Source organism: Acomys minous (genome assembly GCF_964271855.1).
Source record: "Acomys minous genome assembly, chromosome: 11".
Classification (NCBI taxonomy): Eukaryota; Metazoa; Chordata; class Mammalia; order Rodentia; family Muridae; genus Acomys; species Acomys minous.
Genome location: NC_140492.1, coordinates 111153344 through 111225432, shown reverse-complemented (window position 1 = coordinate 111225432; position 72089 = coordinate 111153344). Strand labels below are relative to the sequence as shown.

Genomic DNA, 72089 nt, shown 5'->3' with positions numbered 1-72089 from the left:
TAACATCCCATAGATAAGCAGTATTGGCTGCCCAGCTGCTAGCCGGCAACATGGGGTCAAAGCGTCTAAAATGCTAAAAATAGAAAACATCTGGACATACAAGCTGAAGTGTGTGGCTGAAGGAAGGGGTTCACCTGCAGCAGTGGGGACCGGCCGACACCACACAAAGCAGCGAAGGCTCAGTTGTTTCCAGCAGCGAACAACTGAGCCCACCAGCAATGTGAAGGCTGCCAGAAAGAGCAATTCAAAATAGGTTCTTAATAGAATAGCTCACTCACCTCTGCCTCACAGCTGGATTCTTTACCTCATGTCACCGTCCATTCATAACCACATTTACAAAGGAAAAAGTAACCACCCCCTGCCCCGCCACATATGCTCGCTTTATAACAGACAGGACTGTGTTAACCACTTCCTCCCTAATTTCCTTATGCGAGTTGCTCCTTTCTTGCCAGATAAGCCCTGTAATTTCCAGAAAATACAGAGCCTGCTCAGTTGAAAGAAATGTGTATATGTGTGTTCACCAAAGAAATTATTTCCTTAGTAGCCCACTTCTTGTTGGTCTTACTCAAAAATGAGCTAAGCAAAGAATAACATTTTCTAGGTTTTTCCCCCTAGAATTTATTTCCAAACCTTTCATTGGTTTTTGCAGACTAAAGGATGACTAATTTATACACTGATTTTCTAAAATGAGAATTAATGAGATTAATCTCGATTCTGGAAGATTGTTATTCAGGAAAGGATGTAATTGTGTTGAGCACATAGAACATGAGTTCTTTAAAAATTTCTCAGAACTTGGCTTTCTGATTTTGGCAGCTTCTTTGCATTACACAGCTGGATGAAGCGATGGATGCACTGCCTTTTAATTACAATAGCATATAATGATGAGAGTATATGGAAACAATTTAATAATGATTTTTTTATTTTTATACATTTAAAATGTTAATTTAGACACTAGGTTTGAAAACAAATTCCACAGATACATCAATGCATCATTTATCGCTGGTTTTTGTCATAATTGTAATTTCATTTATTGTTCTTTAAAAATGTTTTTTAAAATCTATAAAACAGTCCCCCCTTTTTTTTTACAGACATCTAGGTTACTATTATTTCTGCTTGTCTTAAAATATTGGCTACTTTCTGCCCAGCTGACATTTTTTAAAATGTAAAATTAGATTTATTCTACACTTCAGGGGACACCCTTGCAAGAACGTGAGTTATTTCGTTGGCTGACTTAAGCCCACCCTATGCCATAAAGCGCATTAGCGCTCACCAGAAACACTCTAGCTTGAGCGAGGCACTTCTCCCTGTGAACTCTCTCAAGATCAAAGGCTGGTGAAATCTGGGGGCTAAAAGCCACTCTAAGGGTTATCTTGGGAGGGCCGCTGTAATCATTGACTTGCAGAGGAAAGCTCACCTAAACCATTTGTAACAGATTACCTGTCAAGTTTCTAAAGCCTCCCAGAAAAAGAAGCCACACCAGCTACCCCTGCAACTTTCTTTCTGGAGTCTAAATGCAGTCAGTGAGTGGAATGCCATAGCCCTTGCTGTGTGATTCCTGCATGCTGCTTTCCAAACCTCTCTGCAGATAACCCTTCTCTCTGTATCAAACACGCTGCCTGCATCCGTGCATCCTCCCCAGCTAATTCAGAGGAGGAGCGCACCTCCCAATCTGACTAAACGCCCTCAGGGAGCCCTGAACAGTGAAGGTGGGGGGGAAGCAAAAAGTTGCTCTTTACCTTTGCAGATACCAAACTCGTCACCAAAGTCATCCTCCTCGCTGTAAAAGTGACACTTTAGCCCAGGACCACACTTGACACCATCCATGCCTGAGACTGTACGGTAGCAGGTTTCTCCGGGCCCCGCGGCACACACCTGGCAGCAGCCACAGTCATCCAGCACCGTCCTCTTGCACCGCAGGCTGCTTCTGCACTCGGTATTGTCGCAATGCTCCGGGCAATCCACCGCGTACTTGGCGCTCCAGGCCATGCCCAGGTGCAGAGGTACCAGGAGTGTGGTCAGCAGCAAGAGGTTCTTCATATCTCCCAGCTGCCTCAGGCTCGGCCCCCTGCCGTCGTGGTCTTTTGCCGGCTGGAAGCAGCCGTCCAAAGTAGTAGCTGAGCTTCTGCCTACACGTTTATGGGTTTTATACACTGCGTTGCCCGCATGCTTCCCCGTCATCAATTTCCTCAAGGCAGCGGCAGCGCTGTGCTCCTGCCAGCCTCTCTTGTTTTAGTTTATGAAATCCAGGATGAAGGCTGGATTAACACGCTGCTGCCATCCAGGAATTGAAAAGCCCACGCTGATGTCATCTGTTATGTTTAGATGGTTGTTTTGCATGAGGGCTGAAAACCTCCGCTCACATCCGTCTCAAGGACTCAAGGACATCTGAGAAGGGGGAATAAAGAAAGTTGCATAGCCCCCTTCTGCACAGGAATTGCTCTGACACCGACATAATACTTAGGATGTAGCTTTGTCTCAGGGTCCCTTAGTTCTGACGAGACCAATACAGACACGAATCAAGCCAGAAGAAGCATCTATCAAATAATGATGATGATGGTGATGGTGACAATGACAACAACAACAGCAATAATATAATAGCATTTAGTATTTCCCCTCAACAGATAGCTATGAGGTCATTTGGAAGAAGAAATGGCTATACTGTGCTTTCTCAAGTCTTAGAAGAAAGAAAATATTTGGATAGAGGTCTTTCAAAGACTTCTTCCTTCCTCGCACGCTCCTCTTCAGCTGTAATTTCTAAAGCGCTTTATGCTAGCCGCTTGTTTAGCAAGACGTGCTGCAACTAAACGTTTTCTTTAATCAATACAAAAATAAAAGAGGCAAGGTTGCCCTGGCATTGTTTCTGAATTACTCAGTTCTGGAAAAACTTATCAGTTGGATTGTTCCTGACCCAAACTCCCTGGGGAGAAGGCTCATCCATCACCGAGTCTGTTTGTCCAGTGGCTGCATCCGCATCCATCCAGTCCTTCCTCTCACCTCCTGGCATCTATCAGAGCTTCAAACCGCCAAACAAGGCAGTGAGCCCAAAGAAACAAGCGGGCCAGCAGGGAAATAGGAACACAGCTCCAAAAAGGCAAGTCCCGGGAAGGGAAAACATTAACCACCAGGAAACAAGGTCTTAGTGCTATGGAGGAACACAGAGTGTGGCCCACCAAGGAAAACAATAGTCCTCTTAAAGTCTTGGCTGGCCCAGGGCCTTACACAGCAAGGTTTGTTCTAAGGAAGATGCTAAACATGAGACAGGGAAGCCCTCACACTAGCTATATATTCAGTTTTAAGCTCCCCACCCCATTTGTCAACATGGAAATAAAGTCACTATCACTCGGTAAAGAAATGACCCAGTGAAGTGGGCAACTCCTGCCTGTCGCAAACTGACTCTGGGGTGTCTAAAGAATTCCTCATCTTCTGTTGAGAGCTGACGGTGTTGGAGTTCTTGACCTCTGGAAGTCTTGTGCCTCCAAAAGCAAGAGGTGTCGAAGCCACTGTCTAGGTGTTGCCAGGGTCCATTTTGGGGGAACGGAGATGGCAGAAAAAAAAAAGCTCAAGGAATTGGGGGAGTGGGAAATAAAGGCAAGTCTTTAGCGCCCAGATTTCCCAAAAAATTCCATGACAATCTAACTTGAATTATTCCAGGAGCAAACATGTACTTAGCAAGTGGGACACTCAATGTCCATGATGGTTGTAGGTAAGGCCTACTGAGTATACAACAAATGCCAAATACTGTTCTTTGTGTGTATATTAATTATATAAAGTAATCTACTAGGTAATTAATTACACAGAGTAATCCATTTTGACATTTCCATACACGTGATATGCTTTGATCATACGAAATCCTTCGATTGCCCAACCTTTTAAAGATTTTTTATTGACCCCTCATTCCTCTCCCATAACTCCTCCCAAACCCACCCCTACCTCTTACATTTTTGTTCTCTCTCTCTCTCTCTCTCTCTCTCTCTCTCTCTCTCTCTCTCTCTGTCTGTCTCTTTCTCTTTTAAGCAAGCCACTGACTCTAATTTGTGCTGCCTTCATACTCATGGATATAGGACCATCCCCTGGGCCTGGTCAACCTACCCGGGGCCCTTAAAGAAAACTGAACCCTCCTTCTACTGGAAGTCCTCAATTATCAACAGCACCTCAGTACTGGAGGGGTAGGGGCTCCTGAGCCTGCCCTCCCTCCATGCTGGAATAGAGACCAGCAACCACAGATGCTGGGAGTTGAAGTGCAGTGGCACCGTCATATCCAGAAGACGCTGTTTCACCTCAATCCTCCCAGACCACAGACACCTACAAGCATTCTGTCCCCTCTTCCACAATGGTCCCTGTGCCTTGGGGAGGGGGGGGAATGCGTGAGGAGGAAGGGTGTGGTATATGTGTCACGTTTGTGGCTGAGCACTCCATAGCCACTCTCTGTTCTCTGCCGACTTGTGAGCTTCATTACATTAAGAGAATTGTCTGCTGAGGTCTCAATAATGTGTCAATCTCCGGCTTGTGTTATCTTTGCTTAGCTCCCCCTTCTGGGTGCCCTTTTCCATTTCTAGATACCTAGTGGTCTTCCGTTTACTTTTTTTTGTCTTTATTCTCTACACTTCACATATCTGGGAAAACATGGTTGTCTCTGTGAGACTGCCAAAGAGCTGTTCTTAAATTTGTTTTCGTTAACTCCCATGATTCACCCACCACCACCACCACCACCCAGCACCAAAATATTATGAAGCTGCTACTACTATCATATGTCACTTTTTTAATGGATGAATGAAGAAACAGAATCAAGATGAGATATTTGCTCATGATTCCGGGCGTGGTTTGAATGGGCCTGGCGCCATAGATTCATGCGTTTGAACGTTTGGCCATAGGAAGTGGCCAGCACACTATGAGAAGGGGGAAGTGTGTCATTGCAGGGGCAGGCTTTGAGGTCTTACATGCTCAGGCTGTGCCCCGTGTGGAATACAGTCTCTCCTTGATGCCTGCTCGATCAGCTCCAGTACCAGGTCTGCCTGCATGCTGCCATGTTTCTCGCCATGACACTGTTGGACTAAACCTCTGAAACTGTAAGCCAGCCCCCCTTACATGTTTTCCTCTGTGAGAGTTGCCTTGGCCATGGTGTCTCTTCACAGCAAGAGGACGCTGACTAAGATGGCTCTCATACTGCCAGAGGCTGACTAGAACCATCCCAGCCTAACATCAGAGGCACTCTGCTGCTCATCACAACAAAATTATGACTCAATGGACAACAGTGCCTGTGGTATGGTGCAGGAGTTAAGCTGTTTCCTGTTGAGATTTTGTTGAACACGACTTTCTGAGAAAATGGGGGTTAACTGAAGTGTGGTAAATAATGCCTGATCTCTATAAAGATCTTACTATGGGCCAAACACTAAGCTAAGTGCATTACACAGGTTGCCACATTTAATCTTCAAAACAACCTGAAGAACTAGGTATTATTCATACCTCCATCCTAGACATGAGAAAATGGATGAGGTTAAGTAACTGGTCTAACATCACATAGAAAATAGCATCAGTTAGGACTCCAGCCCTGAGACCAGTGGCCTCAGCACAATGGAATACAGACTCCAAAATCAAGTATACACAGGTGACAAACAAATGGCCCAGATGGATGAAGTGGCACTGAGCTGTGCCACTATAGGTCATAGAATGGATTTTTTTTCCACCTGAAGACCATACATACCACAGATACTTTCTGCTAGGTAAGCCAAATTGAGACCCAAATGATACCACGTTTGGTAAATGCACTGGACAGAAAGAAAGTGTACATCTAAATGTACCAAACCCATTACACTAAACTAAACACAGTCCACAGAAGAAAGCAGAAAATAGCGTTGACAGAGTTCATCAATGATCAAACTATCTCAAGGCATTAATACCTAAGAATTTATTTGGGGAGAATGGTCACCACTCCCTTCTAAGATCTCACAAAACCCCTCTGTCCCAGCAGTCCTGATGGAATTGTTTTATATTTCTAACTTCTCCAACTTTTCAAGTAAGACAATCATTAATGATCACAGAGGTGGTTAAGAGATGAGCAGCATCATTAATCAAGATGCCAATTTGAATATTCAGTCAGCAGAGAAAAAAAAATGAAGGCTTACTTTGTCCTGCTGTCTGCCACGTCCCAATCCTGCTCTGCCCGTGCACCAATTATGTGTCAAACAGTCAGAAAGGACAGACTCTCGCAACTCTAAAAACGCAAGTTCAAGTTCCAACAAGTCAGTCCAAATGAACTCTGGACCCAAGGGTCATTGCAAGCGGTCTTCCAGAAGAGAACCAAGAAATATTCCAACCAGAGAGCTTCTCAGCCCAGCACGTCCTGTTCACTTCAAGAGTCACTGTGATCTTTTCCTTGAACTCATGGTGCTAACCAAATAAACAAGTTGACGCAGTATGCACTGATAATCTGTGCTTTACTTTACATGCAATGATTGCCTGTAATAAAATACCAAGGATTTATTTATGGGTAGACAAAGATCTAATGGGATTCATCCTGTGTGTTTTCCAAACCCTCAAGAGATAGTTCATGGTCGAGTTAATTGTACCATATTAACTGTGCCTTCCAAACAAACCGTCTCTACCAGATAGTGTTGGATAGACTTAAAGGAAAATACTGCCTGGGAGAAAGTGGAAACACTTACAAGCAGATTTTAGGTATATTAGAATAGGTTTTAAGTTTAATTGATCAGTGTGTAGCAGGGGCCATCTAAAAAGTTCCCTGCTTATAACATTCCTGCAAAGTGTCAGCTTTTGTGTAATGACTCTACTCTGCGCTCTTGACATTCCAGTCTTGGAAGTGCATGAGCACTCCTTAAAGCCACAGGATCCTGATGAATCCCACACAGCTGAGAATCACGGTGGCCAATGTTAATCTGTCTAAGTCAAAGGCATGGGAACAGCTTATAGTTGCTCTAGAAACGTCTTAACTACCTACCAAACTATACGGTCAGAAGCAAGGCATGTGCCCGATGACTTAGTCCTCCACAACAACTCTTTAGAAGACTAAAGAGAGCCAGAGCTGTGAAAATGCCATGACCATTATAAGTCAGAGTCTAGTCTCAGGGGACTCACTTTTATTCTTTTTGGGTGCATATGGAGGTGCATGTAAGTGTCCACGTATGCTGTGTGTAGGTGTTTGTGTGTACACAGGTGCATGCATGTGTAAATGCATGTAGAAGTCAGATGACAACCTCGATTTACCACACCTTAGGTTTTGAGATGGAGCCTTTCACTGGCTGGGCTTGCTAGCCCGTGGGCCACCAAGGGTATTCTGCCTCCAATTCTCAATGCTGGGATTCTATATTCAGATTTTTATGTGAGTGCTGGGATCAAACTCCAGTCCTCATACTTATGTGGCAAGCCCTTTACTAAGTTATCTTCCCAGCCCAAGATTTGCTTCAGTCATTAAAAAAAAATTTTTTTTTTAATGAACTTAGGTATCAGAGCAAGTATTTTTCTAAAAATGATCTCTACAGTTATCTAAGTTTTGATTTTTGAGAAAGGCATTTTTTTAAGACTATACCCAATTATCAGGCTATTCTCAAAAAAATATATCTGCACAGAAGAGTCGAGTGAAGTGCAGCATCAGGAATGCTGGCTCTCCGGTTTGTCCTAATGGGCAGGGCAGCACTGCAGGCATCTGAACAACTATCAACTCAGCTCAGAGCGAGCTGCCCTTCAACAACCATGAGCACGAAGGTCTGGGATAACGCAGGAAGACAGGACAGCATACCTTCAGCGCCTACTACAAAACTCAACCGGGACTCTCTGAACTCTTTGCCACCGCATCCAGATATTTAACTAGAACGCAATCTGTGGAAACAGCAATGGAGTCAGGTTGTTGTTGTTGTTGTCATTGTAAAAATCTAGAGACTCAGCTTGGCTCACTGAATCCGAGTTCTTTATGGGGGGTCACATGGTCTAGACTTGGAAGCACGTAAAGAGTTGTTACCACTCAAAAGGCCTTCCCAATTCTGGCAGGTTCTGACCTAAAGAGTCAGGGTGAGTTTCTCCAGCAACTAGGTCTTTTTCATACCGTGAGGGTTAGGCTCTTTCTCTGTGGTAAAATATCAGATGAAAATCAACTTTAAAGCAGGAAAATTGGTTTGCTTCATGGTTTCAGCCCATGGCAACTTGGCTCTGTTGTTCCTGTGATGATACGGAAGACAGAACATCAGGACAGGGACAGATGTTTACCCACTGGCAGCCAGGCAGCAAAGGATAGAAGTGTCAGAAGCAAAGTATAATCTTCAAGAGCAAAGCTTACTTCCTGCAAGTAGGTCTGACCTTTTACGTTTCTCCAACTTTCCAATACCTCATGTAGCCATGGAGGAAGTCAGAGTCACCATGCCCCATAAGTTCCCAAAAGTCTCCCCTCTGAGCACGGCAATGGTGGGGATCAAGTGCCCAGCACATGAGCTTTCAAGGGACAGATGAGATCCAGTCCTTGATATTGGGGCTCCGAGTGTATCTCTAAAAGAGGTTGCAGTCACACAGTGACCCTGCACCTCCAAATATGGACTCACATGCAGAAAAAACCACATGCTGCTCTAACACACAGAAAAGAAGCAATGTGATACAGCAACCTAGCTCTGACCTTCGACGCCCAGAGTCCAAGCGTCAGGTCTTCCATTGGTCTTTGTAGGACGTCAGCCAGCCTCGCTGACAGACATGAAGTCTCTCCCTTTTTCTCAGTAAAGCATAAGACATGAGAATGTCTTCCCTTTCGCAAAGAGATAATGTGCGGACAAAGGGAAAGTGGAAAAGAATAGATCAACTCTAACATATTACATTTTTCTTGCAAAACAAATGGTATCATGAAAGGAAATGAGCCAGTGACTGTTGCTTCCAGGCCCCATTCACTCCTCTCACTTTCTGCAAGGTTGCTCTCTCATCCAATAATTCGCAGAGGACCATGGTGACCGCTTCACAATTCTCCCCCCAGGAAGACCCAGCTGTGTCCTAGAGTCCTTCCTCGCCGCATTCCAACATGGCGTGACGAGATACCTCATCCAACTTCTGTTTTAGCTTAAAAAGAGTTTGTTTTGTTTTTGTTTTTAATACCATCATTTTCCTAAATGACTAAAGCATTAATTTAGGCTCTGGAAGTCAGCTAAACATTAGAACCATCTGACACAATAAGACACAGATTTAATAAGTCACATTAGAGGCTACTACTAAGATACTTGGAATTCTTGCTAGGAATTTTGGAAAGACTGACATGTCTGATTAACCCAAGAGTCATAGGAAACAATTGTGCTATTTTGTATTTCTACTAACGCGGCACTTCCTTTGCTCGACCTTGAACTAACCCCTTTACAATACAGTAAAATATGAATCAGGACCACCCTCAGTAGATTCCTTGGCTTGTCTAGTGATGATGGCCTTTTTTATGACATGGGCATAATAAATGATTGCTGTAAAAAAATGTTTTTTTTTGTTTGTTTGGTTGGTTGGTTGGTTGGTTTGGTTTGGTTTGGTTTTTTGGGTTTTCTTTTTTTAAACCAAGGTCCAAAAGAGAAATAAGAATAACTTCCAAGCTCATCATTTGGGATGAACTGGCAGCTCCAGACTCCTGCTTTAAATCTGATGTCAAAATATCCTGGCTCCATTACCCCAGGGACATTCACAGTGAAGTGCCATGTTGTGACTTTCTAAAAAAAAAAAAAAAGAAGAAGAGGTGGAAGGAAAAAAAAGAGCACTTCTTTCTGTTAGCTGCCATAGTTGTTGTGAAGTTCTCAGGACTATAATCCGGAAGCTTAGTCAATACAGCACCCAAGGGTGCCCTAGTGCACCACGTCTCAGCCAGCAGGCTATCTGCACCACAGCAGGCTAGGGAACTGTAGCCATGAAACCACCTATTTAAAAATAAATAAATAAACAGAGTCAGAAAATCAGATGGCTCAGATATGAAAGTTAGTCATCTCAGGAATGTTACTGAATTTATCTTTCCTCTTATGAATTTACAAGCTTCGTGTAAATAATAAAAGCAAATCTATGTCCAAATAAGACAAAAACTATTTATCTCTAAGATACAAGTGTTTTTTATATATAATTATAAGTTTAAAAAGAAATCCAGCAATGTAAAAGTATTATGTCAGAATTTAATTGAGAGAACGTTTTCCTTCTTTAACAGACACACAGAACAATGACACATGTCACCCTGTTGACGTCTTAGGTTCAGTGAAATACGGTAGTTATCGGTTTGCTTGGCAAAATGCCTTCCATTTTATCCATCTTTAATCTCCTTCTAGAGCCTTACATTATGAAATCTAAGACCTTACTCTTGCAAGCTGCCTGAAAAACATCATCCTAACTTGATCTGACTAGAAGTATTTTGGGGTTAAGACGCATATGCTGTAAAACTCAACCTTAATAGCCCACTCCCGGTTCCAAAGCACGCACGCACACATGCCAGCTTAGGTCTCTAACAGGAGACCGGGAGTCCACACCACCATTTTCCAGACCACATGCTGAGCCCGCCTTCCTCGGTAAATATATTTAGGAAGTACTCGCTGAATAAAATACCAAACAGTGTTCTCGGGAATGAAAGGAATCCAGCACTTCTCAAGGTGGCAAATCAAAATTCCGATTTTTCTCGTGGTCCCGTTTAGAAAGCTGGTCTTCGGGAAATCAACAAAGCTGCACAGGATTGCGTTGCTGAGCAATAACACTTGCTGTTTTTCAATATTAATACTTTTGAAAAATGTAACATGACAAAACTTTAAGGCTATGAGTGATTTTTATTACCTTCCAGGTACCCCCCTTCTTTTCTATGCCAAAAAAAATAATAAGAAGAAGAAAATGTAGGGTACCTGGCCTTGCCAGGAAATACTTGAAGGGCATTGCAAAGAGGCTGAAGAGAAAGACACCGAGAAACACTGTTTGAAAGGGGCCTAAGTGTGAGAGGCTCAACACAACAAGGGGTCAATTGGGTCCATCTGAGACTGGATACTACACCATTTTCCCCCCGATGCACCAAAAATGCCTAAAAGACAGAATGCCTGACAGCCACTCGCACTCAATGAGGAGAGCTGAAGACTTCCAAGTGCCGAGAGATGCTTTCTTTCAGGCACATTCCCACAGCAACGGTGGTTAGAATAAGCAGGTGATAAACACCTTCAGTACCTGAAGAGAGGACACAGGAAGCAAAACGGCTACTGCTATGAACCAGGTCCTCCCCCAGCAACATTCAGGCTCTGCATATACCCACACTCTGAGCTAGCGTGTATCCAACTCAGAAAAAAGCCTGACTTAAGAAAAGGCTCACCAAGATGAGACTTGATAGCCCACGACCATATAGTAAGGGAGGAGGTCCCCCTCAGTCTTAGACCTAGGGGAGGGGAATAGGGTGAAAGTGGGAGGGAGGGAGGAACGGGAATAACAATTGAGTTGTAATCTGAAAAAATTAATAAAGTTAAAAATTAAAAACAAAAGGTGGGGGAGAAGGACCACACTGGCCAGTGGTCAGGGGAGGGGACTAAGGTTGAAGAGGGAGGGTGGGTGGGACCAGAAAGATAAGAGCAAGGGGATTAAAATTGAGATGTAATGTAAATAAATTATAATAAAAATGAATTAAAAAAAACAAAGAAACTCTAGTACAGTTACACCATGAAATACTACCCAGCTATTAAAAACAAGGAAATCCAGAAATTTGTGGACAAATGGATGGAACTAGAAATGATCATACTGAATGAGTTAACCCAGAAGCAGAAAGACTCACATGGTGTATACTCACTTATAAGTGGGCACTAGCCGAGGGGGCATGCCCCATGACAGTCTTCACTTACCAGGAGATTGGGATAGATGTGAGGACATCCCACTGGGACTCTAGGAAAGAGAAATACAGGAGATGGGGAAACAGAAGGATCCAGAGGGTCTTAGAAACCTACAAGAAGAACATCGTAATGGGTGGATCAGGGCCCAGGGGGGTCTGTTCAAACTATTGCACTAGCCAAGGACAATACAAGTAGTAAACATCGAAGCCCTACTCTGATCTAGCCAATGGTCAGGACACTCACCACAGTTATGTGGAGAGTGGGGACTGACTCTGACATGAACTCTGGTGCCTCATGTTTGATGACCTCCCCTTGATGGGGAGGCCTGGTGGCATTCAAAGAAAGAATAAACCAGCTACCAAGATGATACTTGATAGCCTATGACCGTAAAGTAGGGGAGGAGGTCCCCCTCAGTCTTATACCTAGAGGAAGGGAATAGGGTGAAAGCGGGAGGGAGGGAGGAATGGGAGGATACAAGTGATGGGAATAGCAATTGAGTTGTAATCTGAAAAAATTAATAAAATTAAAATTAAAAAAAAGAAAGAAAAGGCTCAAGGACAATGGTTTACTCACCTGACAAAGAAAACAGAGCATTTTGTTTTGTTTTGTTTTTTAAATTGATAAGTTGAAAGTTGAACATTTATCTTTAAATAAGATATTATTTTAGGTAAAACAAATCATTTACAAGTAAAGTTACTGTTTTCTAAAGCTCTTGAGGTTTTCTTAATCTTGCTTGGCAGTAGTCACACAGCACATATAAATATAGTGTGAAAACCACTCAAGATTTGATTCTGTAGACAGTAATTAGGACTTACTGTGAGTCAATGGGTCCAAGTCTCCATCATTTTGGATGCCTACAGGAAAGCGCTGCAGGCTGGGTTTTCTAAATAAAACTTTCTATCACACAGCTCTGGAGGCTGGAACGCCAAGATCAGGATGACTGGGTTTTCACGATCTCTCTTCTGGCGTATCCTTTCAGTGACCTCATACTTCAATGGTGCCTTCCTTGACTTCCTCCAGGCCCGATTTCATCCCTCACCCAACCTTTCATGTCCTGTCCATTCACCTTACATAGCCACTCCATGACAGGTACCTTCTATGCCTCAACAAGCAAAACCAATTCTATGACCAATGTCGTGGTCCTTGTAATACCTTGTTCAAATCTTACATAGCCCAGGAGCTCATGACACAGTATAGCCTTTAGAAGAAGAAGAAGAAAAAAGAAGAAGAAGAAGAAGAAGAAGAAGAAGAAGAAGAAGAAGAGGAAAAAGAAGAAGAAGAAGAAGAAGAAGAAGAAGAAGAAGAAGAAGAAGAAGAGGAAAAAGAAGAAGAAGAAGAAGAAGAAGAAGAAGAAGAAGAAGAAGAAGAAGAAGAAGAAGAAGAATTAGAAGAAGAAGGCAACTTTCAGAAGGTAGGATAAAAACCACAGCCTTGCCAGGCATGGTGGCTCACACCTTTAATCCCAGTGCTCAGGAAGCAGAGGTAGTTAGTTCGCTGTGAGTTTGAGGCCAGTCTGGTCTACACAGAGAGTCCAGGACAGCCAAGCCTAAACAGAGAAACCCTGTCTTGAAAAAAACAAAAAACAAAAACAAACAAACAAAAAACAACAAAAACAAAAAACCACCACAGCCTTCCAAGTGACACTGAGTGAGAGAGCTGTTGGAATCAGGACTACCCAAGTTTGAACACTTCATGCACAATTATTTTTTTAATATTTTATTTATTTTACACTTTATTTAGTTTTATTTTATGTGCATTTGGTGTGGGGGTGTCAGGTCCCCTTGGAACTGGAATCACAGATAGTTCTGAGCTGCCAGGTGGGTGCTGGGAATTGAACCCAGGGTCTCTGGAAGAGCAGACAGTGCTCTTAACCACTGAGCCATCTCTCCAGCCCTGACAGTGTTATTTTTAAGAGGCACACAAGAGCATCTGCGTCTTCAAGTTGATCTCACAGCTCAGTGCCTGGTAAGTAGTGATCACTCCATAGACATTGATGACAAGGTGGACTCCGGCTAGGACTCAGAGAGACTCCCCTGATGTCCTGGTTCCTTATAAACCCATGATTCTTGGTGTCCTTAAAGCACCAAAGTGGATGGACATTGAGATTAGAGGGGAAGCAGAGAAGGTTCTTGGGATGTGACAGAACTTCAGGCTGTGTCCTTACCCACTAAACCTTTACAGTAAGTTTGCCCGGGATAAGAGAGTGTGGCCAGAGCTCAGTCCATACAACAAAGAGTCAACATTAGCTCAAACTACTGTAGTGGTTTATTTTAATGGACCCAGTCTTACACATATATAAGGAAGCCTCAATATTGGTCCAGAGTTTGGAGGGTTGGGGAGACTGCAGAATCCAGCTGAGAGCCTGAAGGCTGAGAGTGGACTTTATTTATAACACCCCAACACCCCAACAGTTTCCAAGGGAGTGAAATAACAGGGCCTTGGGTGAGATGAGTCATACAGACTCAGAGGATCAAAAAAGTCACCGAGGATCAAAGGACAGATGAGCCTCCCGGCTCACCGCCCCTCCGAAATGAAAAGAGTCATTTCACGGAGCTTTCTCTAATCTTTCCCAACTAATTTTTCAAGGACTGAGCCCAGAAGAAGGTTCAACAGGAGACTTAGTTGCTATAGCCACTTGGATCTTAGACAATGGGGATTTCGGTGGCATAAGAAGAAGCCTCGTTTTATAATCCCTTCTCCCAAACAAAATGAATGAAAGTCAAAGCTCTCCTTAGGAGGGAGGGATGAAAGACACGGCTGAACAATTTCCAAGACATTCAGAAATAAATACAGACATCACTGAGCGTCCCAAATAAGTAACTAAGCTAGTCAAGTGTGGTTACATAACTGTGTTTCTGATGGGCGTGTCTGCTTGCTTTTCCTGCTTAATTCTCTGTTCCATGATGATGTCTGCCCACAGAGGTGAAACTAGGTGTAATGTTAATGTTGGTCGTAACTTCCAACATTGGTCTCACTCCTCTTCTTATGTTGCAGTGAAGGTGAGCAATGTTCAACACGCTTGGCCTCATGAGCTGACATGCAAGATGACCGATGACACTCTGGAGAGTGGCTTGGGCAAGAGAGGACCATCTGTGTCTCGTCCCCATCTCTAATTCTCTGGGCTTCTATTCAGTTAAACTAGTGTAAAGGGCAGTATAAGGGCAGTACAGAAGCCAGACAGAACTAGTGATGGAACCCAGCAACTTCCCCTGGTGTGAGAGGAGACTGGACACAGAATAAGATGACCTGCCAGTACCTCAAATCCGGCCCAACCCATCCATCGCAGCAATCCATTCTTGGGAGATCCTGACATTCTCTCTTATGATGGGAGCTGGGGGCTGAGTCTTGTGGATCTAGGAAGCCACCGCCGGATGCAGAATCCACATTTCAGCTTTCTTGCTTGGGGAACCCCAGCCCCTCTGCCACCAGGATCGCTGCTGGCCAGGGCTGGTCCCTGAAACCATTAAGGTATCCACTGGCCATCTCCACGCTGGGGAGGCTGGCAGGCTCACCTCTCCAAGGTAACCCACCTTTATCTTGACACTGTCACATACCATCCATGAAAAACTGTCCACCTGGTCCCTCCTTGTCTGTAGTCAGATAAAGAATTTATAGCTTCCCGTTTAAGTGCAAAGTGTGGTTTTTCTTACACACCACAATGGGTTCTTCCGTTTGATACCTCCCATCCCGAATACAATCTCTCCCCTGTCCTACCCTACTCCATGCTTTGTGTGTACTATATATTACCCAGAATTCTTTGCCTTTCAGCTTTCTGGTAGTTTGGCATGAGAAGACATTGCAGAAAATCCAAGGAGAGAAAGAGAGAGAGTGAGAGCCTCTTCTTTCCTGGCTTTAGTCTTCACCCTCCCATGCCGCAGCCCCACCCCCCTTTGATGGGAAAACAGCACCAACAATAGCCTTTTATCCGAGAGTCCCTGAGTGCCTGAAGTCACTTGCCCTGCTCACATCTCTGTGAGGGTGTGCTTTATGAGCATATATCCATTTGAAACACCCGAATGAGATCAGTTTCCTGATAAGAATTTATTGGAGTGGGTATCGGTCAGCTTTCAGATCCTGTAATTCTATACCTGTGGTCCAAGCAGGATGTTAAAACATCCTGAGAAACACAGTGTAAGCGCTGGACTCTTGCCTTCCATAGCTAGGGAAGACGCTCTGCCTTCCTCTTCCCCAAATCATCCATGAGTTATTTCTCTGACTCAGGAATGTAGAGTATAAAAAGATCTGTGAGGATTAATTGAGTCTATTTGTATCAGATTAAGTAATCTTGAAAAAACTCATATGCTTTCAATAAAAACAGTAAGATTTGGGTTTGAGTGAGAACATTATATTTGCTCATTAAGTGATGCTAACACTGTAGAGTCCTGTCGACTGCCTGTGGATTTTTACCTACACTGCCCTCATTCTGGCACTCCTGTTTGTGTTCTACGCTGATACTGTTTCATGTGCAGCTCCCCAATCTCCATCTATAAGTGCATTTTCCCCAGAGGCTGAGCCATCATTACTAAAGAGACTTGCCTTCCCTCGGATGCACTCGGCACAACGTTGGCTGCCTGCTTGTTTTGTCCCTTGCATTCCCACAGGAAGAGTGATCTTACTAAGTAATTCGAATATATAGTTCTCGATGTCAATTGTTGCCAATAGTTACTGCTACTAGTTTTAAAACTGAGAATTAAGAAATTTGTCCTAGAAAAAAAATTGTTTTAAATAAAATACCATTTTACCGTGTGTTAGGTTTTGACCCACAGATTTTTCCATCAATTTTCTGAGCCTTTCCTCTAAGGGAGAGGTACATAATCCCTCTTGCTGGTCTCCCCGAGTTCCTGATTGCTTCTGGCATATTCACAAAACAACATCCTGGGGATCAAAGGCTTAAGATTACACAATGAAGAATGTTCTAGATGCCTGGAAATGGAAAACCTACATTCCTCTAGGAGAGTTTTCCTTCTTCCTGAATCAAGAATTGCTTAAGCCTCCTTGTCTTGTGGAACTTTGAGTCCTCCAGTTTGGATTCTATAGGCTGCTGTGGTTTGGACACGGATGACTTCTTTCCTGAGCTGTTACCTGGTGCTGCAGCCTCCTTGCTTGGACCCTCCTGAGGATGTCCTCGGCCGCTCCTCTACCACTCCTGATTCCATCTGGCTTTGTTCTGAAACCAAGTTAGGAACACAAAGGCAATGCCACTAAAGGGTGGGCTTTCTTCCTAATTAATCCTGTGTTACTATCGATCTTTCTATAGTTTCCTTATTATTCCCCAAATTTTGTGTGTGTGTGTGTGTGTGTGTGTGTGTGTGTGTGTGTGTGTGTGTGTGTGTGTGTTTTGTGCTAACGTTAGTTGTACAATAGAAGCCCCCATACTGTCCCTGGAATGCTCAGTCTCTGTGATTTTTTTTTTCTTTAAAGAGATGTTTAAACTCGTTTTAATATAAACAGTACTTCCTGAGTAAAGACCAAACTTTAAAATATTTTTCCAATCACCTTCCCATAAAGCACTCACACATTAAGCAGAAACCTACCTGCCTTAGCATTTCTAGTGTGGCCATTTTAAACATCCACCTAGCAAGAGCAGTTCAAGGCCTTTTGACTTACCTGCAACCCAACACTGTGCACAACAGAGCATTACTCAAACACCCAGCCTCACGTGGGCAATGAATACTCTCTTCCCACATCATCTCTGTCTGCGCCGCCACACCAGACACCTCATCTCAGATGCCTCCTCTGTATCTTCAGAGGATTTTTCAATGCCTAAGAGACACTAAGTGAGAACTCACTGGGAAGCAAGCACTTCATCATACTCTCCAGCACAGGGGGCCTTAGAGAGGGGGAGCAGCCAAGAAAAACAAGAATGCTGAAGCTAGGAAAAGAAGGGTCCCTATAGGCAGATTTCACCTGCTTTGGAAGGCAATGTCAATTGGCCTTTGCGGGTCTATATTTGTGTCAAAATCGAGAACATAGCGGGAGTTAACGACATACACTGAGATTCGCTTTGTTTATTAAGCAAGGAATGAGCAGAAGTGGGTTTTGAAACCTGCTCCTTCCTGTTGACACATTCAAAGAATGTCTGAAGGAAATACTAAATTAAAATGCAGACTGATTCAACTATTGGCATCAAATCTCTCACAATGAAATATGGCTGCTATCTTGAACACAAGGGGAAAGAAAAGAAGGTTCTCAACAGCAAAATTTTGTTGATGGAAACAATGAAAATCTTAATTTAGAATTGTTTTTCTGCGTTGTTTGGACTCTAGCATTGTGAATTCCCTTGGAGACATTTACTCAAAACGACTCTATTATGTCCCCCGTTCCTGATATTACAGGGTAAAGAATACATGTAGGAAATAAAAGACTTTAAATATTTAAAGTTAGAAGTAACAGCTCTAAAAAAACAGCTATGAATATCCTTGTAATGTATTTTTAATTTTCCTCAGAGAGACTCAGGAAGGGTAGCAGGCACATGATAATTTGTAAGCTCTTGATTAAGTGCCTAATTTGCCATAATTGTCTTGCTGTTCTTTTATTCACTTGCAGGTTTATAGAGGACCTGATGCGTCGTTCTCTCAGGGGAGTCCCATAAAGTATTAGGGTATAGTGTGTGCATTCCAACTTCATGAAGAGATCCACGGTTCAGGTCAAGCGATGAGCACCCTGAGGCTTTGCATGAGGGTGATAACTCATGTATAGGAGGACATTTCAAGGTAGTCCAGTGTTTGGACTATGAAACGGGCCTTGACGACTCCCTTTATCCAGAATTACAGTGAGAAACTGCGAGTAAAAACTGGAGCAGAAATGTTTGAGAAAATTGTGGTTTACTTAGATAAAAATTGTATGTAGAGACAGTGCCAAGGAAAGTATGGCTGCTGAGAAAGACTAGGGCCACCATAAAGCAGCCAAGTATTTCACACTGGGACAGTGGAAAAGATGTCCTAAGGGCATCCCTAGGAACTGGCCAGACCCCATCCATCGTAGACTCAAGGATATAAAGAGGAAACTCCTTGAAAAGATTCTCCCTATAAAATGAGTACCTCTAGTCCCAGAGATCTAGGGTATGTTACTTCTCCAGGCTAGCTAGGAAGTGCCTTCTCCAGATTCGTCTTCAGATGTCCAAGCTCTTGGAGGCCAATGTGTCTGTGGTCCAAGGTCCAAGCTTCCACTAAAGCTAACAACAAACCACTATTTTCCATGAGATAGTATTGGTTTTAGAGGTGTTGTTCAGGTTAGGTGGATTGCTCTTGCTATGGTTAACTCAACGCAAGGAGAGCCAAATCCAAACAGGAATCTCAATTGATATTTTAACAAATCAGATTGCCTGTGGGCAAGGCTGCGGGGCATTTCACTGTTAACTGCTAAAGGAGATCCCAGTCCACTGGGGGCAGTGTGGCCCTGGGCAAGTGGTCCAGTGTTATAAGAAAGACAGCTGAACAAGCCAAGGAGAAAGTCATAAGCAGTGTTCCTCCTTGGCCTCCGCTTTGGTCCCTGCCCCCTGGTGTCCTCTCCCCAGGTGTCCTCCCCCCAGGTGTCCTCCCCCCAGGTGTCCTCCCCCCAGGTGTCCTCCCCCCAGGTGTCCTCCCCCCAGGTGTCCTCCACCCAAGGTGTCCTCCCCTCAGGCTCCGTTCAAGTTCCTGCTCTGGCTTCCATTCATGAAGCACTATCTGTCTGTCTGTCTGTCTGTCTGTCTGTCTATCTATCTATCTATCTATCTCTATCTCTATCTCGTGATCTTTCTAGCAGTGCTTATGACAAGTTGTGTTCTGTGTAATATCCAACTTGAAGTCTTGCAAAAGGTGAGATATGCTTTACTCAATTCGTAAGGATTTTACATAAGGGTATATATTTTTGACTCAAATAATAAACATTTAATCAATATTGAATATTGACTATGGTATTTTTTTTTTTACTCACAGATGGCTTATTTTATACCTTTCCTCTTAAACATTATTTTTTAATTTTATTTATTTATTCTTCTCTCATGTATTATATCCCAACCACAGTTGGAATCTTCTCCTCCCAGCCCCTCCTCCTACCTATCACCCCATCCACTTCTCCTCCATTTCTCTTCAGAAAAGGGCAGGCCTCCCAAGAATATCAACCAAACATGGCATATCAAGTTGCAATAAGACTAGGCACCTCCCCTCATATTAAGGCTGGACTAGGCAACCCAATAGTAGGGAAAGGGTCCCAAAAGCAGGCAAAAGCATCAGAGGCAATCCTGTTCCCACTGTTAGGAGTCCCACAAGAAGACCAAGCTACACAACTGTAACATATAAGCCGAGGTCAGACCCATGCAGGCTCCCTGATTGTTGTTGATTCTGTCTCTGGGAGCCCCTATGAGCTCAGGTTAGGTAAACATTATTTTTAGTTTACCATTTCACTTAAGATTTATAATGAGCTAATTCCTTCATAGAAAACATTTGACCCAGCCAGAATTTATCTGTGATAAAGAATAAGATAAGGCTGGATGCCATGACGTATACATGTAACCGCAGATTCTGACTATCTGACAGCCTGTTCTATGAAGCAGGAATTATACAGGGCTTGCCTACCTTGCCCTTGCAAAGCTCAGCAGTCAACTCTCCTGTATCCAGGTTGTCCTGTCTGTATTACAGACCATATTCTGTCTGTAATTGACACGAGAACATTTCCTCACCCAGTGGCTAGCTTACCTCATACGAAGCCTTAGATGCTCTCTGCCACATATAAAGCCTTTGATGCTCTTTGAAGCAGAAGAAGGATGCTGCCAGAAGCAGACCTGGCTCATTGTCAAAAATGCCTTAAGTTAATAAAATATCTTCAAATGCCATGTTCTATAGAGCTCTGAGGTCTTTGAAGACCAACTATCCATCTATCTTATCTGAATTTTTTTGTTTCCATCTATATTTAAGAATTATATAGGTATAATATTTTAGCACTTTATAACCAAGCATTATTTTAAATCTGTCTTAATATACAAAGACCTATATCAATAATTTTTTTTGCTTATTAATGTTTTTGGTATAAACATAGATTCAATAATCTACACTTTTACTTATCATTCATATGGCCAAACCCTCTAAACAATAACAAACATCTATCATCCATAGAATAACCCAAAACCATCCCTTCCCCATGGAAATGATGCATAGTTTTCTTTTGGGGGCCCAATAAGGTTGGGATATTATCCAGTCTTTTAAAAACTAGATGAAACTTTTACTGCCCAGTCTTTGGATGCTAAGGAAGTTCAAAGCTTAACTGAACTCCTGACTGGAACAGTGTGTGGTGCTGGATGACCTAGACAGCCATTTTGAAATGGTCCCAGATGAAGACTTTCAATGACACATTATTAGTGATGTCATCTGTGAGAAAGGATCACTGGGGCTGGTTGTCTTGTCTTTTGGTGTCTGGTCCTCTTGCTCTGCAAATTATATAAACTTCCAAAGGTATTATTTTTTTTTGTGTATATATATATATATATATATATATATATATATATATATATATGCGCACTGAGCAAAGTTCAGTTAAAGATTATTCTTTCTAGAACAAATTTTTTATTTATGCCATCTCAAAGAACAGCATGATAAGTCCTGAGGAATTTGTAGCCAAAGATCTACAGGCTATGCACAGTTGAAATCCTGGCTGGAGACATGTTCATGTCTCAGTAAGTCTCAGAGATGTTCCCATGTGGAGAGATCAGCAAATTATATTACCTGCTTATTCTGAAGTTTGAAATCATATAAGCACAGACTGATATAACTTAGCAGTTTCTTTTTCACCTATGTCTGTTTCATTTTGATCTCTCTCAAAGGAGATGTATATTATCATTATTATGTTGAAATCAAAGCAAGGTTGTATAGCTCTAAATATCCTCTTCTGGGCTTTTGGGCACTTGTAATAAGCCAAGCCTCCACCTGTCTCCCATGAGAAGGCCTCACATTTAAAGAGACAAGCCAGTTGCCATGAGCAATATAAAAGGTGCGTTTTAAATAAATCTTATACAAACTCTTTTTTAAATCTCAGAGTTTAAGCATACCCTAGGCATCTCGTACCTGGGTTTTTACATTTGTTGTGGTTATTTTTGTCCCATCCCTTTTCTCCATATGGGATGGATGGCTCTGCCTTATAAACATATGACTTGTAGCCTTTGAGTTTTGGGGGCCTAACTAGGCTGGCGTGTTCTCTGCCACCTGTATAGTCCCCTGTGCCTCTCTGCATCAGGCACGACTGCCACTTGTCCCCCATGAAAATGTCTCATGTTTAAAGGGATAGGCCAGCTGTCTGAGCAGCTTGACACCCCAACTCAATCAGCATTCAAAATCTTATAGGCATGGGAGGCATGCAGCTTGCTTGTTTGTTTCCCAGCCTAACCTTGGGTCTTTGCGTTAACCAACAACGTATCTCTTAGGTCAAGATGCCCTTTGGCACCAGTTCTCCCGTGGAAGGCCCACTTTCAGGGAGATTGCCCGGCCTTTTTAGAGCAGTGTGACATCCTTTCTCCTTACATAAACCTAAGATTGATGTGTAACCACTGTTAGATCCGTAAGGACTTATCATTACTAAGAAAAAAAAGAACTTACATAGTAATTTTAAGGGAAAAAATGTCCTTTTGATTCCCAGGCTGCTTTGTAAGTGGCTTGTCAGCAGGGAGCTCCCACCCAGACTTCACTGTGTAAGTCAGGCTGATCCAAACTCAAGAGATTTGCCTCTCCATGTCATTGTAACTCAAAACCTTCAGACAAAAATCAAGCATTATTGTTGCCCATATGTACATATGTTAGGCATGAGCAATCAATTAGGGGATTCAACCCAGGAGAAAACTAATTGTTCTCTCAGAAGTTCTTAATTTCTCTTTATCTAGAGGTGGCACCTGTGAGATTTCCCTCATCTGGGTTGGCATGTCAACTGGCATTGTCACTCTTTGTGTCATGTTTAGTCAGACATATTGTTGAGATTTCAGCAAGTAGCCTCCCTATCAGTATGGAAGACACAATCTCACAACGGACTTCATGGTCCTCTGGCTCTTAAGAAAATCTTTCCATGCCCTGTTCCGTCATGTTTCCTGAGTCTTAGGAGTAGGGGTTGCCTTGGAGATGCGTCGGTTAGGACTGACACCATACAGTCAGTTGTTGTCTGCAGTTTGACCAGTTGAGCTTTCTGTAATGGTTTCTATCTGCTGAAAAGAAAGCAAAAGAGAGAAGTAAGAAGAAAAAGAAGAGGAAGAAGAAGAAAAAGAAGAAGAAGAAGAAGAAGAAGAAGAAGAAGAAGAAGAAGAAGAAATCCGCTTTGATGAGGTGTGAGAGCTATACTTACATATGTATATAAGGGTAAATCTTCTTCTGGTTTTTATGATTAAGTCCTTCTCCATATATTTTCTCTTTAATTTTTCTTATATATTGAGCCCAGGTTTCTCCCCAACAACCTACTGTGACCAAATAATCCTCACTTTCCTCTATACAAGGCCTGTGTTCCAATAAAACCAGAGTTCAGATGAGCGGGCAAGGCTGTAGCCCTTCCTTTGGCAGCCGTCCCTACCGACAGGGTTCTCACATGTGTAAATCTTTTAAGAAAAACATTGCAGACAGTATGAGTGACCTGCCTTGGATCCAGTGACATCATAGGGACCACCCTCTGTGGGACTCTCCCCGTCTCTTTCACAACATTTGAACTCAGACAATGGAATCCAAGGCCACCCTGAAGACAGGAAGAAGGATCACGAAATAGCAGCCCGAAGGCGCAAGAAAGAACTAGGGAGACGGTGGACAACCAGGCAGGCCATTCCGGCAGACACCTGCTTTGCCAGGTCCCTGAGCTGTTTGCCGTGGCTTCTGTTAGGCCACAGCTTTCTCAAGGCAGCTGCTCATCCTCACAGTTAGTTCCACGTCACCTGGAAAGGGGTGAAAGCGGAAGGTGTTGAGCAGCTCCTTGGTTTCCTCACTCAGTGGCAATAGGTTAGAAAATGATGCTTAATACTAGACAAGGGTAATGAACAATGCAAAATGTGTCCTGGTTAAAAGCTGAAGTAGAGAAGGATACAACAAATTCCATCACCATCACTGTCCAAGAGCAGGCACACAGCAGTCTTCTGAAGTGTTCACTTCTAAGCAGCTTAGGCAAAGCCTTAACGCAGCTTCAGCTTCTCTGCACTGATGTACATTAAAGCGCAGCTCCGATGCTGGGGGTGGGGGGGCAGGGGCTTGCTTTTTTGTTGTTGTATGTTTGTTTTCTTTTTGCAATTGTTCTTAAGGTCACTCATTTCAAGGACCTGGGGGGATGGAGATGGCCGTCACCTGCTTGGGGATCTACATTTCCTTAGGACGTTCGGGCGGCATATTATTATATAGCTCCCCAATGTTCTCCCTAACCCCAGTGACAAACCGTAAGCTCACCGTAATTGCTAGCACAGTCACTTAACAAATTAGACTATTACGAGACAGAAATCAAGCTCCAAGGATGGTGGGCCCTAAGAGAGGGATGCAGGAAGGTTCTACCAGTGCTCTTCTCGAGCATCCGAGGCTGGGGAGGGCTGCAAAGTCCTGGACATGGTGAGAGACTCTTTCAAAAGAAACTGAAGTGGGGAGGGGTGGGGGAAGGGGGGAGGGGATGGGGGGCAGGGGGAGGGGATGGGGGGCAGGGGGGAGGGGGTGGGGGGCAGGGGGGAGGGGATGGGGGGCAGGGGGGAGGGGGTGGGGGGCAGGGGGGAGGGGGTGGGGGAAGGGGGGAGGCTACAAAATGGCTCAGTGGGTAAAAGCTTTTGCTACCAGTCCTGACACCAAGAGTTAAATTTCTGGGTCCACATGGTGAAGGGAGAGAACCAACTCCCACAAACTGTCCTCTGACCTTCACACATTCGTGCGTGCACGCATACACACATACACATACATGTATGCATGAATGCACGTAGGCACGCACGTAGGTGCACACCTTAATAAAGCAATAAATGTAATTTAAGTCGTTTTTTAAAATGGGGCTAGAGAGGTGGCTCAAAAGTTAAGAGAGCTTTCTGCTCTTCCAGAGGACCCACGTTCGGTTCCCAGCACCCGCATCAGGGGGCTCACAACCACCTGTAACTACAGTTCCTGGGCGTCCAGCGCCCTCTTCTGACCTCCCCTGGCAATTGCACCACAGGCACATACTTCTCACACAGACACACAAACTCAGTGACCCAAAGTAAGATTTTTTTTTTTTTCAAAATCAGCTTTGAAAAAGACACAGAAAGGAAATCAGTGGGAAAGACTCATCCATTTCAGAGTCATGTCTTCAGGGTTGCTTTGTGCTTCCTACACTGGGGAGCGCCAGCTCTGCGTGTTCGCATCATGGACTAACAGCTTTCTCCAATACAAACGAATATAGCAACTGAATAAATGACAAAGGCATATGAAGGGACATGTCTAGCTTTTTATAACACTGAACAAATCATGTTTCACTTAAAAATTAATATGGAGAGCCAAGTTGAGTTACTGTAACTTTCCAAATGCTCGGTTTCGGTTTCTGTTCTTTGTCGAACTCCCAGTGCATCATAAACAGACTGGCACGCGTTTGCCAGCCATGCGTCAAGCAATGCAGCCTGGCTTATGAACCTGCTCGCAGGTGCCTGGGCCGTGAAAGACGGCCCCAGAGGGACAACAACACGTGTGGTCTCGGAAGTGTCAGGACAGCTGGCCTACCAGGTTCTCCTAAAATAAAGGAGTGTCGCAAACTTCTCTCGGAGCAGCTAACAGGGACAGCTGAGTAACCCAGTGGAGACCTACAAGAGCGGGGTGTGCTGCAAGGAGCTGCTCCCGGGCTGAACACCGTGCACTTGCTCCGCCTAGGACAGCTGCTGTAAAACCCATCCAAAGCAAACACGGCTCTCCCCGCAGCAGACTCAACAGAGCAAAAGCCAACACCCAGAAATCAGTGAGATGACCCAGTTCACCGTGTTACGCAGCCCACTGTCTTCAAATCCACGACCCCAAATACAACAACGAGTGAATACTGTTGACTAACTCTAAAGCCAGAAATCCGGGAACTCATTATTATAAACCAACAGAATTCTCAGAATTTTCCAGGTCAATTACAAGAAAGAGTTATGAGCTTCTCAACTGAACTAAATCTCACCCATGTCTAATTGCAACGTGCAAAGCTAAATCCTTTTTCCCTTCTGCATGGCCAGCTTGCCTCCTGATGTGTCTAAGCCAGGGGCTTCTCAGAGGGAACAGGGCCGACAGTGTGGTCAGGTGGAAGGAAGCATGAAGTCTGCAGTCAGCGCATGGAGGTTTAGGGACCGCCTGCTAGCTGGGTAATCTAGACAGCCCGAGCTTTAGCTCCTCCGTCCATAAGGCAAGACAAGGAGCAGCCGTGAAAATGTCTAGCCATCCGCTGTGAGTCCTCACTGTAGAGAAATAAGCTGGCAGACATGTCTCGACAATGCCGCCCTAAAAATGCCTTTTACCATTTACTTCTTGCATTCAAATCACTTTCACACATTACCCGCCCCCACCTGGTCCCAGCATCAGGAAGATAACATTAGAAACAAGATCGTGCCCACCTGGCAGCCTGGCACACACGGGATCTGGTGAGAGTCCATCAGCAGGAACAGAAATCGTTTGACAGTTCGTGGGACGTTTGGGTTAGCAGGTTTGGTTTGGTAAGTCTATGGCTTTTCTCAAGCTAGCTTTTGCATCTCACCTTTTGCTCTTATTTAGCAGGAAGTCACTGCTCCTGGGCATGGGTTGTTTGTTTCTTTCACTCAGTGTTTGCAAAGTTTTGCTGCGGCGGCGGCATCCCTGTGAAATAAAAACGAGACAGTACTTATCCCGTGCCGTGCCCTGACACACACTTAATTAACATCCATGTCACCACAGGTGAGCCGTGAGATTTGGCCCCACTTCAGTCCTGTGGCCTTGGGCGAATGAACCACTCTGAGTTTATCTTTTCAGCTGTAGCATAAGTGTAATTGCTGTCCTGCCCTCCTCACAGATACAAACACAAAGATACAAATGACCATGTAAAGGGAATTTTGAAAATCACTTAAATTTGGGGTGGGAGGTGGGGAGTGGTACACACCTTTAATCCCAGCACTCAGGGAGGCAGAGGCAGGTGGATCTCTATGAGTTCGAGTCCAGCGTGGCCTATAACAGGAGTCCAGGACAGCCAAGGCTACACAGAGAAACTTTGTTTTAGAAAAAAAAAAAAAGCTATTCAAGTTTCTAAGAGTTTCTAGAAAAACTTGGGGCTGTCGTGCCTCGTCTGTCTCTGTGTGCTTGTACCTGCATTATAATGCCTGTGCTTGCACACTCAGTGTGATAGAATCCTGCAGAGTCCCGAGTCTGATCAAGAGGCGGTCCATGAAGATGCCTGGCACTGCACTGTCATCTGTTCCTGGGGAGAATGACAAAACACAGTCCCTTAAAAAGACATTATTAAGGCCCTGGGTAAACATATGGTCATTTTCAATTAAAATAGACCCAAATAGTGTTTGAATTAAAAAAAATGTGTTGCCAATATTCTCCTTTAATAACATTAGTAAATCTCCAAAAAATGTAACTAAAACTTAACCAAAGGAAATGGCAAGACAAGGAATGTGCTGTCTGTGGAACACATGGGTTTCTCTGGATGAGCTCCGTGCTACAGCTAAGCCACACTGGGAAGCCGCGAGGACCTGGGCCAGGCTCCGTCTTTCTCCATCATAAATCTCTGCCCAGGTGAGCAGTGGAGAGGAGTTAAACACGATGAAAGCATCGTTTGTTCATGCTGGAGAGAGCCTGAGCACCCCTTCCTAAAGCTGTGACCCTTTACTACAGTTCCTCATGTTGCAGTGACCCTCCCCGCCAACCACAAAATTATTCCGTTGTTACTTTGTAGCTTCAATTTTGCCGTTATGCGTTTGTAATGTAAACATCTGACATGATCGTGCCCCACAGGCTGAGAACTAACTACTGCTTTAGAGCAAAGCGCGTCTTTGAAGTGTCTACAACTCACTGGGGTCTTGTGCCTCGAGCTTTCTTTATTCCTCCACCACCTGGGCCAGGGGTACTCACCCAGAAGTGCGCTCTTCATCACGCACTGACAGCACAGACCCCAAAGAGACGCCCCAACTGAGAGATACTTTGCAAACGTGGGTGTGAAAACTCTAACCTCTAGAGCATGTGAGGTGAGTAACTTGCCAGAACAGCAGCAGCAGCAACAACAACAACAACAACAACAACAAACTCATCTTCAGAATATTTTCTTTCAGCCATGGAGCAAGCACTTCATCTGTGCTCCTTAGCACTGAAGTGCCGTAATTATGAGGCTTTCTTCATTGGCTCTGTTTCTCCTGAGAGCCGGGGTTTGTATGTCTTCGGTGTGTACGTATCTCCTATTGCTGCCACATGGGAATATGATGTGAATCCCTAGCGATTACGTCATTACACCGTAAACAGTTTTTAACCTCTTAACCTGTTTTGGCCTATACGGCTGCTAATCTGGGAAAGCACAGTAACCATTGGGTAGCACTGTTGCTATGCTAATGATAATGGTGCCTGTTGTCAGAAGAGCTAGATGCCACCTCGGGAGCTTGTAAAATCTTCTGGCTTACGTTTGCAGGTTTCCGTGCTGAAATTATTGGAGGGAGGGAAGTACAGCCGCATTCCAGGCCGTTTATGGCTTCCATCCAGGACTGCGGCCAGCATATTTGTGGAGGAGTCCCGATCCACCCCCCAGTGGGTGCTAACAGCCGCCCACTGCTACTCCTGGTGAGTCCCCTGTGCTTTTCCGTGTATGTAGCTCTCCGTGTCCAGGAAGAACAACACACATAGGATAAGGTTTAATCACTGAATTAAGTACAGTTAGATTAACAATAGTGATAAGAGAACAATCTACTCTAGTATGTTGTTTTAGAATGTACGTATTGTTTATCTCTGGGAATATTTCACGTAATGTTTTCAACAGCAATTGATCACAAGCAACTGAAATTGCTGAAAGGAAGCTGTGCACAAGGGAAAGTTACTGTGTTCCTGTTTCATGGGGGTTTGAGAACTCGTGTTTTAATTTAGGTATTTCAGAATATTTGACACATTTAGTAAGCGCAGATATATTGCAGACAACACTGTGAGTGCATGCACTGGCAACGGATTTGCAGATTCATGAGTTCCTCAGCCTTACCTTTTACCCCAGAATTTGGAGGCCCACACTTTGCAAACCACAGTAGTAAGAAAGAGCAACCTCCATGGTAGGTGGGGGGCGGGGAAAGCACATGGTAGAGGGTTTATAAAAAGTGAAGCAGAGCAGGTGATTAGGCCTGGGGACCACTAAAGGGAAGCTTTTCTGGCCATGAAGCGCAGCCTCCAAGTCCCTGTCAGCTTAAGATGAGGTATAAAATCTGTCTTGGGATGCTGCAAGGTCAGTGGGCGGCTGATGTGCCATTTGCTTGAGTTTTCTGATAGCGTTTTTTTGTTTCCATATTTGCGTCTTTAAGCTTCTTGCCTGGATCCCAGATCACACTCTCTTTTCCTTACAGCAGTGTAGCCCTCCACGTAAGGGACTAGAGAGGTGCTCAGTGCTTAAGAGCACATGTTGCTCTTCCAGAAAAAACAGAGTTTGAGTCCCAGCATTCACGTGGTGGCTCACAACGAACTGTCAACTCTAGCTCAGGGGATCCAATGCCCTCTCCTGATCTCTGCAGGCACCGAGCATGCATGTGGTGCACAGACAGACATACAAGCAAGACACACACACACACACAAAATAAAATGAATAAAGCCTTAAAAAGTAACCGGGCATAGTGGCATATGCTTTTAATCCTAGCACTCAGGAAGCAGAGGCAGTCGATCATACAGAGGAGAGTTCAAGGCCAGCCTGGTCTTCTACATACTGAACTCCAAACCAGTCAAGGATTGATAGAAATACACACAACACACACACACACACACACACACACACACACACACACACATATTCTAAAACTATCTAGACATCAACACCCTCTAAACAAAACAACTGCACTGACTCGATTCTCTCTACTTTGGGTATTGCCTGGTTGCCCCATTTTAATGGAACCACATTGGAAGCTCCAAAGCCTGAAAATGGGGAAGAAATACCCCTTCTGCTTCGAAAGAGCAAGTCGCTGGGTTCCAGTGTCATATCCTCACTCACCCGTGCACCCCTCACACTCTCACCTCACTTCTGCCCTGCTCTCTTCATCGCCAGAGCACATCATTCAAGGCAAAGCGTGTGCCGCCCCGACATGTGCCCGCTCACAGCTCCCCAGACAAGGACACACCATTCAAGGCAAAGCCTGTGCCGCCCCAACATGTGCCCGCTCACAGCTCCCCAGACGAGGACACATCATTCAAGGCAAAGCGTGTGCCGCTCCGACATGTGCCCGCTCACAGCTCCCCAGACAAGGACACACCATTCAAGGCAAAGCGTGTGCCGCTCCGACATGTGCCCGCTCACAGCTCCCCAGACGAGGAACTAAATGTAGAAATCCTCAATAAAGGCTGGTGGAGAGGGGCGACAACGCCAGTGGTTTGAGTTAGTGCTTAGCTGTGCAACATGGTGCATGATGTGTGAAGTCCCAGCAGGAAGGTTGATAATGTTGTTATTTTTAAAAATTATCTAGGAGATTTAATTCAGTAAAAGTGTATTTCCAAATTAGGAAGAAGGAGACCAATTAAAATAATAATAATAAAGGAAAGGGAAGGGGGCATTAACAGAAAGAGGAAGGGAGGAAGAACTGAAGAGATGTCTTGGATTTTAAAAAAAAATGTCTTGGAGGTTTACAAAAATTCTTGCTAAATATTGCGTTAAATGGCTGGCATATAAACAACTCTGAAATATGTGGATCGAATTTCCTCTGAGGGACACTTGGGTGTAAAAATGTAGGCAGATCAGTGCTTGGAAAAATATTAAGCCTTATGAAATTCAAAATATTTATGAAATAGTTTAATGGTGGCTTCCCACAAATTCCCACAAGGACCCTGAGGGAACAGTTTTGCTAAGCCAGGCCTCCCTTTCAGCACATGACAGAGTGGGCCGGATATGTGAGGAAGGCTCTCTCTCACACCACCCGCCTTGTCAGCTCCTCTCTTAGTGCCTTGGCAGTACCCGTGGTGGCACTCTGAAGGCAGGAGGATTTCTAGTCTGAGGCTAGCCTCAAATGTCTAGCAAGTCCCTGTCTACAAAGAAAGAAAAGCCAAGGAAATAGTTTTTTAAAAAAAGTTTGCATAGTCTACTTTTTGATGTTTTTAACTGATCAGAAGCAATGCTCTTGCCCCCCCCATGCCCCTCCCCCGTTATCTCTCCTGCCTCCCCTGCATCCTTCCCCTGTCACCTGCCTAAGCAAATGGGCCCCCAACGGCCCCTTTCACATAGCCTTACTCCACCCAAGCTCCAGAGGCAAAGCAATGGAACCGGTTTTCTTTTGCTTTTGTGGTGCTGGGGAGTTGAGACTGAGGCACCGCTAGATAAATGCCCAGATCAGGAGCTCTGATGCTGCCCAATGTACATCCCAGAGCTGCCGCCTAATACATCCTCAGGTTCGATTCACCTGAACTTCAACTTTGTTCTCTAAAAAACGAGGACCCGACCATCCTCACACTTTACCTCCCTAGGCTGCTGCTTCAGTGAAGGAAATGCACGGAAAGCATGTGGCGGAACACAAGACCTTAGCGACGTCATCCGAGATCACTACATTGTCATTGCACCCTTCCGAGCTAATCACCAAGCAGTGAAGATGAGGGTCCGCTTGTGTTGGTGATGGGGTGCGACTGGGAACATTCTGCTTTCTCACAGCCAGCATCTTTTCTGTCCAAGCCAAGAGAGACCCGAAGAGCTAGGAACCCTGCCTTTGGTGCCAGACCTCAGGAGAGGCTCTAAGCAGGGCCTCTGCTCAGCATCAAAACAGGCTGACTGAAGAAGCAAAATGCTAGAGAAACTTGATACAAAGCGATGGTGGTGGTGGTGGTGGTGGTGGTGGTGATGGTGATTAGAGCGGGGAGGAAAAGGGCACTGGACTTGGAACACAAACCCTGGGTTTGTGTCCCGTCTCCTCTATGTGTGAGGTGAGTCACTTAGAAGCATTTAGAAGTCTAATGAGGACTATGGCTTCCAGTGACTTTAATACCGAGGAGAGCACTGTTGGGCTCCGTGGAGGGAGGATTGGCAGCCATCTTCAGCAGACAGAGAAAGAGAAGTAATGCGGTACAAGCAAAGCGGTCCAGTCTGTGTATAGTTCCCTTGCAGGGCAGTCAGGGCGGGACTCGGGAAACGTCACACACTCACACAAAAAAATCCCTCCACATGCTTAAGGTCACGCCTAGAAAAAAACCCTGTGATGTGCAAATTAATGAGCCTGGTATTATCAGTTCTCTTCTGTGTGAATTCATATCTAGACTCTAATAAAGAGATGGAGCCCAGTGAGAGGACTCACTATTAGGGAGCTGCCTGAGGACCTGTGTTCTATCCCAGGACCAGGCTGTGGAAGGATGGAGCTCATTCCTGAAAGTTGTACTCTGACCTCCACACACACCACAGTGCACACACACACACACACACACACACACACACACACACACACACGCACACCACAGTGCATACATCCACACATACACCACAGTGCATACATACACACACACACACACACACACACACACACACACACACACACCACAGTGCATACATACACACACACACCACAGTGCATACATACACACACACACACACACCACAGTGCATACACACACACACACACACACACACCACAGTGCATACATACACACACACACCACAGTGCATACATACACATATACACCACAGTGCATACATACACACACACACACACCACAGTGCATACATACACACACACACACCACAGTGCATACATACACACACACACCACAGTGCATACATACACACACACACACACACACACCACAGTACATACATACACACACACACACACACACACCACAGTGCATACATACACACACACACACACCACAGTGCATACATACACACACACACCACAGTGCATACATCCACACATACACCACAGTGCATACATACACACACACACACACACACCACAGTGCATACATACACACACACACACCACAGTGCATACATCCACACACACACACATACACCACAGTGCATACATACACACACACACACACACACACCACAGTGCATACATACACACACACACACCACAGTGCATACATCCACACACACACACACACACCACAGTGCATACATCCACACACACACACATACACCACAGTGCATACACACACACACATACACACACCACAGTGCATACACACACACACACACACACACACCACAGTGCATACACACACACACCACAGTGCATACACACACACACACCACAGTGCATACACACACACACACACCACAGTGCATACACACACACACACACCACAGTGCATACACACACACACACACCACAGTGCATACACACACACACACACCACAGTGCATACACACACACACACCACAGTGCATACACACACACACCACAGTGCATACATACACACACACACACACACCACAGTGCATACATACACACACACACACACACACCACAGTGCATACATACACACACACACACCACAGTGCATACATACACACACACACACCACAGTGCATACACACACACACCACAGTGCATACATCCACACACACACACATACACCACAGTGCATATACACACACACACACACCACAGTGCATACACACACACACACCACAGTGCATACACACACACACACCACAGTGCATACATCCACACACACACACACACACACACCACAGTGCATACATACACACACACACACACACACACCACAGTGCATACATACACACACACACACATACACCACAGTGCATACACACACACACCACAGTGCATACACACACACACACACCACAGTGCATACACACACACACACACACCACAGTGCATACACACACACACACCACAGTGCATACACACACACACACCACAGTGCATACACACACACACACACCACAGTGCATACACACACACACACACACCTCAGTGCATACATACACACACACACACACACCACAGTGCATACATCCACACACACACACATACACCACAGTGCATACACACACACACACACACCACAGTGCATACACACACACACACACCACAGTGCATACATACACACACACACACCACAGTGCATACATACACACACACACACCACAGTGCATACACATACACACACACACCTCAGTGCATACATACACACACACACACACACCACAGTGCATACATCCACACACACCACAGTGCATACACACACACACACCACAGTGCATACATCCACACACACACACACACACACACCACAGTGCATACATACACACACACACACACACACACCACAGTGCATACATACACACACACACACATACACCACAGTGCATACACACACACACCACAGTGCATACACACACACACACACCACAGTGCATACACACACACACACACACACCACAGTGCATACACACACACACACCACAGTGCATACACACACACACACCACAGTGCATACATCCACACACACACACACACACACACCACAGTGCATACATACACACACACACACACACACACCACAGTGCATACATACACACACACACACATACACCACAGTGCATACACACACACACCACAGTGCATACACACACACACACACCACAGTGCATACACACACACACACACACCACAGTGCATACACACACACACACCACAGTGCATACACACACACACACACCACAGTGCATACACACACACACACACACCTCAGTGCATACATACACACACACACACACACCACAGTGCATACATCCACACACACACACATACACCACAGTGCATACACACACACACACCACAGTGCATACACACACACACACACCACAGTGCATACACACACACACACACCACAGTGCATACATCCACACACACACACACACACCACAGTGCATACATACACACACACACACACCACAGTGCATACATACACACACACACACCACAGTGCATACATACACACACACACACCACAGTGCATACATACACACACACACACCACAGTGCATACACACACACACACACCACAGTGCATACACACACACCACAGTGCATACATCCATACAGCATGTGTGTGATTTTTATTTTTTTTTAAGTTTTGAAAAGATGTAGAATCAAAAATAAAAGTTGTAGAATCAGCCAGGCAGTGGTGGCTTATGCCTATAATCTCAGCACTCAGGAGGCAGAGACAGGTGGCTCTCCATGAGTTCGAAGCAATCCTGAGCTACAAAGTGAGTTCCAGGGCTGTTACAGAGATTAACCCAGTCTCAAAAACAAAACAAAACAAAAAATAAAAAAGTCAAAAATAACAACAACAAAAATAAAAACAAAGGAGAAAAAAAAAGCAAAACAGAAAAAGAAGTAGAACTCAGGTAATTTCACTTACTTCATGGGTAGAAAACTTGACCATGGTGGGACAGCTGAAAAATTAAGAGAACATAATGGCCTGCTTGTGTTTATGTGTTTTTCCAAGCAGAGACAAAAATAACCAAAACATTGCAAAGTCACTAACTAGCACAGGGACTGGGTGACTGATGGATTAGCATCAGAACTCTCCTTCCTTCATCAGCCTTCACCTTTGCCAGCAGCATCCTTTGTGCCTCACGTCGGCTCTTTACAGACACGCCCACTTTCCTGCCAGAGTGTTCATTTGGGCATTAGTGTCTTCCTCACCCTCCGCCCTCCGGAGCTTTGGGGTTAGTGGGCACAGGCACGTTGGATTTGAATTTGAGTCAGTCCTAAGAAACACAGTCCACATCCTCTGAGAAATTCCATCCGCATTCTGATTTTGCAATAGGCAAACTTTTCAACAAATAGAGCTGGCATTCCCACAATAAGCTCTTCTGGTAGAAACCAAGAAGGGGCAACTGCAGGCAGTCATGGGCCTGCCGTGTACAGACCCTCCCCACTGCAGGCAGTCACGGGCCTGCCGTGTACAGACCCTCCCCACTGCAATCTCGCACATGCCATTCCTGTCACTCGCTTTACATTTCTGCGCCCCCTTTCAAATTTTAAGAACACAAATCTATATGTATAACTATGTGTGTTTCTGCTATCTGTGTCCTGCCTTGATCTCTTTTGCTAGAAGCAAAAAAAATAAGAGTTTTATTTCAACCAAATACTTTTTTTTTTTTAATTTTTAAGGCAAGGCTATGTAACCAGTTGGGTGACATAGAAATTTGTAATTAACCTGCTTCTGTATCCCATGATGGGAATTGCACTGGTATATGTTTTGTTTTTCTTTTATGGTTAATTGGTTAGTTTGGGTTTGTTTTGTTTTTGTTTTTGCTTTTGCTTTTGGTGTGTGTGTGTGTGTGTGTGTGTGTGTGTGTGTGTGTGTGTGTGTGTGTGTGTGTCTTTAGGCAAAGGATTAACCATAAGACCTTGTACATGACAGGCAAGTCCTCTGCCTCTGAGACCATTTTTAGCCCCTTCCTCATTCTCAGAAAGTACTTGAAGTGGCTTTCATAAGTACACTAGAATAGGAAATTTCTGTAACACACAAGTGGTTCCAACACGTTGCCAAAACTCCCCAAAACAAAATCATTTCCTTTTCATCACTGGCTATGCATGTACCCTCTCGAGTGTATTTGGTTGCTGTGGCACAGGCCAATGCTAATTGAAATAAGTCTCCTCAGACTGATGAGCAGTGTAACAGAGTCCTCACCTCCGTCAGTTAAGCACCTAACACTGTTGGGAAGACGCCACAGCTCTAGAAACAGAGATTACTGATGGAGAGGCTACTGACAGGATTCATGGGTCCTCCATCGCTTCACCTGGCCCTAAGCAGGTCTCACAGAGTCCATGCTTGGCCTCTCACGCATGTGTCTCTCCGCCATCTTCCCCTCTGACGGGTGGGTTTGGACAACACTGTTTTACCCCCACTGCTTTCTCAGGTTCTCCAGAGGCCACTATCCCACAGTGGTTCTAGGAGCGCGCTCTCTTTCGAAGAAGGAACCCGTGAAACAGACGCTTGAGATTAAAGCATTCATCCCCTTCTCAAGATTTCAGTCAGGTTTCACATCACACAATATCATGCCAATAAAGGTAGGTAGATTTGCCTCCTCCGTCTCTTCAACATTGTCATACAAGATGACTAAGCTAATTAACTGCATGCAAGCACTTTGGCAGCACCCTCCCCATGTTTGTGGTAACTGTGAAACACTCTATGAAGGGCCATATTCCTGAAAGAAAAATATTTCACAATTGCATCAGAGATATGTTTATACAAGGGAAATCAACACTACTGCTCACTATGTAGAGAAGCAACGTGTCAGGAGACCCAAAGATCCTCAGGAGACACACGCACACACACCCTATGCTTTTTACATTAGCAACTGAAAACTACAACAGTTGTTTATGTAACAGAGCCAACCAAGTGACTTCAGGGAATCAAAAAAATAATAATAATAAGTTAAAACTTGGTCTAGACCACACTTTGTCCAGTCCAAACGTTAGTCTAGACCATGCTCAAGGGCCCTACCCAGCAGGAAGCAGCCCAGCCCACAGAGTCACGACCCATGCATGTCATTCCACGGAAAACCATCCAGTGCAGGGCAAAGGCCAGTTTGCTCGAGAGTTACAGAACTCCCAGTCTGTATAAGCTCCATCCCCAGACACCAGTGAGCTCCACGAAGACTGGAAAATACATTCAGAAGAAACAGCCAAAAATGCAGCAGGAGACTATCATCATCAAAGTACATTCAAAAGGAAGGGATGCCTTCCTGAGGCAGAGGGACCACACACCCAGTGCAGTCAAATGAGGTCTTGTTGAAAAAAACAAAACAAAACACCGAGGAAGAAGAATTTATTCATTTTTTCTATCTTTCAGCTTCGTGCTGCTGTGGAACTGAACAAGCACATCTAACTGATTCACCTGAGTTCCAAAACCTATCTTAGGGATGGAACCAAATGCCAGGTTACAGGCTGGGAAGTCATCAACCGGGATCTGTTAACCCACTCTGATGCCCTGCAAGAAGTCACTACTATTACCGTAAGTAGAAAACGCTGCAACAGAAAACGCTGCTACAACCACAGCCCTGTTATAACCAAGAACATGATGTGTGCCGGCGATGCCAGGGGCCAAAAGGACTCCTGTCAGGTAAGCCCCCACATTCAAGGTGGCATCTCTGACTGTGGTGACCACTGAACTGCCATCACTTCTGCCCTTTCTCACACCAAGGAGAGGTGTGGAGAATAGGAGGGCACAGTTCTGAAAAATTCACTGTCCCCTCTCGCAGTGTGTCCTCCGCATTTACTTGTCCACCAGTGTGAACTTCTCCAGCCTTCAAGTCTCTCTCATTAAATGTGTGTTCATCAGACAGCAGACTGTACCTCTATAGGTGTCCGTGGGAAGGCATTGCCATCCTTAGAAAGTTTGCCAACCCTGAGTCACATGTGGAAGATAACTTATTCCTCCCCAAAAGGACCGCCTTTTAAAGTGATCAATACACAGGGCTGACACCGCTAGTATTCCAGAATATCAGATGTACAGCATACGTTTCTGAAATAACACGGTCTTCCAAGACAAAATGCCATAAGCTGCATGGCTTAAAGCCCGTGGAGATTTGCTTTTCACTGTCCTGGGGGTGGGAAAGACCAGACCCAGACGGTAGTAATTTACTCTGCATTGCAGATTGTCTCTTTTCAGCCTAATCTTGTGGCAGGGGTGAGGAGTCTCTAGGGCTTTTATTTTTTATTTTTTATCAGAGCTTTGACTTCATTCTTGAGAGACCCTGCTGCATGACCTTGCAAATCCCTCCCTTACCCATTAGCCCCTGGGAGACTGGATTTCTCCACGTGATATAGGGAACACACACGCTCAGACCCTAGATTGCCTCCCACTCACTCTCTTTCAGAGTCTTCTAGGTACAGATATAGTGAGAAAACACTGGGTACTCATGTTAGATGACTACTGAGTAGCACAGATGGCTTTACTAATTGTGAGTCATTCTTACATTGCACTTTATTTATTTACCTATTATATATGTGGGCACATGAATACAGACCGTGGCACACATGTGAAGGTCAGAGGACAGTCTGTGGGAAGTTTTTTCCTTCCACCATGTGGGTTATGGAGATGAAACTCAGGCCATCAGACTTGGTGATAAGCACCCTTACCCACTGAGCTATATCTTGCTGGCATCAGATTACTACTTTTTTAAAATTAGAGTTTAATACTCACATGCTCCTAGATTAAGCCTTACTGAGTTGGTTTATGAAGACTCTGGGACATCTTTTGCATCTGTGGAGCCCTGAGACCGTCACCCTGGTAACCCAGTCAGCATCTCTAACTGGCCCTGACGAGGTCCTGCACTTTGTTAAGTGACCAGCAGCAGAGACAAAGACTGGTCCTCATATTTGAAAGCCAACTCTTTGACCAAAAGGCCACACTATCTCCTGGATGAGTGCTTCACTTGTGACATAATTCAGTTCCATGTTTTGTTAGAGTGTGTCCTCTGTAGTCACCTAAGTGGTCACATACACAACACCATCTTTAAATGTTTGAGAGTGACAAAGACAAAATTAAGAGGAAAGCACAGTTCCTCCCATTACTGTTCTCTGTTTTTCTTTTCTGCTAGTCTCAATAACAATCTGATTCCAATCCCTGCTAGTGTCAAACTGAAATTCACAATGTTGAGGTTTTCTTTTATTTCAGTGGATAATCTCAACGTTATGCCTACCTGTTCTTTAACTAACAAGGCTCAGAACCCACCGATTACCAAAGGGAGGTGTACATACAGATATAGGGCAGAGGGATCAGAGACATAAGATGGACAGAGAGACAAATTCATAGTTATAGACAGAGATGCACATACAGAGAGAAGGATTTATAGACAGACAGATAGACAGATAAACAAACAGACAGACATGGAGAGTCTATTCTGAAGAGGAGGCCATACCAGGAACTCTGATTCGGTGGATTTAGGAAACTTCACCAGTTTCTCACTAAATATCGTCCCCTTTTCCTTTCCCAGGGTGACTCAGGTAGCCCACTGATCTGCAAAGGTGCCTTCCATGCCATAGTCTCTCAAGGCCGTAAATGCAGCACCGCCAACAAGCCTGGAATCTACACTCTGTTGACCAAGAAATATCAGACCTGGATTAAAAGCAAGCTTGACCTGTTAAGTGCAAACTGAGACTGCAAATGGCTTTCTTAGACTTGCTGGTCACTTGCTTCTTTTTCCAGTCTGTGCTCAGAGACCAACTTCATCTTCCAATGTAGCTGGCTATAAGGAGAGCATGGCATAGCTAGGGTGTATTTCTGTTTCTTAAAAATTCATTGTGTTAAGGAACCATGCTCTTTTTTCGTGTGTATTAATGATTTCCTTTTTACCATGCTGGTTTCACTGTAAATAAAATATGGAAGTCTGTGTTTGTCTTTATGGATAACCCTGCTTCCATCCTTACTCTTCAAAGGGCAACAAGACATCTACATGAGGCAGGAATGGTACCTCAACCAACGAGGTTTGTGCTGGAATTTCTGCCAAACCATCCTAAGTTTTCAAGTTATAATAAGAATTTTTAAGTTGCTCTTAATGTATTAAGTGCCTTTTTAAACAAATGTTTAATCATATGGTACAGTATCATCAGCTATAGGTACTCAGATACAACAGATCTTCAGAACTTATTCATCTTGGAATTTTCTTTCTAGTTCTCTAACCCGAAGTGTGTTTTTAACTCAGTCCAAGCTGACGGCAAAAGCTATACATGTAAGGATGGAGGGAGAGCCTGTGCCAGGCAGGGCAAAGCATCCAAAGTTCAGAATTTCCCAGAATGCTAAGATGCACTTCAGAAAACATCAGCATGCTGTGTGATGAGCACCAAGAGCATCCTGGGTGACAGGTGCATCCTGGATTTAAGCTGTAACACCTTGGCTTCCTGTTGAAAAAAAAAGAAAATCCATTCAACTGATGCTTTCTTTAGGGCTTTTTGTTGAGTCATTTGTTACCAATTTCTGACTGAAGCTGTCTTTTCTCTCTTCTTCTTCTTCTTCTTCTTCTTCTTCTTCTTCTTCTTCTTCTTCTTCTTCTTCTTCTTCTCCTTCCTCTTCTTCTTCCTCTCTCTCTCTCTCTTTCTCTCTCTCTCTCTCTCCCCCCCCCATGAAAATCTGATAGCAAATGGAAGTTTAGTCTTTTTTTTTTCAAGACAGGGTTTCTCTGTGTAGCCTTGGCTATCCTGGACTCACATTATGGACCGGGCTGGCCTTGAACTCACAGGGATCCACCTGCCTCTGCCTCTGCTTCCCAAGTGCTGGGATTAAAGGTGTGCACCACCACTGCCTGGAGGAAGTTTATTCTTAAAAAAAAATTAAAATTTCCATTATGGAGAGGGTATGTGTGATGTGAGTGCAGGGGCCAGGTGTCAGCCCCCACCCCTGGAGCCAGAGTTATAATAGAGACCACAACATCATTTCTGGGAATATCAGGCACCCTAATCCCACTCATCTTCCCGTCCTTCTGTATCCACCTTCTGCCCTTGGAACCTCCTCTTCCCAAAAGAAAAGAAAGAAAAGAACAACAGAAAAAAAAATCTCATGGAAGCTGCCGTATATAAACCCTTTTGCCCAAATAACTTTACTTACAAATGTTCATCGCAATGAATCACTGGTCTGCTTTGAGGCCTCTGGCTTCTGAAACACCATCCATCCTGGATCCTCCCTGAGTCTCCTCTCACACGTCCTGTTGTACCCTGTGATATGGAGATCCTGTGGCTTTAAGGACCAGCCAGAGTTTTGGATGAGTAGGACCAGCCCTTTCAAGCTCCCCAGCAGTTCATAGGTGGGGTCGATGTTGGGGTGGGCCAACTCAAACACTTACTTTGGGTCTGGGTGGTAGCTAGGTTGGCCAGCCTGCCAGCTCTTCTGTGCCAGCACCACTAGGGCCAGTTCTACCTCTTTGCCCAGGTGAGGGGTGGGGCCAGCCCTGGACAGCCCTCAGACATCAACATGGCCTCAGGAAGCAGTCCAGACCAAGGACGTCCACATGGCCTTTAGTGGTAACATAGGCCATGGATGTCAACAAAGCATCTGCTTCTGCAGCGTCACAGACCCAGACAAGGCTGTTGTCCCATCCCCATCCAGCGGCAGCAAGGACCATGACCTCATCACGACCTCGCCCATGTCTCCACCACAGATTTCCTCATCATAGTGCCCACCTCGTGGCAGCAGCCGTGCGTCTGGGCGTCTTCCGCCTGCCTGCCCCTGACTATGGTTTTATAACAGCAGTGGAATCCCAGACGTCTTTCCTCTCTGAAAAAGAGCACTGGTCAGTAAAAAGAGCTGGCTCTCAGGTCTGAGATCCAGTTTGCCTGGCAACAATCAGTTACCCCTAAATTGGCAAACCCCGCTCATCACTCGTAAGGTCTCCTGGGGAAGGATCATATTCATTTTCTGGTTTAAACCATACATGTCTGTGTAGCAGCCTATCAGAGTCAGCATATTAGACCGTGGAGTACGAGGATAAAATTGCTCCCTGGAAGTTACAGCTTCAACTCCCCGCAGCCTGGATTAGACATGCAAAGACACTCTGAAGAGACTTGGAATTCTGAAGTGATAACGTGCTCAACGGCTGTTGAATCTCCCCTGGGTGGAGGAACACAACCACAGGTACAGAAAAAAGGAAGTAGCTCAGGCCAAGGACCGCTGAGAGTGAGGTCACCTCCGGATCCATCTTTGGTTCTACCTGGGGCCCATTACACACCCACTGGTTATTTGGTTTTATCTTCTATCTTGTTTCTGAGAGAACTTTGGTGAAAGTTTTCATCCCTTTGCTAGTTGCATTAATGAGCATTTTGCCTTTCTATACTGATGGCTTTAGCCCTAGGTTGGGGTCACTTGTATTTCCTTTTTAAAAAACAGTTATTTATTTATGGAGAAAGGCATGCTTGCTACATGGGGAGTCTAGGGACAGCTTGCGGGGAGTAGGGGCCCACTGTGTAGGTCCTTGGGAGTCAAGCTGTAGTCATCAGACTTGGCAGCAAGCACCTTTACATGCAGAGCCGTCTCACTAACCCTTGAGTTTCATTTTGAGAGCCAAACTGATTTTTCGTACGCTGGAGCTAAATATCAAATTTCATCTCCTGCCTCAATAAAGGTTAGGCCTTGAACTTTGATCAAGCCATGATGCTTTTCCACAGCCTGGCAGTGCTCCAGGAGGCACTCCCACATGCCTGGTTGGGCATCAAGATGGCAGCATTACATGCAGACCCTTGGCTCATGCCACAGGTAGCTCAGCAGTGCTTTGCCTTGCACTTGGGCTGTGGCTATGTCACTTCCTCGGCAGCACATGCTACTGGTTAGTTATTCAACAGGCATCTCTTTTTTTTTCCTGACAACTAAAATCTAATTAAGTTTGAAGGCACAAATCTGGGTGGCCAGAAGATGGTGTTTCCAGCCTCTCTCCCTTCTTGTAGTGGTCAAAAAGTAGTAAATGGCTGGAGCATATAGGAAGGCCCTTTAAAGAGACAACTCAGCAGGAAGCAAAGTCCCTGGATTATAGGGATGATGGCTGGACCTCCAGCAATAAAGATGAACCATGAGGCAAGGTTAGGGCCAAATGCAAGTGACATCAAAGCAGAAAGGAGCCTGAGGACCAATGACACTGCATGCCTAAGGACGTATTTCCAGTAAGCTACTTAATCCACTGCTGTTTTGGAAATGCACTACGGTAGTCCCTTGTTAGCTCTGGTTTTGTTCCCATGGTTTCATTTCACCATGGTCAGCCATGATCTGAAACTGTTAAAATGGAAAATTCTAGAAACATACAATTCATGGATTGTAAATTGTGTGATGAAACCTTCTGAGGAAGATGGGGTCTCCCACATATCCACACTGTGCAGCCACCACAAATGGTAAGTGCTGAAAGATGGAAGACATTATGTCACAGAGTTCAATACCATCCACAGTTTCAGGCACTCACGGGAACTCTGGAGACAGCCTCCACAGATAAATGGGGGAGGGGCTACAGCACACACCCTATGTAATCCCAGTAATAAAATCAGAAGCTTTCAAGTTCTAGCCTTGATGTAAGCAAGTATATAGATTCAAGGCCTAATGTTTAGACCCTCCCAAATCCCAGATAACCTTAGATTTCCACCTTACTTTAAACAAGAGTTGACTTTTTAAAAAAAGGTTATACTTCATTTTATATAGTTGAAAAGCCGTTCCCTCCTGACTGACAGGTCTTTGCCATGTCCTGCTGTGTGGCAAATGTTTTTGTCCCTATAATAATAACATATGGATGGGGCTAGAGTGATGGATTAACAGTTAGGAGCACTGGCTGTCCTTCCAGAGGACTTGGGTTCAATTCCCAACATCCAGAACCGTCTGTAACTTCAGTTATGGGGATCTGACACCCACTTCTGGCCTCTTAGGTACTGCATGCACATGGTGACTGGACATGTGTACAAACAAAGCATCTATATGCTAAACTAAAATTAGATGAATTTTTAAAAAACAACACATAGCAGTCAGGAGTCTGAAACAGTATTTTTTCCCTTCTTGTGTATTTTGCAAATGGATCCAGTGGAACTGCTTTTTGTAAAGTTCTGTGTGAATAATGCTGTCTGACATTTGAGGTCATTATCTGTTCTATTATTTCACCATCATTTGAAATGATATAGCAGATTTTTCCATTCAAAATATAATAGCAAGTCCATTGGAAGATAGATAGTTGGATGGAGAAGCATCCTGAATGCTAGCGGTGCTGCAGAATCAAATCCTCACATGGGGTAAGGTGACAGCATAAACGGTGACCATGTGAGTGACCAATTCACGCCCATCCCAGGGTCTTCACTGTGTAGCATCTAGGGAGCAATTCTTCATTCACTGCCCTAGTCGTGCATTAAACAAACACTTCCCAAACCCTTCTGTTCCCAGCCCCTCCTGAGAAGGCCACTGGAGGAGCCAAGAAGAAAAGAGAGTCTCTGCATAAAAAGAAATAAGGATCACAAGCAAACAAAAGTTTAGGTTTTGAGTGCCCCCAAAGGCCCACATGTCAAAGGCTGTGGAAGATGGTGGAAGTGTTCGAGTGGTGGGGTATCGAGCGTGCCACCTAAAAGGACTGTGGGGATCTCCTCTCTCCTCCTCTCCTCTCTTCTCTTCTCATCATATCCTGTGCAGCCTAGACAAGAGTTCTGACACTGACCACACCCCAGCCCCCCTCTACTCTTTCTCTCTTTTACTTCCTGGCAGGTGAGCAGTCTCCTCTACCAGGTGTTCCCGTAATGAGGTTCTGCCTTACTGTGCCCAAAACAACTGCTCAACTCTACCATGGGCTGAAGCTTCTAGAACTGTGAACCTTTCTCCATTTTAAGCTGACTTATCTCTCTGGTAGCTTGCTACAGTATCAGAAAGGAGACAAATACAACTATGGTCCAAACTTTGTTACAATGGAGACATATACAAAAAGCATATTATTTTAGGGACATGAACATTGCCAGGAGCCTCATCCATGCGTAAGTCCCACCACAATGAGCCTATCCAGACAAAGCCCAAGTTAATAGTGTCCAAAGAGAAGGAGAAAGCTAGATCACCAGACTTGGGCTCCCACTTCTGACCACATAAAAGTAAGCAAGAACTACAGCAATTGCTAAAGTCAAGCCACATCTGTTAAGGTGAGCTGGCTGCTCCTTTTGAGAAGGGTGGATAGATAAGATGAGCTATGGTACCCAAGCCCACGGAATGGAACAAACCACAGACGGAGTATCTGGTCCCACCCCAACTAGCTCACTCTAGAAATTCCTCCTAGACATGCCCAGAGTTGTCTCCTAGGTGAATGTAAGACCTATCAGATTGACAATCAGTATTGTACATCTCAGCATGGCAATGCTGCCATTCACACTCTAGTGAGAAAAAAATTTTTTATGAAATAATTAGTATCCCAGATCTAAAAAAAAGTTACCTTCACACTTATTTGTTTTGGTCTCATCATATCTACACGTAAGAGCAGTGTGGTCTGCTTTGTAACAGTATTGAACCAAAAGCTGTCAATTATCTCACAGATTTTCAGAAGATTCTTTTTCTCTTTTCATGTTTAAAGGACTTAGAAATTCTAGTCTTTTCCAATTCTGTATAAAGCTATGCTTCCAAAGGAAGTTAATAAATCTGGTGTGGTTTTTATAAGGCCATGCATAGCAGCTAAATTGTTTCTAAAATAAGAAAACAGTACCCAAAAGATAGTCCATACACGTTAGTATTGGAAGTATAGTTGGAGATATTGGAAACATAGAGGGGATAAAAAAGAAAAGGATGGAAGACCTCAAACAGACACTGAAGGATGCTGTCTTGGCTGGCAGTCTCCCAGACGCAGAGCCTGAGGGCACAGATCTAAGCTGAGCTCACATACTCTGGTTACACGCTGATCACAGAAAAATGGCAACGAAGCAGGGAACTGAGAAGGGAGAACATTAAGCCAAAGAAGGTTGAATATATATGTCATTTGCAATGGATATGGGCGCCATATAAGGCCTGCAGTGATGGCCTTGGGGACACCAGACTATCAGGACTCACACTTAGCTAACCCAGCTGTCTCAATGACACATGAACTGGTGATGACTTCAAGATCTTTTCTGTTTGTTTCAGATCAACACATATGTTGGTAACATGGTCTTTAACTTCCAAGGGAGGCTTTTAGGCACTGTGTCACCATCACAGTGGAGAATATTTTAAAGCCCTGAAATCACACCTTTCAGGGTGCTCTTGAAATCTCTAAAACGCCTAATTCATATGCCAGCTGCTAGCATCTAGCATCCTCTGACGTCACCAACAAATATGTTAATGCAGTAAATCTTCACAAGAAGGCTATAAAATAGGCGTTACGGCTTGCTTTGTGGAATAAAATGGAGTACAGAGTGACTGACAGTGTGTGTCCAAGAGATGGGGAGTGACAGGGCGTGGATTCAAACTCAGGCCGTCTGCTGTGAGAACCTGTTGGTCCAGCTCCTGATTCCTGGTTTTGGCAAGCACAGATTCCCACAGCCTTCTTTGCTACCGACCATGAGTCACAACTTCCCCCTAGGAAATTCTTCCAGCCAACTGTGCCAGCTACTGTAAAGGCGCGCCACTCTCCCTCCCCAGCGCCGGCACGTTCCTCACAGGCCTGTCCCCTCCGCTCTGAAAGAGGGTCCTAATCTCAGGAGCATATGGTCCCAGATAGTTCACAGCATAGAAAACAAAAAGGTCACCTTGAAGTCAAGTAAGCTAATTGAAGGTTCCGTCACACCTGAGCTGTTAGGGTCAGAGCCACCTGTGTTCAATAAGTCAATTAACAGACACATGATCCTAAAAAACAAAAGAAGTAGACTTACTCAATGTGGCCCACACTGGGAAGAGGAGGAACGTGATCCAGCCATCATCACCCCAACCCAGCCCATCCGTGGAGCCTGAGCAGGAGAGCGTTAGATTTACGTCGAAGACAAGAGGTGTGCACCCCCAAGCATCTATAGTCAAGGCGTGATCCTGCCCATCACTAACAGCACTGTCTGGTGCTATCCTCTCCTGCAAGGTGGTCTGACACGTTGTCAGAAGTGTGTGCAATCTCTCCCCGAGAAAGAAGTTCTTCCTCGGACTGGTATGAGGCAGGGGACTTCACCCTCTCCCAGTAGGAGATGTCTCGGGCAATGGCACTTCCTTGAGGATGGTTAATTCCATTGTCTGGTGGTCAAAGGAAGGAGCAACAGTGTCACTTTAGATCCTCATCCTCACCAGGATGGCTACACTGTCACCACGGATGATGTGGACAGAAGAGCCCTGGGCTCTGGAAATCCATGAGATGAGATTCGGATCCCGTCTCCACCATGAGCTGTGGAACCTTGACCTAGCCACTGCATTTTTTCCAGGTTCCCGTTTCCCCATCTTCCGTATCTGTGAGTCAGACTAGACAAGACATAAGGTTCATAACAGCCCTGAAAACACTCCGGTGCTGAAGTCAAAATATTCTCTTGATTGTTTCAAGCAACCGACACAGCCTGGATGCTGGAGCTCCCTCCTCCTCCTTCTCAGATGCCGAATCATTTCCAAGCCACAGCCACACATGGCTGTTAGATATGAGTACCAGAGACCAGATGGCAGAAGCGGGGAGCCCCAAAGAGCCAGTCAACAACCACAGGAGGCTTCTCACCCCAGGGCTCAGTTTCACAGGTTTGGCAGTTGCAGATTTTTCTTATATTAGGGGAGCCTTTGGAAAAAAGTATCTCAGCAAAGTCATTTTTCTTTTTATAATAATATTTGTTGGTATCTACGGAAACAGGAAACAGATGACAGGTTAAAAACATAGACCAAGCCTAAGTGAAAGGAGAGAGCGTGAACCTTGTGTCCGACAAGCTGCCCTGTTTGTTACCCACCTCTGAGGTGAACATGGCTAATTATATGCTAAGGACAAGATACCCCCTATAATGAATTCCCCATGCCAGTCTTGTCTTATGTCCATCCCAGCTCGGGCTGATTTCATTCCCTCATCTGTAAGTACCTCAGTGAGCAGCTCTGAAAGACAGGGGCTCCTTTTGAAGGTGCAACCACGAAGCCATCATTACCACCTTTAGAAATTATCTTTTAGAATATTTTTTAAAAACAAGTTTATCAATTGTTTTGTTGTCTTGTTTGCCCTTGAGGTTTTTGTTTTTGTTTTTGTTTTCTGATGGGTTGTTTGCTTCAGACAGAGGTCCCGTATGTAGCCCAAGCTAACCCCAAACTCATGATCTTCCTGTTTCTTGCCCTTTCTCCTCCCTAATACTCAGATTATAGGTGTGGCCCACCCTGTCCACCAACACTGGATCATCAATGTCAAACAATATTCTACATTCAATTTTCCCCAATCATCTAATTTTCTTAAACAGGAAACGTATTCGGTTCCGAATCCAAGTGTTCCCTGTATTTGAAACTGATTCCTACGCTCCTTACGTCTTTGAGTCCATGGTGTGGCCTCTCTCGTCATTTTCCCTCATAACCTAATCCTTGAGGACACCACGGCATTCTTCAGGTGGTTTGCTGGAGTGGTTTCTACTATTGCACATGCAGAGAGTCATTAACAGCACTCCTCTCTCTGTCCTACCCTCTGTGGAGTGACAGTGGGAGTAGGGGACACTTTGGTCACTGTGGAGAATCTCTCTGTCAGGAGCCAGTGACTTCCTCCTGATTGTTGGAGACATGACAGCGGCTACCGCCTTGCCTAGACCCTTCATTCTTAAGAATGTTTCTTCTTGTTGGATCGTGGTTTTCTTTCTATGCTTTTACTGTGGATAGTCAGTGAGAGGCTGGGCTGTGCTCATTTTTATACGGCAGGTGGGTGTCTGCTTTTGAAAAAAAAAATGCTGGAACTTCCCATTTGAAACCAGGCTGATGGTTTGTTGTTGTTGTTGTTGTTGTTTTGTTTTTGTTTTTTAACCTTTGCATTCATATGAATGACAAGATGCACAGTTGCTCATTTGCTTTCTTACACTATATGCCCCAAAAGATCTCATAATGACAATATCGATGCTATCCCCCAAATTATGTCTACTAAACACTTTAGAGTGTTTATGTTTTACAGAAAGTTTTTTTCTTCTTTAAGATATATTTCATTATGAATTTATAGATAGGGGCTGGAAGGATGGCTCAGTAGTTAGAGCACTTGTTGTTCTTGCAGAGGACCCTGGTTCAGTTCCCAGAATCCACAGATAGCGCACATCCTTCTGAATCTGCAGTTCCAGGAGATCCAGCGCCCTCTTCTGGCCTCCTTGAGTAGCGCACACATGTGTGGTGCTCATACACAGATGCAAGTAAAATATAAAAATACTATGATTTTTATCACTTAAGCTTCATACCAAATCTATCAAACATGAAAGGCCTGATGGAATGGACTTTGACCACAGTCCCATAGCTTCACTCTCCACAGGCAACTGTTTTTATTTTACAAAAGTTCATTTTTTCCCCTGCTTAGAAAAACACTGCAGAGGAGAGGAGGCAGAAAGAATTGTAAAGCAAGAGGATGGGAGGGATACTGTGAAGTGCTGTCCCCCGGACACTCCGTGGCCTTGGCTCTCATGGATGCTGTGAAATGCTCTCCCCTGGGCACTCTGTGGCTATGGCTCTCATGTATACTGTAAAGTGCTGTCCCCCGGACACTCTGTGGCCTTGGCTCTCATGGATGCTGTGAAATGCTGTCCCCTGGGCACTCTGTGGCTATGGCTCTCATGGATGCTGTGAAGTGCTGTCCCCGGGACACTCCATGGCTATAGCTCTCATGGATTCACAGTAACATGGTTACCTGCCCAACACCAAGCCAGCCATCAAGGCCCTGCTCCTAACGGAGGAGCTATTAGCAGTTGATGGCTATGATCCAGAAGGTTGTGTCCACTTATGCACGTAGGGGGCACAAATAATAATAACAAAAGTAATACATAGTTTTTTGTTGTATTAAATTTTACATGTCTATTTTAGTTTATACTTTTAGGTCCTCATTTTTTTTCCCATAAGGTCTGGGACAGAATCTGGCACATAGCAGATGCTCAGTATATGTTTGTAGAGCAAAGAACTCGGCCATTTGTGTGTACACCTTAAAACCGTACCAGTTAGTGGCATGAACAGAAATAGTGATGGGGCTAGTGCCTATGCGTAAGTTGGTGAGTATTTTGTATGCTCAGGAGACTCACTTACTTAATTCTAAAGAAGGTAACCTAAACTGCCATGACTCCAAAGCGTCTTGCTTGCCAATGCATTATGAAAGCTTGTTTGTTTTTCACTTAGGTAATCCAAGATGGCATGAAGCTCATAAGCCTGCTTCCACACCCAAGTGCACATACCACCATGCCAGCAGAGAATGTTTTCCTGTCTCTTCTGCTATGGTTTTGTGTGATTTGAGAGTCTCCCAAGACACTATGGTTAAAGGCTTACTCTATTGGCTCTGTTAAGAAAAAAATGACTAAAGCACTGGGTGGTGAGACCAAGTAGGGAACTAGAGGGTAAGATACTTATTTTGTGAGTACTAGTTCCTTCCTGTTTCCTTTTTCAAGATATAACTACTTCCTCCAACATGAGCATCCATCATTCCTACTTGACATCATCACCCATCATGAGGCTCTCACCATAACTATGCCAGTGTACACATCACACACTTGCACCTCCAAATCCATATGGTAATTGAACCTCTTTTCTTCATAACTACCTCTGCTTCAGGTATTTCATTATAGTGAACATGATAAGCTGAGGGGTTGAGGATGATGTGGTTCTCTTATGTTTGCTTCATTGTGATACTATTTATTATTATGAAGTTGAATCTTCCCCCCTGGAATGTAAATTCTTTATGGGAGAGATTAAATATCTCTCTATCTTGTTCTAACCTCCATCCTCCATGCCCAACACTGAGTCTGGCACATGGTAGACATTCCAGAAACATTTGTTAGAAGAAGAAGGAGAAGAAGGAGAAGGAAGAGAAGGAGAAAAGGTGAATCAAGGGTTATAAAAGGAAACGTTTGTTTGTTTGTTTGTTTGTTTGTTTGCTTGTTTGGAAAGTGGTCTCATTCTATAACCCAGGCCAGCATGAGGCACTTAGCAATGCTTCCAACCAAGCTTCTCAAGTGCTGGGTTACAGACACAAGCCACCACACCAAGTAGGAGAACCCTTTCGTTGCAACCCAAAGCCACCATGTGGCAAATCTACTTTTAAATCTTCTTCAGCCAACTTCCTCTGGTGCTGCTTCAGCTCAGAAAGCGAAGGCACACCTTCATCATGGCCAAGTTGAGGTAGAAACCCAGGATGACCTTACACTCTCCCTCAACAGCCACAGGGAGGTGGTCCATTGCCATTATGGGCAGTGATGACATTCTAGAGTCCAGCTAGGTTTCCACAGACACGGAGGGCTGGGTTACCAGCTTCTTCTCTCCACATTCCCTATTGATAGACACCACAGGGAGCAGACTGTTCTCTACGCCTCAGGAGGGATGGCGGTTCTAGGCCCCAGCAGGGTGTTTGGGAAGATTCACTGGGGACTGGGCAGAAGACAAGGGGCGCCACATGCTTTCTGATGGCCTGTCAAGAGGAAGTGGGGTACCTTAGTTTTGGGGTTGTTGTTTTGTTTTGTTTGCTGTGTTGGCTATAGAAGAACAGTTATTGCCTGTAGTCTTTCTGTCTTTCTCAGTTACTCCTTTCCTGGCCCTTTGATTAAGGAAATAGTTTGCTGGGGCTTATGTTTGTTTCATTTTGTTTTGGTGTGTGTGTGTGTGTGTGTGTGTGTGTGTGTGTGTGTGTGTGTGTGTGTACATTTCTGTTTTAAGGGTTCTGGCTTCTTTCTCAATAACTCTGGAATGAAACAGAAGAAACTCAAGAGCCTACCACTAACTCCCCTTAGGCTCCACATATTTATACAGTCTACTTTACTCTCTCCAGCTTTCAATCTCCTTTTTAAAATTTAAATACACAATGATGATTCTTCAGTCTTTGTCTTACCACATAAAGAATGGAGTGGATGGACACTGAGGAGTGAACAAATGAGGAGAGTTTTATTCATACAGAACAATAGAGCTCAAACACCTCTCAGTGGCAATAAGATGCCAAACACTGGGCCTTGGGATGCCAACCAAGACTAGTCCTTTGGGAGAGCAAGCCAGTGGAGAGCAAGTCCCTGAAGCAGAAGTGGCAGGTCTCTGAAGCAGAAACAGTCTTCCTCCTTTGACAAGGAATCAGCTAATCAAAATGCTATGGGCCAGGTGGGTCCTGACTGATAGGGTGCATCATGTGTATGCAAATGAGGTAAAAGAGACTAAGAACCAATCAGGAGTGAGCCAGTCCAGTGGGGAGGGGGGATGACAAATGAGGTTTATAAACCGGTTATCAGCTCCATTTCCACTGTTGCCTTGCCAGTTATAGGGAGGTGGACCCTCAGAGGTTGGAAAAGTGCTACAAACCAGGTAGTGCTCTGGGGATTCCTAGTCTCAGCTATCACAGATTTTTTTTCATTGTTCCTGATTCCAGTTGGTTCTGGGAAAGGAGCCTACGGCCAGTTCTTTGCACTCTGATGCCCTCACAGGCTTGGGGGAGGGGGGAAGGTATGCTCTAATCCCTATCAACAGTTGGAATAAGGAAAAGTATAGATGCTCCAGAAGGAACAGAGATAAGTTTATTTACTCCCGTTTTCTCAGATGTAGCCATCTGAGGCTATATTTTTAAATCCCTCTTTGTTAACAGTAGTGTGTGAGTCAGTATTTCACTCTTACGAAACTGACCATAATCTCATTAGTGTATCTGTCAAGTCAATGATAATTTGTATGTGTCTTACCATATGCTAATCATCCTTGAAGGTACAGGGCTGGGCGAGAGCTCACTGTCACAGTCTGGTGGAGAAGACAACATACAGTGATGGCGAACAGTGATGGAGATCTGTGCATCAAGCTGGGGGAGATGGAGGAGAAAGTAACTGCCTAGCATGAGATGGAGCTGGGTGAAGTAAATTTAGAAAGACTCTGTAGTAGATTTTTTTTTCCTGTCCTCAAGCTCCTGGAATAATAACATGAGGCTCAAGATAATTTTATAAATACCTAGGCCTTATAGCTAGGTCCCTCTCTGACCAGCTCCTAACTTAATCACCCTAATTTACATTTTTGCCACGTGGCTGGTTACCTGAGCTCAGGTACCATGTGTCCATCCTCTTCGCATCTTGCTGGATGAATCTCCCATGCTTGTCTCTATCCCAGAATCCCTCTGCCCACTGGATGTCCCACCCCCTATTTCCTGCCTAAGCTATAGGCCATTAGATTTATTATTATTGTATGCTACATCCATGCACTACACAAGATATTCCTTCTACAATACTCAATGCTGAAGGAGATGCTTAACCAAGGTTTAAAAATTAAAAGTAATTTTCCAAATGGATAACAGGGAATATCATTATGAACAAAAGGACAAGTCTCCAAAAAAGAAAAAAAGATAGCAAGTCTTGAAAGTAGGAAACAGGAAGCAAGAGGGAGTGCAGAGCAGGTATTTGACAGATCATTTAAGGTCTGCACAAAAGGCCAGCTCTGAAATTTCTCTTAATAAAAAATATTGCACTGAACAGAAAACCATTCACATTTCTCCTTGAGTGATTGAAAAATTAAATCTCCTTCTGCAGTTGGTTGTTGAGGATTACTCAAAGAGCAGAAAGGTGGTTACTTTTGGCTGCAAGAAGGATAATGTGGAATTCTCAACCAACTAGCATAAACTTTCCATCAAAAGAGTGTGCTCTAAAGATCTGCCTCACATGAACCTACAGTCAACAATAGTTGACTGTTTTATTATACACATAATTTGTTAAGAGGGTAGAGGGGTCAATCTCGTGTTAGTGTTCTCACCACAATAATTTCTGTTTTTCAAATAATACCTTCTTTTTCCAGCCAAAGCCCATTACAGTCAACACTTTGTCAATTTCAGGGCCCCCAGGCATTACCACAATCACAACCTAAGAGAGCAAGGGCCACCACATTTCTCTCAACCAATTAGTGGTCCATTTTAAGTCAGTCAACAATTCAAAGTCCCAGAAACAGTTTGCTGTGGAGTTTATTTGTGTTACTGCTACTCTGAAAATAATAAAGTAGTAAGAAAATGAGTAAACAAAGATATTATGGCTGGAAGGAGGACTTAAAACTAAGGCTCTACTCTTAATCTTGTCTCAAGTAGGAGAACCACATACAAAGGATGTGGCCTGAAATTGGTGGCCTCCAGCCAGAACAAGATGTTCATCTGACAAGCCGCAGAGGCAGCAGCTATAATAGCTATAATGGAGGGGAGGATTTGGTCCTCTCATGCCAACCAATTTTGTTGCTGTGGACTCTCTTGGACTGACTGTCCCCCTGCTGTGGTTAGTTTGATGGCCACCTGACCCGAAGGCAGGACCACAAACCCCACTCTGTTAGATCTACATTAATGCTCATGCTTTGGGGAGAGGAGCCTGGAGCTAACAACAAAGAGTCCAGAACATTTTCCCAGAGCTGCAGGCTAAACCTCTAAGTTATGACAGTAGTCATGAAATATTTGTTGAGTGTACAAGCTCATAATTTTAGAAGACTCAAGAGAAAGAAAATCTCAAGAGAAGCAAAGTTTTTTTTTCTTTTTTACATATTTTTGCTTGCTATGTTCTTTCTTTCTTCATAGTATCTATCCTTTCCATTGAGAACTTTCTAGTGTCCCCTATGCTGTTGGAATATTTCTCATAGCCATGAGCTCTCTTTGATAGATATTTTTACTGGATAAAGGAATCGTGATTGACAACTTTTTTTTCTTCCATGTACCACTTCCTCTAGCCCCAAGGCTTCGGATGAGAAATTACCATTTTGAATTGCTCTCCTCTCTTACTGCTTTCAAGATATCCTTATCTTTAGTGTTAGATGTGTATATGTGGATGTGGATGTGTGGAGCATGTGTGTCTATGTGTGTGAGGAGTGTGTGTAAGGGGTATGTGTATATGTGTGTGAGGTGTGTGTGTGTGTGGATGGATATGTGGAGCATGTGTGTATATATGTGTGAGGAGTGTGTGTGTATGTTTATGAGGTGTGTGTATGTGTGTGAGGGGTGTGTGAGGTGTGTGTAGGGGTGTGTGTGTGTGTGTGTGTGTGTGTTCTTTTTCCTCAGTCATTACGGGAGAGGCCTAATGATGGGAGCATGAGGCAGCTGGTCACATGACAACCATAGTCAGGAAGCAGAGAGAGATGAATGTTGATGCTCACTAACCTTCTCCTTTTGACTCAGCCCAGGACCGCAGCCCACGGAACAGTGCTGCTCACACTTAGCGTGGGCCCTCAGCTACATCTCTCTAGAAACACCCTTACAGAGAGGCCAAATGTGTCTCCTCGGAGGTTCTGAGTCCAGTCAACTTGACACTGAGGGTTAGCCACCAGGAGGATGGTGTTCCAGCTGGTTACAGAATGTGGCTGACCTTGAGAAATAAAGACATCAGCAGAAATGCTTCCAGGCATGCTCAGTTTCAGCACAAAGGAAAGGGCAGGACAGGAGACTTTGAGAGTGTGTTCACACAGGAGTTCCCTTAAAGGAGCTTGCCTCACTCAGCAGCTAACAACTGGAGACCTGGATGGCTCAGGGAAGGCAGAATTTTGTTTTTGTTTCTGTTTTTGTTTTTTCTCCATTCCCACCTCCAGTGAGAAGAGGAAGGGATTTTCTCTACAACAAGCAACAACTACCTTTTCAAGATCCTTCACACATAAAAATGCAGTAAATAGAGGCTCAACCCGAACACGCTGCTTTTCCTGTCATGTTATAAACAAACAGCTGAAAGTACTTAAAAGGGAATAAATGCTACACTTCACTTTGTCATGCTTGCTTCTTTTAACAGATTCTGCTTGGAATTTCTCAGACATGTCATGCAAACAGAGACTGTCCCAGGAATGTTTTCTGCTGGTTTAATTTTTGTTTTTTTGTGTTTTTTTTTTTGGTTTTTTTTTTTTTCTAAAACAAGGTCTCAGGTAGCCAAGGCTGGCCTCAGACTTAGCTGTGTGAGGAAGGCTGGCACTGAATTGATCCTCTTGCCTCTACCTCCCAAGTGCTGGGATTACAGACAGGCACGTGGACTTTGCCTAGCTCCTGGGAGTGTTTCTAAATCAATCTGTGCATGTAACGGAAATAAATACTATAAATAACAGCTACTTTATAAAAACACCTTCCCACAAGCAAAACTTCCAAAGTACGCACCAATTTTTTTTTAAACCACAATCTTACAAGGCACACATCAAACTTAAACACCTCCAATCAAAATGTTCCAAACACCCAATATGGTAGATAACACCTCCTAAAAGAAAAGCTGTTGTTTACCATAGTTTCCCCCTCTCTACCCATTCCTAGCCCTCCCTCCAAAATTCAACTCAGGAAGCAGAAATAAGAGAAGCACTTCAGTCACAAGGAAACTGTTCCTCAGAGGGAAATGCGTTCACAGCTATAACTAGCCATTGTTTTGCTTTGTTTTGTTTTGTTTTGTTTTTGAGACAGGGTTCCTCTGTGTAGCCTTGGCTGTTCTGGACTGCTTTGTAGACCAGGCTGGCCTCGAACTCACAGCGATTCACCTGCCTCTGTCTCCGAGTGCTGGGATTAAAGGCGTGTGCCACCACACCTGGCTTTAACTGGCCATTCTTAAGTCACGTGGGAAAGGAAATTAGCCTCAGCACCAGTGCGTTATCCAGGGGAACAACGTGTTTACCTAAGCAAAGTTCCGTTTCTGAGAGAGTAATCAAACAGCAGTGTTCCTAAAGACATAAACATCTCCTCTGTTCACATGAAGAATATAAATTTGTAGAAATTTGGACCTAGAAATAATTTTACAAATTATGAAGAAAGTCTTTTTAACCAGAGAATGACCAACCAAATTGATTGATGTTTCGATATGGATAGGGAGTATCCACCCAAAAGGCCCTTGTTTTGAAAGCCTGGTCCCTAGCTGGTGGAAATAGAGGTGATTGGATGATGAAGACACTAGTGTCAATGAGAGATCACATTCTTAAATCCATACTGAAAGGTCGATTAGGAGACGGTCCTGAGTGGAGCAGGCAGATGACCGAGAACATGGCTTTGAAGGGCACTGTTTGTTCCCAGGTCTCTCTAACTTCCCAGTTGCTAGGAGATGGACAACACTCTTTCATGCCCCATCTACCGTAGTGTCCTGCTCACCTCAGGCCCCATGCAACAGTCAACCATGGACTGAACCCATGAGCAGAAATAAGCTTGCCCTGTAAGTAGATTTTCGTGAGTATTTTTTGCCATAGCAATGGAAGTGAATACAACTAAGATGGTTGTGTTCTATGATTACAGAATTAGGTCAAACGTATTGCTTCAGAAATCATGAGGATCTTCAGAGATGCTCACTGGTACAAGAAGATTGCTGCCCAGCAGGCAAGACCCACAGGAGTTTTGATGGCCAAGTCTCCCAGTCTAAGCTAAGACTCTATATAGCCATAGCCTTGGCATCTCTGAACACAACTTCAGCTGTAGATGAACATTCTCAGTGCTGGTAAGACTGCATCAGTTACTCCAAAACAAAACACTATTGGGTCTTAGCCTACTAGACTCCCTCAGAATTCTGGGGTGCTACCTTGACCTTCAAGATGACTTCCAGGTCACACTGGATAGAAAATGCAAAGTCAAGAAGAGATGTGCTGGCAACATGGTTAGCAGCAGCTCTTGAGGCAGGCACTACATCTGCCTGTGCACTGCTATGCTTCCTGCCATAATGGCAACAGACTAAGCAAGTCAGCCCCAATTAAATGTCTTCCTAGTTAAGAGTTGCCATGGTGATAGTGTCTCTTCACAGCAGTAAAACACCGACTAGGAGAATGTGTGTATCGATGTGTGGGTGAATGCATGTGCAAGTGCAGATAGCGAATGAAGGGCTCTAGTAGGTCTGAGTACGGCAAACTGGTTCTGGCAGGCCTTGCCTTTCTCCCTATTCCCTCTTCTTTGCTAAAAACCATTAGGTTGCATTTTTAAAGCTAGCCACCAAGGTCTATTCCCTTATTTGGTCACTTCCTCCTCCTATGGCTGACCACCAAGGTCCAGCTATCAAAGGATTGAAGTCCGGCATTCCAAGACTATCCCGATCTGCGTGCCCACTCAAAATTAAACACCTCATCCTAACATGGGGTTTCTCCCTTTACCTTCCCAAACTGTCATTTGCCTATGGGCCATGTCTGTCTCTTCTCTATCCAGAGGCAGCCCTTTGTCCCTCTGAGGCAAATATCCCTACCTTTAATCCCAGAACTCATGAGGCAGAGGCAGGTGGATGGCTGTGACTTCAAGGCCAGCCTGGTCTACAAAGTGAGTCCAGGACAGGCAAGGCTACATAGAGAAACCCTGTCTCAGAAGAAAAAAAGGGAGGGGAAGGAATTGAGGGAGAGGAAACAAAGGAAGAGAATGAAGGTGTGAAATTTATACACATGTTTGAAAATAAGCACAAAACCCACTTATTTTCTACAATTAAGATATATGAAGAAAAATAGAAAAAGTAAAAAATTTAAAAGCAAAACCAAGAGAGAGAGAGAGAGAGAGAAGGAGGGAGGGAGGGAGAGAGAGAGGGAAGGAGGGAGAGAGAGAGAGAGAGAGAGAGAGAGAGAGAGAGAGAGAGAGAGAGAGAATCTTTCCATTGGTTTAAAAATGTAGAGTTGACTAATTCAACACTAAGTATTTGTTGAACTGTGGCTTCTCTTGCCTACTACGCCTTCTACAGAATATGACAAAGGTTCGACCCAATATTCTACATATGCCTATCTCTATAAAAATATAGAAAGTATCAATGTTATAGTTTTGTCTGTTTTAAAAATGACTTTAGCACCAGACACCAGTGGCCTACCTATTATTTTATAATCCTGGGTGTCTAGGGGGATCACAAGATCAAGATCAATGTAGAGCACTTAGCAAGGCCTGTCTCAAAATAAGGTGTTAAAAGTAACAACAATAACTTTAATGGGGTCAGAGAGCAGATGGAGAAGATAACTGCTCTCAGGTAATGCTATGTTATGTTTTTTGTAATTCCACCCAAAGGGGAGAAGAAAATAGACACTTTGAAATCAAGGTACACCTGAGACTACCTGTATCAAAGGCATGGACAACCCCATCTCCTCAGGCTTTTAGTTCATCAGTCCCCCCCCCCCCCCGTAACCAGCACTGTATTCAGAACCATGGGGAGACATAGGCATTCACTGACCACTGGCTCCCCCAACCTTCTGCAGAGAGATCAGTGCCCTCAGATGGGGCAACTGCAAGAAGGCCTCGCTAAAGAGTGCCTGCTCCCCAAAGGCAATTTACCCTATAGTTTCCTGCTTCAGAAATCATGTCCTCTTTCCCAGAATTCTAAGCAAGAGCTCCTCGGGGTGTTCATCCTATGTTTACAAGTTTTTAAATTATACACCTCACCCGAAACATGAATGGATTATGAAAGTACATTAGTGACTGGTCTCATTCTGTGATAAAACAACCTGACCAAACCAACTTAAAAAATGAAGAGTTGACATGAGGTCACCACCCCGGGGTAAAAGTCCATCATGGATCGTGAGGCAGCTGGTCACACTGCATCTACCACCAGAAAGCAAAGGGGATGAGCTCTCACTCTCAAGCATTGTCTCAGTTTTATGCAGGCTGGGACCTCAGCTCAAAGGATGAACTTACCCACAAATGGGGTGTCTTCCCACTTCAGCTAACCTAACCTAGTTAACCCCCCCACAGATACTCCAGAGAATAACATAACATAGATACCCCCCACAGATACTCCAGAGTATAAGCTAATCTAGGCAACCATCCACTGATACTTCAGAGTATGACCTAACCTGTATAACCCCCCACAGATACTCCAGAGGATAACCTAACCTAGGTAACCCACCACACAGATACTCCAGAGGATAACCTAACCTAGGTAACCCACCACAGATACTCCAGAGGATAACCTAACCTAGGTAACCCACCACACAGATACTCCAGAGGATAACCTAACCTAGATAACCCACCACACAGATACTCCAGAGGATAACCTAACCTAGGTAACCCACCACAGATACTCCAGAGGATAACCTAACCTAGGTAACCCACCACACAGATACTCCAGAGGATAACCTAACCTAGATAACCCACCACACAGATACTCCAGAGGATAACCTAACCTAGGTAACCCACCACACAGATACTCCAGAGTATGACCTAACCTGTATAACTCCCCACAGATACTCCAGAGGATAAGTTAACCTAGGTAACCCCCCCACAGATACTCCAGAGGATAACCTAACCTAGGTAACCCACCACACAGATACTCCAGGGGATAACCTAACCTAGGTAACCCACCACACAGATACTCCAGAGGATAACCTAACCTAGGTAACCTACCACAGATACTCCAGAGGATAACCTAACCTAGGTAACCCACCACACAGATACTCCAGAGGATAACCTAACCTAGGTAACCCCCCACAGATACTCCAGAGGATAACCTAACCTAGGTAACCCACCAAACAGATACTCCAGAGGATAACCTAACCTAGGTAACCTCCCACAGATACTCCAGAGGATAATCTAACCTAGGTAACTCCCACACAGATACTCCAGAAGATAACCTAACCTAGATAACCCACTACACAGATACTCCAAAGGATAACCTAACCTAGATAAGCCCCCACAGATACTCCCGAAGATAATCTAACCACCCACAGATACTACAGAGGCTAACCTAACCTAGATAACCCCCAACAGATACTACAGAAAGCAACCTAATCTATATAATCTCTCACAGGCATGCCCAACAAAGTTTGCATTCAGTGTTAACAACTACTGAAGATCAATGTACCATCTCATATTTTATAACCACTGAATGAACACCACTTTACAGGCCGTTTCTCCTCAGACTGATAACATTTCCAGCAACATGAGTCTGCTTTTCCTGAGAAAATGTTCCAGTTGTTTACATAACTGTTGGTCACCAAGTGTGGTTATCCAATGCCTGGCCCCCAAAGGCCCCAAAGCTGTAAGAAAAATAGAATCTTTCCACCATAATCCACCTCTTCAGGGTCTCACATTTCTCCTTCAGCAAGATCTCTTTCCTTAGGCTCCTGGCTATAAATTAAGTCAGCTTTAACTTTTTTTTCCATAAAGCTTTCCTGAAATGCTTACATTTCCAACAGCTCCAGACCTGAAGACAGCTCCCTGGCTGCAAACATCTAGAGCCCTACATGCATGCTCCCTTAAAAGACACAGGGGGACCGATGCCCCCCACTCTGTGTGCACAGTTCTGTCTTCAGCAGTTTTATTCATCCACAATCAACGGTGGTCAGAAAATATTAAATGGAAAATTCCAGAGAGAAGGGAAACCACATTCACATAACTGTTTCTGACATATACTGTTACACTATTCTATGTTATTATTAATCTTCCTAATCTCTTACTGTGCCTATCATAAGTTAATATTTATCATAAGTGTATATGTACATAATATTAGGGAGAGGACAGTACACTCTACAGTCACAGGCTGAGGAGGGTTTGGGGATTTATCCCCCACAGGTAAGTAGAGAGACGACTGTCTAAAACCAACAATCATGCTCTTTCCTTGTCAGAAATAACTTGTCCAGCTATCAGCCGCCTTCTTCCAGACACTGTTTAAAGCGACATTTAAGAAAGAGAAACTTGGCAGGATGATCAAGCGCAAGAAAACTAGAAATGCTGTCCTGCACATTACAAAGGCATAGATTCAGTTTAGGAACATGTTCTGAGAACATTAAGAGCAGAGGTCCAGCCAGGCATGGTGGTGCACACCTTTAATCCCAGCACTCGGGAGGCAGAGACAGACAGATCTCTGTGACTTCGAGGCCAGCCTGGTCTACAAAGTGAGACTAGGACAGCCAAGGCTACACAGAGAAACCTTGTCTCAAAAACAAAACAAAACAAAACAAAGAGTAAAAGTCCATTCAAATGCCCATTTCCATGTAAGCATAATTTTAATTTAGACAAAATATTTTAGTGTAATATTATTTTATAGCTTCCTTACACTCTGGGGCTCAGGAGATGGCTCAGTGGATAAGATACTTGCTCCTGAAACACAAGAACCTAGCTATAGATTCTCGGCACCCAGGCATGGCAGGTCAGTGCTGAGCAGGGCAGAACTGGTCAGAGGCAGATGGCCCTCCAGCACTCACTGGCCAGGGGCTCAGTCACCCAGTGAGCTCAGGCGCACTGAGAGATCCTGCTGTGAAAAACGAATCCAGAGACAGTATAAGAAGACACCCAACATCAAGCACTGGCTTCCACACGAATCTATACACACGCGCACATGTACATGTGCACCCACACACACAAGAACGTATACCTGCATAAAGCACACATAACATACACCTGCACAAAACATATCGCATAACAGCAAAAGTGCACATAGTCATTATAGCCACTGTCTTTGGATTTGTTTCCTTCTAAGGCAGAGTGGGGAATACAAAGCATCTCTAAAAGAAGACTCCAAGAAGTACTAAAAGGAAATTCAGAGAGTGCATTAGGGGAGAGGAAGAAAGCACGTGAATAGATTATCACTGTGGGCACCTGGGCTCAGACCGCGAGACAACAGAGAGCGCACCTGGAGTTAATCAGCCAGGGCGTGAGGCAGCTGCTACCGTCAGTCAACAGATGAAGGGCATTGCCCAGGGTCTTAATCCCCAAAACACTAAGGCTGCATGAGATTTGCAAGAGTTAGGGAGAATGGAGATGGGGCACTGGACATTCTAAGATTGTATGACCAGGGCAGAAGATCTCAGATAACTATGATATTTCATCATATTACCAAACTATTGTTTGTCTCTTTTCTTTGGGAATAGAACTAAACTATCTAAGTTTTGGGGAAGGGGGCGGAGTCAGTTGGTAGAATACTCATGTAAAACTCAGAAAACATATTTGATAAAGATATGAGTTCATTTTTTTCTCAACAGTCCTATAGCACAAAATACATCACTGTTGTTCAAAAAGTTATTCATTCGTTTCACACCTAGTAAGACGCCTATGAGGATAGAAAGCCTCAAGCACTAGGAAGGATGAACAGCAACCGGAAACCTCACAAGCTGCGAGCGGAATGTAAAATGCTATGGGCCCTGTGAAAGACAGCATGACAGACCAGCAAGAATAAAAATAAACACTGAATTTCCACGCAATCTAGCATCTCCTTTGTGGGGTATACACCCAAAAGAATCTAAAGAAAGGACTTAAACAGGTGGTTTGTACAGCTGTGTCCACACAGCATGACTTATAACAAGTAAAAGTCGAAAGCTAATTAAATGCCCACAAATGCGTGAATGAATGAACAAACCATGCTGCATACTTACAATGGAAAGTTTTTCAGCCTTGAAAGGAAAACAAATTACTGGGGCTGGCCAGATGGGTCCGCAGATAGAGGCACTTCCTGCCAAGCCCAAGGACCTGAGTTCAGTCCCTAGGACCAGTGTGGTAGAAGGAAAACCAGCACGTTGTCCCCTGGCCTGCATGCACACACACAGTAAGTGATTGCAATGCTTTGTCATTGAAAAAACAAAGTTCTAACATACACTCCTTCACAAATAAACCTTGAGAACATGATCACAAATGAAAAATGTAGCACGGTTCCACTTATATAATGTGCCTAGAGTAACCAAATTCATGAAAGGGGAAAAAAAAGTGTGTTGCCAGGGTCATGAGATGGCGGAATGGAAAGTTATTGTTTAATTGGTGTAGAGTTTCAGTTGGGAAATGAAAATATTGTACTAAAGCCACAGTATGGCTAAGATTGTATTTAATGCCCTTGAACTAGCCCCTTGCAGGTGGCTAAAGTGATAAAAATCCATTATACACACTTTGTATGCATGTGGTATGTATCTAAAACCCTCACGTTTAAAATCCTACAAAAATAAAATAAATGGGCTAAAGTCTGTCCCTAAGTTCAATACCACCATAAATAAACACACAAATAACCACTGTCTGCAACAATACAATTTTTTAAGGCTTGCATTAATTTTCTCAACACCCGCTATTCATGTGCCTACTTAGCTTCTATGAATAGCATCTGGAGCTCATGACAGCACCTTGACAGTAGCCATCCTGGGACTCTTGATGGCTTCCCAGACTCACACACACACACACACAAGTTTTGTTCATGAAAACAATGGAATGCTGACAGCCTAAGTGTGCCTGTTTCACACTGGCTCTCTCCAAGGCACCGTTTACTTCCAGCTGCGTGCTTCTGTGTTTGTGAAGAAGAGTCAGATCTAGAGACCGTACAACCTGGCATTTCGGGTTGGCCAGGGTGTCTGCCTTGGGACAGGCAGGGAACCTCTGAGCTGATTCCTTCTGCCTCGCGAGGGCAGCTGCGAGAGTCCACTGAGGAATGCAGCAGCTGGTGTGGCTATTTTATGGACTTCCTTCTTCTCTCTTCTACCCTTCCCTACCATTATTAGCCCCTAACACTAGATAGGAGAGAGAAAGGGATAGATGGGGAAAGGGCGAAGCCATCGTCAGACTCATTCCCGATGGTTAGGGGTGTCGAGTTGCTCAGGGCAAGTTTGATCTTCTCATTTCTTTTCGATCAACAATTTGACAAAAAGTGACAAACTGCAACAAACCACATCCAACCACCAACCAGACAACAACAGCAACTTTGCCTCTCAGGGGCCATAGCATTTATATTTTCTTTGAAAAGTTCCCAAAATTTCAAATGTCACATACTAATAGAAACTATCTGCAGCTGGCAAAAAGAGGACCCTGCTAGAGCCTGAGGCAAATCATAGTCAACTGCTGCGAAGCAGCCCCACATCCCTACATCCCTACATCCCTACATCCCTACATCCCCACATCCCTACTCCCTACATCCCTACATCCCTACATCCCCACATCCCCACATCCCCACATCCCCACATCCCCACATCCCCACATCCCCACATCCCCACATCCCCACATCCCCACATCCCCACATCCCCACATCCCCACATCCCCACATCCCCACATCCCCACATCCCTACTCCCCACATCCCCACATCCCCACATCCCCACATCCCCACATCCCCACATCCCCACATCCCCACATCCCCACATCCCCACATCCCCACATCCCCACATCCCCACATCCCTACTCCCTACATCCCCACATCCCCACATCCCCACATCCCCACATCCCCACATCCCCACATCCCCACATCCCCACATCCCCACATCCCCACATCCCCACATCCCCACATCCCCACATCCCCACATCCCCACATCCCCACATCCCCACATCGCCACATCCCTACATCCCTACATCCCCACATCCCTACATCCCCACATCCCCACATCCACACATCCCCACATCGCCACATCCCTACATCCCCACATCCCCACATCCACACATCCCTACATCCCTACATCCCCACATCCCCACATCCCCACATCCCCACATCCCCACATCCCCACATCCCCACATCCCACATCCTACATCCCCTACATCCGCTACCCCATCCCCACATCCCCCAAGGCCACATCCCCCACAGGCATCCCCACCATCCACTCAGCCGCTACATATCCCTACATCTCCCCACATCCCATCCCCACATCCCCACATCCCACATCCCCACATCCACACATCCACACATCCCCCACATCGCCACATCCCTACATCCCCACATCCCCACATCCACACATCCCTACATCCCTACATCCCCACATCCCCACATCCCACATCCCCACATCCCCACATCCACACATCCACACATCCCTACATCCCTACATCCCTACATCCCTACATCCCTACATCCCTACATCCCCACATCCCCACATCCCCACATCCACATGCACATCCCTACATCCCTACATCCCTACATCCCTACATCCCTACATCCCTACATTCCCTACATCCCCACATCCCTACATCCCTACATCCCCACATCCCCACATCCCCACATCCCCACATCCCCACATCCCTACATCCCCACATCCCCACATCCCTACATCCCCACATCCCCCACATCCCTACATCCCTACATCCCTACATCCCCACATCCCTACATCCCTACATCCCCACATCCCCACATCCCCACATCCCCACATCCCTACATCCCTACATCCCTACATCCCCACATCCCTACTCCCTACATCCCTACATCCCTACATCCCCACATCCCCACATCCCCACATCCCTACATCCCTACATCCCCACATCCCCACATCCCCACATCCCTACATCCCCACATCCCCACATCCCCACATCCCCACATCCCCACATCCCCACATCCCCACATCCCCACATCCCCACATCCCTACATCCCTACATCCCCACATCCCTATATCCCTACATCCCTACATCCCTACATCCCCACATCCCCACATCCCCACAACCCCCACATCCCTACATCCCCACATCCCCACATCCCTACATCCCCACATCCCTACATCCCTACATCCCCACATCCCCACATCCCTACATCCCCACATCCCTACATCCCTACATCCCCACATCCCTACATCCCTACATCCCTACATCCCTACATTCCCACATCCCTACATCCCTATATCCCCACATCCCCACATCCCCACATCCCCACATCCCCACATCCCCACATCCCTACATCCCCACATCCCTACTCCCTACATCCCTACATCCCTACATCCCCACATCCCCACATCTCCACATCCTACATCCCTACATCCCCACATCCCCACATCCCCACATCCCTACATCCCCACATCCCCACATCCCCACATCCCCACATCCCCACATCCCCACATCACCACATCCCCACATCCCCACATCCCTACATCCCTACATCCCCACATCCCCATATCCCTACATCCCTACATCCCTACATCCCCACATCCCACATCCCACATCCCCACATCCCCTACATCCCCTACATCCCCACATCCCCACATCCCCACATCCCCACATCCCCACATCCCTATATCCCTACTATCCCTACATCCCCACATCCCCACATCCCCACATCCCTACATCCCTACATCCCCACATCCCTACATCCCCACATCCCCACATCCCCACATCCCACATCCCTACATCCCCACATCCCCACATCCCCACATCCCCACATCCCCACATCCCCACATCCCTACATCCCCACATCCCCCACATCCCTACATCCCCACATCCCACATCCACACATCCCAACATCACCACATCCCTACATCCCCACATCCCCACATCCCCACATCCCTACATCCCCACATCCCCACATCCCCACATCCCCACATCCCCACATCCCCACATCCCTACATCCCCACATCCCCACATCCCTACATCCCCACATCCCTACATCCCCACATCCACACATCCACACATCCCCACATCGCCACATCCCTACATCCCACATCCCCACATCCCCACATCCCTACATCCCACATCCCCACATCCCCACATCCCCACATCCCCACATCCCTACATCCCTACATCCCTACATCCCTACATCCCCACATCCCCACATCCCACATCCCTACATCCCCACATCCCCACATCCCTACATCCCCACATCCCCACATCCCCACATCCCTACATCCCTACATCCCCACATCCCCACATCCCTATATCCCTACATCCCTACATCCCCACATCCCCACATCCCCACATCCCCACATCCCCACATCCCTACATCCCCACATCCCCACATCCCCACATCCCTACATCCCCACATCCCCACATCCCTATATCCCTACATCCCTACATCCCCACATCCCCACATCCCCACATCCCTACATCCCTACATCCCCACATCCCTACATCCCTACATCCCCACATCCCCACATCCCCACATCCCTACATCCCTACATCCCTACATCCCTACATCAACACATCCCCACATCCCCACATCCCTACATCCCTACATCCCTACATCCCTACATCCCCACATCCCCACATCCCTACATCCCTACATCCCTACATCCCTACATCCCTACATCCCCACATCCCCACATCCCCACATCCACACATCCCCACATCCCCACATCCCCACATCCACACATCCCCACATCGCCACATCCCTACATCCCTACATCCCTACATCCCCACATCCCCACATCCCTACATCCCCACATCCCTACATCCCCACATCCCCACATCCCCACATCCCCACATCCCCCACATCCCACATCCCTACATCCCCACATCCCTACATCCCTACATCCCTACATCCCTACATCCCCACATCCCTACATCCCCACATCCCACATCCCTACATCCCCACATCCCTACATCCCCACATCCCCACATCCACACATCCCAACATCACCACATCCCTACATCCCCACATCCCCACATCCCCACATCCCTACATCCCCACATCCCACATCCCCACATCCCCACATCCCCACATCCCCACATCCCTACATCCCCACATCCCCACATCCCTACATCCCCACATCCCTACATCCCCACATCCACACATCCACACATCCCCCACATCGCCACATCCCTACATCCCCACATCCCCACATCCCCACATCCCTACATCCCCACATCCCCACATCCCCACATCCCCACATCCCCACATCCCTACATCCCTACATCCCTACATCCCTACATCCCCACATCCCCACATCCCCACATCCCTACATCCCCACATCCCCACATCCCTACATCCCCACATCCCCACATCCCCACATCCCTACATCCCTACATCCCCACATCCCACATCCTATATCCCTACATCCCTACATCCCCACATCCCCACATCCCCACATCCCCACATCCCCACATCCCTACATCCCCACATCCCCACATCCCCACATCCCTACATCCCCACATCCCCACATCCCTATATCCCTACATCCCTACATCCCACATCCCCACATCCCCACATCCCTACATCCCTACATCCCCACATCCCTACATCCCTACATCCCCACATCCCCACATCCCCACATCCCTACATCCCTACATCCCTACATCCCTACATCAACACATCCCACATCCCCAACATCCCTACATCCCTACATCCCTACATCCTAATCCCCACATCCCCACATCCCCACATCCCTACATCCCTACATCCCTACATCCCTACATCCCCACATCCCCACATCCCCACAATCCACACATCCCCACATCCCCACATCCCCACATCCACACATCCCCACATCGCCACATCCCTACATCCCTACATCCCTACATCCCCACATCCCCACATCCCTACATCCCCACATCCCTACATCCCCACATCCCCACATCCCCACATCCCCACATCCCCACATCCCCACATCCCTACATCCCCACATCCCCACATCCCTACATCCCTACATCCCTACATCCACACATCCCTACATCCCCACATCCCCACATCCACACATCCCCACATCGCCACATCCCTACATCCCCACATCCCCACATCCCCACATCCCTACATCCCCACATCCCCACATCCCCACATCCCCACATCCCCACATCCCTACATCCCCACATCCCCACATCCCCACATCCCCACATCCCCACATCCCCACATCCCTACATCCCCAAATCCCTATATCCCTACATCCCTACATCCCTACATCCCCACATCCCCACATCCCCACATCCCCACATCCCACATCCCTACATCCCACATCCCACATCCCATATCCCTACATCCCTACATCTCCTACATCCCCACATCCCACATGAAAAATTGAAATGACATCCCTAAATCCCTACATCCCACATCCCTATATCCCTACATCCCTACATCCCTACATCCCCACATCCCCACATCCCCACATCCCCACATCCCCACATCCTACATCCCCACATCCCCACATCCCCATATCCCTACATCCCTACATCCCTACATCCCCACATCCCCACATCCCCACATCCCCACATCCCCAAATCCCCACATCCCCACATCCCACATCCCTACATCCCCACATCCCACATCCCACATCCCTACATCCCTACATCCCTACATCCCTACATCGCCACATCCCCACATCCCCACATCCCCACATCCCCACATCCCCACATCCCCACATCCCCACATCCCTACATCCCCACATCCCTACATCCCTACATCCCCACATCCCTACATCCCCACATCCCCACATCCCCACATCCCCACATCCCCACATCCCCACATCCCTACATGCCCACATCCCCACATCCCCACATCCCCACATCCCCACATCCCACATCCCTACATCCCCACATACCTACATCCCCACATCCCTACATCCCTACATCCCTACATCCCTACATCCCCACATCCCCACATCCCGACATCCCGACATCCCCACATCCCTACATCCCTACATCCCCACATCCCCACATCCCTACATCCCTACATCCCTACATCCCTACATCCCTACATCCCTACATCCCTACATCCCCACATCCCCACATCCCCACATCCCTACATCGCCACATCCCTACATCCCCACATCCCCACATCCCCACATCCCCACATCCCTACATCCCTACATCCTACATCCCTACATCCCTACATCGCCACATCCCACATCCCCACATCCCCACATCCCACATCGCCACATCCCTACATCCCTACATCCCTACATCCCCACATCCCCACATCCCCACATCCCTACATACCTACATCCCTACATCCCCACATCCCCACATCCCCCACATCCCCACATCCCCACATCCCCACATCCCCACATCCCACATCGCCACATCGCAAAATATGCCACATCCCCACATCCCCACATCCCCACATCCCCACATCCCCACATCCCCACATCCCACATCCCCACATCCCCACATCCCCACATCCCACATCCCCACATCCCCACATCCCACATCCCCACATCCCACATCCCATCCCCACATCCCCACATCCCCACATCCCCACATCCCCACATCCCCACATCCCCACATCCCCACATCCCCACATCCCCACATCCCCACATCCCCACATCCCACATCCCCTCATCCCCACATCCCCACATCCCCACATCCCCACATCCCCACATCCCCACATCCCCACATCCCCACATCCCCACATCCCCACATACCCACATCCCCACATCCCCACATCCCCACATCCCCACATCCCCACATCCCTCATCCCCACATCCCCACATCCCCACATCCCCACATCCCCACATCCCACATCCCCACATCCCCACAATCCCCACATCCCCACATCCCCACATCCCCACATCCCCACATCCCCACATCCCCACATCCCCACATCCCCTCATCCCCCACATCCCCACATCCCCACATCCCCACATCCCCACATCCCCACATCCCCACATCCCCACATCCCACATCCCCACATCCCCACATCCCCACATCCCCACATCCCCACATCCCCACATCCCCACATCCCCACATCCCCACATCCCCACATCCCCACATCCCCACATCCCCACATCCCCACATCCCCACATCCCCACATCCCCACATCCCCACATCGCCACATCCCCACATCCCCACATCCCCACATCCCCACATCCCACATCCCCACATCCCCACATCCCCACATGCCCACATCCCCACATCCCCACATCCCCACATCCCCACATCCCCACATCCCCACATCCCCACATCCCCACATCCCCACATCCCCACATCCCCACATCCCACATCCCACATCCCCACATCCCACATCCCCACATCCCCACATCCCCACATCCCCACATCCCCACATCCCCACATGCCCACATCCCCACATCCCCACATCCCCACATCCCCACATCCCCACAATCCCCACATCCCCACATCCCCACATCCCCACATCCCCACATCCCCACATCCCCACATCCCCACATCCCCACATCCCC

The 72089-nt window shown here is 45.6% G+C and overlaps 2 protein-coding genes across 2 annotated transcripts in view; one reads left to right on the top strand and one right to left on the bottom strand.

Annotated features, from left to right (window-relative positions):
* ESM1 (endothelial cell specific molecule 1) overlaps positions 1-2282 on the bottom strand; it is a 9442-nt gene extending 7160 nt beyond the window's left edge. The window contains exon 1 of the mRNA XM_084801038.1: positions 1737-2282. Coding sequence (XP_084657164.1) covers positions 1737-2178 — 442 coding nt within the window. The 5' untranslated portion in view covers positions 2179-2282. The remainder of the gene's footprint in view (positions 1-1736) is intronic.
* A 25774-nt stretch (positions 2283-28056) lies between these two features.
* On the top strand, positions 28057-40068 carry GZMK (granzyme K; the record flags this gene model as incomplete). The annotated part of the gene is given in 7 exon segments (XM_084800362.1): positions 28057-28117; positions 28356-28465; positions 28467-28504; positions 36798-36948; positions 37733-37765; positions 37769-38002; positions 39879-40068. Coding segments are annotated over 7 exon segments (789 nt in total). The 3' UTR covers positions 40041-40068.
* Between the last annotated feature and the right edge of the window lie 32021 nt (positions 40069-72089).